Below are 72089 nucleotides of genomic sequence, written 5' to 3'. Positions count from 1 at the left end.
ACCGAACAATCAGATGAAGGCTGCATATATATATATAACCCAGGTTAACTGCATACATAAATACATATACAATATACAGGCAGTACAATAGGATATGCTTCACAGTCTTAAAGGGACAGTAGTCCCAAAATGTCCATTGCTGATTTTAAAGGGCCAGTAGCAGCAATATAAATTAGTACATGCCCAAATATAGTCTTTAAAGTGCAATATGTCCAGGGGCCATAGTCAGCGGGCAGGAGGCTAGCAGCCAGGCCTCTCCAGTTCACAGTGGCGAAGCTGGTTTCGCCACAATTATTTAATTTATTTATTATTTTAATTATACGTATTTATATATAATATATATATGTACATCTATTATATATATAATATATATACATATTATATATATGTAATGTCATTCTAAGTGTATTTTAATATTAATATATATACTTATATTAATATTAAAATACACTTTGTATGACGTTACATATATATAATATGTATATATATTATATATATATATAATATATATATACATATTATATATATATAAAAATGCATTTATTTTATTTTTACACATGTCTAATTATTTTTTTTAATTCTTCCCACCAGCAGGGGGACTGTCTGATATTTCAAACAGTCCCCCTGCTGGCATATCCAGAGCCAGCTATAGGGGGCCATGTGATCGCTCTTTGAGAGCGATCACATGGCCCCCGGGGGCCTCATTTGCCGTGGGAGGGCTGCCTGGGCTGTGAGGCAGTCCTCCCGAAGCGGATCGCGGCGGAGGTAAGTATAACTTACCTCCTGGGGCTGCAAGCCGTTACGGCGTGCTATGCCGTCATAACGGCGTTAAAGCCCACTTAACCCGTGACGGCATAGCACGCCGTAACGGCGTTAAGGGGTTAAAGAGTATACACAAAAAGTATGTACAAATAATTCCATATAAGGATACTATACTCTAGTTATTTAAAGGAGCAGTGTCTTTTATACAAAATGCGATTATTATTCCTAATAGGTGTGCACATAGTTATTCCAACATCTAATCTATACAGTAGAAAAAACATATATCTATATTTGAAGGCCATAATTACTAAGGTGCAACTCATAATGCCTATCCATAATATGATAACTCAATTGGAACTAAACGTGCACCAGTAGGACCGCATAGTAGAAAGTATACCGGAAAACTAACAAAGAACTAGCTGAGAAGATAGTGGAAAAAATAAAACAACACAGCTGACTATCAGTGTAAGCGGTCATATCGCCTAGCTATATTGATTAATTTTCGAATGAATTATACTTTTTCACTTTTATATGCAGGCGGGAGAAGATTTAAACTACAGATTCTCCCAATGGATCTATGGTATTACAAAAACATCGAGAGAACCAGATGTTCATTTAGTCCTTTTGGAGTAACCGTATTTAAATGGTGAATCCAATAAGCTTCCCGTTGGAGTAATAACTTGGATCTGTCTCCTCCTCTTGGTGGAGCTGGGACATGGTCAATTGCTATAAAGCGAAGAGTTGGCAAATGGTGTTGAGCAGTTAAATAATGCTTAGCCACAGGCTTGTCGGTTCTTTGATCCCTGAAGGCTGTTGTGATCCCAGATCGGTGTCCCCTGATTCGGTCTCTTAAGGTCATGTCGGTTTTCCCGACGTATGATAGACCGCACGGGCATGTAATCATATATACTACATGTGTAGTCTTGCATGTGATATAGTGCTTGATAGGGATTCTTTTCCCATTGTGGGGATGGGCAAAGGTGGTTCCAGTGAGCACATGGCTGCATGTGACGCAGCCACTGCATTTATAACAGCCCTTCTTTTGGATTTTGGGCACCCTGGCATAGCATTGTCGAGGGTCATTTTTTACAAGTAAATCTCTCAAGTTACGGTTACGTCTATAACTGATTATAGGATTATTTTTGAATCTATCAGGTAGGCTCTGATCAACTTGAAACATATTCCAATGTTTGTATATACATTTTTTAATCGCCGGAGTGGCAGTATTAAATGTAAGTGGGAGGAAGATGTTGTTCTTTTTTATATTGCTTGTGATCTTGGTTTGGTTGAATTTATTCCAAGCTTTCTTTTTAGCTGTTTCAAGTGTCCTAGGGTGGAATCCTCTTGCTAAAAACCGATCAAAGACTTCTTGTAACTGATGTTCACGATTAGTCGAATTGCTATTGTACCTCATGACCCGGAGAAATTGGGAGATAGGTAAAGAGTCCTTGACGTGTTGCGGATGGAAACTAGTTGCAGATAGTAGGGTATTCCCATCTGTAGTCTTTCTGAACAGAGTGAAACCTAATTGGTTGTCATGTTTGTAAATCTTAACGTCCAGGAATTCAATGCTTTGTTCATTCCAATTACAGGTTAGCCTCACCGGGGTTGGTAGAGTATTGATCTGTTCGATCATATTCTCAAAAGATGTTGCAGATCCTTCCCAGATTATGAGGATATCATCCACATATCTGACGTATTTAATTATGTATGATTGATATACTTGTAGAATGTATTTCTCCTCAAACCAATACATAAAGCCATTGGCATAGGCTGGTGCCATGGCTGCCCCCATGGCAGTCCCGGAGGTTTGTAGATAGAATCTATCCTCAAATTTGAAATAATTACATGTTAGAGCAGTGTCCAACCATTCCATCAGATATGGAATATAGGGGCCATTGTATGTATCATCCTTAGACAAAATTTCAGCTATTGCTTCAATGCCTTCTTTTTTAGGTATTATTGTGTAAAGATTTTGTACATCCATCGTGGCCAGGATAATTTCTTTACCAGTTAAATCAATATTCTGTAATTGAGTGATCAGATGTTGAGTATCATTTAAACATGTCGGAAGCTTTCTTACACTTTTATTAATGTGGTGGTCAATGAATTGAGCAATAGGCTCAATCAATCCTTCCTTTGCGGACACAATCGGGCGACCTGGTGGTCTTTTCAAATCCTTATGAATTTTTGGTAATGTGTATATCACCGGATGTTTTGGGTGTTTTATAGCCAAAAATTTTGCAGTGTTTTCGTCCAAGTATCGATGTGATAACCCTTCTTCTATGAGTTTTTCAATTTTCTTTTGAAATTTTTCAACTGGATCGAAGGTGAGTACTGAATATGTTGAGATGTCGTGAAGTTGTCTCATAATTTCTGTCCTGTAATCTTCATATGTTTGTATCACAATGGCCCATCCTTTATCGGCTGGCCGAATTATGATATTGGGATCCTGGATCAAATCTTTTAACGCTATATGTTCTTCTTTGGTCAAATTATCTCTGTGGTATGGTGGTGCTGTTACAATAGGGCTAGTCTCGTTGCGTAGGACCTGCATGAAGGTCTTAATTGAAGGATTTGGGGTGTAGATGTCTTTTTTATTCCGATTCGGGAACGTATGGATCTTGGTAGAATTCTCGTCCTTTTTCACCTCATTACTATACAAAATTCTTTGTAATTTGTATAGATCAATAGCCATTTCAAATTTTTTAGGTTTAGCAACGGGTATAAACGTAAGCCCCTTCTGTAGAAGTGAGACATGATTATGATCCAAGATTTTATTAGAAAGGTTGAATATAGGTGTCATCTCCATGGTCTGGGAGGTTTTCCTGTAGCTCTTATATTTCTTGTGACCCTTTTGTCCGCGTCTGAGGTGTCTCTTGTGTCTCTTCGAAATTGTTCGCTGGAGATGGTTGAACGAGGTGGATCGTTTGAATGTCCTCCATCTTCTAAAAAAGGACTCTGTTTTTCTGTAGAGGAGTCAGCCCTCCTTTCCCCATCTGAGGCTGACTCTCCTGAGCTGATATCCACTGTGTGTAAAGCCGGTTTTCTTATCCGTGTCCTAAATTTAGGAGCAGGGTTTCGTGTGTTGGAGTCCGACCCACTTAACCAGCGGTAAACTTGATGAAATTTATAGTCATGGTTCACCTTTTCCACCTTGACTTTTTTAAAACGGATTAATTCATTTTGATATTTCTGTATATCATCTTGTAATTTCAGCATAAATTCCGTGGATGGTGTTGCTTGTAAGGCAGTAACGTGGGTCAGTTCAAACTCCTGTATAGATTTCTTAACTTGGAGTAATTCCATTCCGACTTCCTCGATTACTATTACCAGCCAATCCAGGGAGCACTTATTCGAAATATTCATCCATTTTTTTACAAAACTGGGGATTTTGTCTTCCTATGGTTGGAGCATTTTTTATCCGAAAGCCCCTTGGGCTTATATTTTATATATATATACAGTGTACATTATTTTTTATATATACAGTGTACATTATTTTTTATATATACGGTGTACATTACTTTTATATATATATACGGTGTACATAATTTTTTATATATACAGTGTACATTATTTTTTATATATACGGTGTACATTATTTTTTATATATACGGTGTACATTATTTTTATATATATATACGGTGTACATTATTTTTTATATATACGGTGTACATTATTTTATATATATATACGGTGTACATTATTTTTATATATACGGTGTACATTATTTTTTATATATATATATATATACGGTGTACATTATTTTATATATATATACAGTGTACATTATTTTTTATATATACAGTGTACATTATTTTTTATATATACGGTGTACATTATTTTTTATATATACGGTGTACATTATTTTTTATATATATATGGTGTACATTATTTTTTATATATACGGTGTACATTATTTTTTATATATATACGGTGTACATTATTTTTTATATATACGGTGTACATTATTTTTATATATACGGTGTACATTATTTTTTATATACAGTGTACATTATTTTATATATATACGGTGTACATTATTTTATACATATACGGTGTACATTATTTTATATATATATATATATATACGGTGTACATTATTTTTATATATACGGTGTACATTATTTTTTATATATACGGTGTACATTATTTTTATATATACGGTGTACATTATTTTATATTTGTGCTCGGAATTTAAATACGTAATGGATAGTAACTGTGAGCAAAGTTGGTTGTGGTGTGCCGAAACCAACGTACGAGTGGGCCTGTAAATAAAAGAGGGCCCACCAAGGAGAATGTAATTATAACAGGGTGTAGGTGGGTGGGAACAATCAGCTGAAAGGCAGAGGTGAGTAGGGGCTGGGAGTTTAAGTAGGGGACTTACTCCTCCCACAAATTCAGGCCTCCACAAGTTCAGGCCTTTTAACTTGTGCTCGGAATTTAAATACGTAATGGATAGTAACTGTGAGCAAAGTTGGTTGTGGTGTGCCGAAACCAACGTACGAGTGGGCCTGTAAATAAAAGAGGGCAAAAAGATAAATTAGAGAAATACACACTTTATTGCACTTTTTACAAAACCAAGTTGCTGAAAGCTTGGCGAAGCTCTTTCTCCGGCTGTGGAATATATGCAGTATATATGGAGGATTTCCACCGCCCCAGTCTCTTGATGATATGGACCGGTGTGTTAGTGCTAGAGGCTGCTCCTATACGGAAGGAGTGCCTAGAGAATGCAATCGGGTTGTGTCCGAGCTTAGATAACAGAATTCTGATATGAACCATCAATTTTGCTGTGGTTAACGGGTGCCCTTGTAGTGTTAAGAGCGGAGAGTCCAGTAGGTGACCGTGCAGAGTTGACCGTAGGTGGTCTAGTACTTTTACCGGACACCAGGCATTATCAGTAGGGAAGAGAGGAATTATAGTAGGGTGTAGTGACCAGTTGGTTTTAGTTGTAGGGATCGAAAGTTGGTAGTGATCCTCTATTTTAGTGAGGTGTGATATTTGAAGTCTTAGCTTCGTATCTCCTTGACAAATTACGGTGAACTCTCTAGGTCTGAGAAAACCGTAGAAAGCGAGATATAAAGCAGATTTGATCACCGTATTTGTGCCGATGTCGAATGGGGCTGTGTCAAGGAGATTGCTAAGTGACCTGAAGATAGGCCCATCTATAGGTAATCTAATGGTAGAGAGTGGAGGTGAAACCTTTGATATTCCTTTCAAAACCTTTTTGACGGGGTATGAAGACAGGAAAGGTGTGTTGTTAGGAAAAAAAGGTGAGGCTGTGGTGCTGGACCCCCGTGAGATATAGTTTAATGGTGTTGTGAGATAGTTTAAGGTGTAGGTGGAAAAAAGAGGCAAAAGCCACCATGGTTTGAATAGAGAAGTCACCTTGTAAACCGAACTCTGCTGTGAATTTATTAAATATATTAAGAGCCCTATTGTAAGTGATAGCCGTGTTTGGTGATAATGCTTGGTGAGTTAGTGCTCTAGCGTGGTTCAAGAGTGTGCTTAATCCAGGATTAGATCGTGGAACCGTGGTGTCCTGGATGGTTGTAGGTGAGCCGTTGGGAGTGCCTGAGAAAATGCCTGAAATTGAGAACGAGAGAGCGTCAGCGGCCGTGTTGTGAATACCCGGGATGTGAAAACAAACTAAGTGAAACTGGCCGGATGCTGCCAACCAGGTCAGCTTGCGAATCAGCCGCATGATGGTCAGGGAAGATGATCGCCCTTTGTTCACGATTTCGCAAGCTGCCGAGTTATCAAAGTAGCATTTGACTGCCTTGCCAGACCAGAGATGACCCCAGGTGTGTGCGGCCGCCACAATGGGATAAATTTCAAATAGTGCTGAGGTCTCTCTGAATCCTGGCAAGGTATCCGTATCAGTGGGCCAATAGCCCCTGAACCAGTGGTTCCCAGAAATGGCTGCAAAACCGGTATTGGCTGCTGCGTCTGTGTGGATGATGGGTGAAGAGGTGGAGAGAGGGGGAATAAACATGGAGATTCCATTCCAGTCCTTCAAAAACTTCCCCCAAGTCAGCCTTGGCGTGGGGGTCCAAAGAAACTGTGCCAGAGTCCGGAACTCCGTGCAGCAGGCAAAGGAGTCTGGATATGAAAGACCTTCCCTGCGGAATGATGCGCATCGCAAAGTTCAGGGATCCGAGAAGGGACTGAAGTTATTTTCTAGTGCAAACATCATTCCGCAGGAACAAGTCATCTCCCCTCTCAAACGTGACAGTTTGTCGTGGGGGAGGCTAGCTCTGAGGTTAACCGAGTCCAGTTCTATCCCCAGAAAGGTCAATTTAGTTGTGGGGCCTATAGTTTTGGCTGTGGACAAAGGGACTCCAAGTGTGGAAAATAGTGCAGTAGTGCTTCTGATTGTTGTGGGTGAAGGTGACCCTGGCTCTATTAGTAAAAAGTCGTCGAGGTAGTGGATAACGGAGTGACACCTGGTGACGTTCAGAAGCAGCCAGCATAGTGACTCTGCGAAAATGTCGAACAGTTTGGGGCTGCTTCGAGAACCGAAAGTGAGTCGTGTAGAGAAGTAATATTTCCCTCGCCATTTAACACCGTGTAAGTGCCAGAGTGAGGGGTGCATGGGTAGTAATTTAAACGCGTTTGTGATGTCCGTTTTGCTAAGCCAGGGTCGATTACCAGATGATATGATGGACTGTATGGCGTCGTCGATGGTTACGTACTGAAGTGAGAATTTGTCTGCTGGAATGAGTGCGTTTATGCTTGGAACAAAAGAGGAGTGCGGTGCCGATAAATCAATAATTAGACGTTTTTTTTTGTTTGTTTGTTTGTTTGTTTTTTTAGAATATTTGTGAATAGCAATACCAATGGGGTTAGTGCGCCAGGAGGAGAATGGTGAAGAGGTGAAGGGGCCGATCATGAAACCGTTGGTGATTTCAGAGGCAATGAGAGTGTCTATGGAGACTGGGTCTAAACGTGCTGACTGGAGATTAGGGCATTCTAGTGTACCTGGGGGAATGGCTACAATACCCGTGAGAAACCCTTTAGTGAACCCTGTGGTGAGATAATCCACCAGATGATTAAGCCTGGGATCCCTTGTCTTGAGCACCACAGAGATATCACCGTAATTGAATGCCTTGTTCTCAAGTACATCCTGTGAGGCTATGAGCAAGGACACCAGACACACATCCTTCCCGTCTAGGATATCTTTCCTGATAGAGTCAGGGACGGAGTGTGCTGGTGACTCAAATGGTGTAATGGCTGTGCCCGGTGCTGGAGGGGGGAGTATAGGAGGGCATGTTGGTATAGTAGGTACAGCCGTGAAAGCGACTGGGACTACCGTGGTAGTACCTGGGGAGGAGATGGCGCTTTCCACCTTAGATAGCCTGCTATTGAGGGTCTGTAGATTGGCCAAGATCTCTGCCAGGGTATCCTGGGTGGCCGTGCTGTTGCTTGGTGGTTGTCCTTGAGAGCTAGTCCCTGGCCTGGGCTCGGGGGCTTGGTGAGTAAGTAGCCTATAAAGTTCAGCCTTCCTAGCTGTGGCCGGAAAGGGGATTCCCCTGAGCCTAAGCTCGGCCGTAATTTTGGGAATAGTCCATGCTCTCAAGGACGTGGGGTTTGAAAGAGTGAGTGATTCGCCTGGAGACCCGGGTCTGGTAGGCGTGAATGGAGTTTCTTCTGTCAATTCTTTGGTTGGAATAGGTTCTTGGGACATTCTAAAAGGAATGATTATGTGAAAGATATATTAGAAGGGGCATAAGGTAAGTAGGTGGGGTATGTGGGGTGGTGTATATGGAAGAACTGGACTGTAAAGCTAGATGCCAAAGCGAAAAACTTAACTGTTGAATGTTTGGATAGGTGAGGCCCTGCTAATGCCAAGTGGCGGTGAGAGGCTCTACCTATGATTTGGCTTATGACGTAGTTGCCACAGACGTGGTGGCGGGATGTTGGCCTCTCGGTGACAGTAGAGAGAAATCAAAACGTGTGGCCGTGACAGGTGAGGCCCTGTCTAGCGCCCTGTAGTAGGGCATGCGAGGCTTGTAACTATGATTTGGGCGTGGGGCCGTACCTCCGTGTTGAGGTGGGGGGGGATGGAAGGCCTCGCTGGGACGGGTTTTCTGATAGGGTGCGCTAAGGCATTAGCCTAGACCCTGTAGCCAGTTTGATTGTATATTTAAGGATAAGGTGAGAGGACTGGAATGTTGTGTAGATACTAACCTTGAGTTCTTGCGAATGGTATCTGGAACCTTCTGGTGGTAATAAGTGTGGTAAGTCTCGTCTTATGCTGTCCTTGAGGAAGAGTCCTGAGGCTTTAAGACAGATGTTGACGTATTTATGCGTATCGTGGTGGCGTATGATTTGAATTGGGAGTAGGTTGTTAGGGGCGCAACGTGAGATCCTGCATTGAGGGATCTGGAAGGTTTAAGTGTGTGACTGGGCTGAAATAGATATTTGTGAGAAGGCTGGATGAGGCCTTGGGGTGACGATTGGACGTATTTGGGTATAGACGTAAGTACCTGAAGGTATGGCTGAGTACCGGGTCAGGTTTTGGTGTTTTCCGGAGCCTGATGGCTGTATGACCGTATGTCTGAGTAGAAATAATAGTAAAGAATTAACGTACCGTGGGCGTAAGCCTGTGGAAAAGTAGTAATGAACTTGAGACCGTGATAGGTTTTATATGAGGTGTAGTAACAAACGAGTTGTGAACTATACCTTGGTTTGACATAAAGAAATTACGTTATGTGAAACGGTTTAACTGTGTAGAACCGGGGGAAGCCTAGAATAATACTGGAGCTAAGGGTTAACCGAAGAAAAATTCCATAGTTAACGACAGGTGTGGAGGTAAGTAATAAAACCCAATATGTAAACATTTTAGGCCTATGGCTTTATAATGCAAAGTGATAAAATACAATACCTGTTCCTGTAATAAAAGACCTTGAAATAAACAACTTTAGCGCAGAAAAAGCGAGAAACCGATGCAGTCTGTAAAGCCAAAAATATGTGACAGCGTGATTATATGGAAAATGAATAGTACAGACGTTTATGTGCCGGATATAGTGTTTATAAACAGTATTTATTAGTATATGTGACAAAATGAAGGGTTTAATAGGTAAATATGTGTTGTGGCAAGGTCAGAGAGGCTTTCTATGTTAGTAATAGATTGGAGTGCTCTCTATTCCCAGCATGATGGGGTTAATTGGTGGGAGTCACCCCTTGAATGTTATATACCAGGTGAATGTAATTAACCAGCACTAGGGTTTTAAAAGGTTAGCCTCTGAAGACATCAGAGAGTCTAACAGCTGGGAGAGAGGAGGCAGTTAAGCCTGAGACAAAGGTACTGTGTGAAACCTGCTTAAAGTGCTGTATTTCATTTTGTTTAAAACTGGGAACTAGATTAGCTGGCCAGTTGGATAGTTAGTAATACTGTTTAGTAAGTCTCCAAGTTGGAGTAGGATTTATTTTATTTTTGTTTTATTTTGTGGGAGAGCACAACCTTGTATATATTGTGGAAAGTGACAATAAACTGCAGTACTATTTTATCCTGACTGTTGCATTTGAAGTTTGTGACGAGCCTGGCCATCCTGCTACAGTGTATAGAAACCGTACGTTTATGATAGACGTGGATATTTTAAAAAGTAGTAAAACAAATTAACTGGTTAACATAGAAAGAAAAATCACAAGGCAGATTTTTAAACAAGCTAATTATATCCCCAAACTGACAAAAAAAGGTATCAGTAGCAATATGACCGAACAGGGAATATACGTAAAGAAAAGTAGAATTCGTGAAATAGAACTTAGTGCATACTGTAGCCTATTTGAATAAGAACTAGCCGAATATGGATTTAGAGCAAGGTGTTTGTGTTTTAATCGTACGAAATAGATTGGTCCTGGGTGACCAAACGGAAATAAGAGAATGCCCGTAATAATATTACTGTGTATATAAATAATAATAGATTAGGTAGTTTCCGTACGAATATGTAAAAGCAGTGATAAAGTGCCGAGCGTTCGTTTGTTTTGGCGTGAACACTGAAATCGGTTAAAAAAGCGTGTATTTGTACGAATATGATAGAGGGAGCCTACCCCTACGTTTTTAGGCCCGAACGGCGGGAAATAGCGGGGCGCTATTTCCTACGCCTAACTTACGTGAACGTGCCGGTCTCGTGACCGGAAACCGGGTACCTTGACCAGGAACCGAGTGGAAGGCCTCAAACGGGCGGAGGACTGGTCAGGACGTCTGACTGCTGGAAACAGGAAAAAATTCTGGAGGGAAGCTGGACAGGAAGTGCTGGTTGCTATGGGGACAAAACAATCAGCTGAAAGGCAGAGGTGAGTAGGGGCTGGGAGTTTAAGTAGGGGACTTACTCCTCCCACAAATTCAGGCCTCCACAAGTTCAGGCCTTTTAACATATATACAGTGTACATTATTTTTTATATATACAGTGTACATTATTTTTTATATATATACGGTGTACATTATTTTTTATATATACGGTGTACATTATTTTTTATATATATACGGTGTACATTATTTTTATATATACGGTGTACATTATTTTTTATATATATACGGTGTACATTATTTTTATATATACGGTGTACATTATTTTTATATATACGGTGTACATTATTTTTTATATATATACGGTGTACATTATTTTTATATATACGGTGTACATTATTTTTTATATATACAGTGTACATTATTTTTTATATCTACGGTGTACATTATTTTATATATATATACGGTGTACATTATTTTTATATATACGGTGTACATTATTTATATATATATATATATATATATATATATATATATATACGGTGTACATTATTTTATATATATATATACAGTGTACATTATTTTTTATATATACGGTGTACATTATTTTATATATATATATATATATATATATATATATATATATATATATATATATACGGTGTACATTATTTTATATATATATATACAGTGTACATTATTTTTTATATATACGGTGTACATTATTTTTTATATATATACGGTGTACATATTTTTTTATATATACGGTGTACATTATTTTTATATATACGGTGTACATTATTTTTTTTATATATATACACTGTACATATATATATTTTTTTACGTTCTTACTTTCTCCCTCTATTGGTCACTTGTGATGTGATTTGTGAATAAAATCAACATTTATTGGCTGTTCCCTAACCATCAATCATCTTCAATCCCCAAATCACAAAGCTAACAAACTGGTTTAATCCATTGTCTGCTTTGTTTGTTTATGATTTGCCCACACAGCGTTTTTGAGTTCGTATTTTGGATCAATTGCCAATTGCAATTAATTTAAACCTAAATGCTCATGGCTAGCATCTATGTATAAAGTGGGCAATTACAGTTGTCCGAGATTATTTTAATCTTTTAAAACCATTTGTGATCCAAGATGCCCAGATCTCCAATGATCTCTTTTTTAATTCTAGAAGACCATTACTTTATTTTATGTATTCTGTATTTGTTTCATTTTTTTTTTTCTTTTAGTTACATATACAAATATATACCACTTTTCATATATTTTATTCATTTGGTGAACTCATTGTGATGGACCGCCTGGCTCCCCGACTGAGTACCTCTATCATTTGATGCTCCTAGTGCTTACCGAGCACTCTAAGCACTCCACCCAACACCATCAATACCATAGTCACCACGTCCAGCTTTACAGCTTGGCTGGGAACTCACAGTCCTCCACCCACCCTGGACCCAAAACCAGGATCCAGCTTCCAGTGGGTGAACCTCTCCTACTCCAGAGAGTGAAGTAGGAGCTAGTGATTATAATCCCAGGGGAGTATAGAGATATAGCAATCCCCAGGATAGATACAGCCTTTTCCCCCACACATGAGATGAGACTCCATGCTGAGGGTAAAACAGGAACTCAAGTTTAGTGGAGGCCCACTGGCCTTTTATACAAGTTTCCCGACAAGGGTGACACCCAGGTGGACCTTGTTGGGCACAGGGACACAAAGGGAATAAACCAATAACTGCATGTATTATGCCAAAGCATCCACACTGGGAAAACTGGGAAAAATTTTTGGCTAATTTTGCATTTCTGTTTCCAATTCTGCACAAACACAATGTGTAGAGAGATGTGGTGGGGGAAATCCAGCATTTGTTGAGGGGCTCAGAAATGATGTCACTCTTTCACAATCCGGCCCCGATTTCAGTCCCATTCGATTCCTGCTCAGCAAAATCCAGCCTTGTATAAAGGAACACTATAGTCACCTAAATTACTTTAGCTAAATAAAGCAGTTTTAGTGTATAGATCATTCCCCTGCAATTTCACTGCTCAATTCATTGTCATTTAGGAGTTAAATCACTTGGTTTCTGTTTATGCAGCCCTAGCCACACCTCCCCTGGCTATGATTGACACAGCCTGCATGAAAAAAAAAAAACTGGTTTCACTTTCAAACAGATGTAATTTACCTTAAATAATTGTATCTCAATCTCTAAATTGAACTTTAATCACATACAGGAGGCTCTTGCAGGGTCTAGCAAGCTATTAACATAGCAGGGGATAAGAAAATCTTAATTAAACAGAACTTGCAATAAAGAAAGCCTAAATAGGGCTCTCTTTACAGGAAGTGTTTATGGAAGGCTGTGCAAGTCACATGCAGGGAGGTGTGACTAGGGTTCATAAACAAATTGATTTAACTCCTAAATGGCAGAGGATTGAGCAGTGAGGCTGCAGGGGCATGTTCTATACACCAAAACTGCTTCATTAAGCTAAAGTTGTTCAGGTGACTATAGTGTCCCTTTAATAGTGTGCTCAATGTCCAATGCAGCAGTGAATGGTTTTTGAATCACTCTCCGTGTTTCTAAAATAATATTGCTTTTATAAACCCAGAATTTCGGTCACTAATAACGCTTACCTGATTTACCTGATTAGAAAATATTCTGCGTATTAAATAGCTACAGGGTGATTGGATTAATGCTTGTTCAGTATCTAATCCTCTCATGTTCTGGATAAATGCCATCTAGGATGTCCGCATGTTAATAAATATTTATTCTCGAGTTTGCAAGATAAGTTTCCAGAGAAACATTCACATAACACGCAAGAAGATGTAGATAGTCTAAAAGTGGACGTAAAGCTGAGAAAAATGTGGGTGTCACAGGTGTGTGCAGTACGTTTAATTAAGGCGTGCATTAGGTTGTATTTTTAATCAACATTACACTACCGTTTATTTTCATCAAATGGCAAAAAACATTTTTTATGAATATAACTTACAAAGATGAATGATAATCTCTATCACTGACAAGATAATGAGCTATTTCAAATCAGTGAGTGAGCACAATGAGGGATTTAAAGAGTTACTCCAAGCACCATAACCACTTTGGTGATTCGAAGTGGTCATCGTGACTGGATTCAGGATTCTGTATGTCTAGCGTTCATTTGCTGAGAGTGGTCTGCTGACGCTGTCAGGCAATGAATGAGTGGCAGGATCGGCATCTGTCTTCTACAGCTCTGCAGAATGTAGTATACCTGCCTACAGAAGAGACCAGGTGAAGGGTTGTAGTGGTTATGGTGGTTGGAGTAACCCTTCTAAATGGTGCAATGTGGACTACTGCGTCCTGTATTCTAGAAGAGGAAAAACAAGGTCTGTTTAAAAATGTAAACTTAATTAAAAAATGAAAAAGTTAACTGAAAGTCGAGTCCGTGATACGAACCTACTAGCAGGGTGTCCATGTTGTAGGAGGGAACGATTCAGTGATTTTAAATGGCACCCAGCAATGTTACAAAATGGACACCATTAAACGGGACTCGAAGGTAAACTCCGATATATGTATATATACAGCATGCAGCAAGCTGGTTACCACAAACTCTGACATTAGATACAAACATGGGCTGGGTAGTGATGGGAGTTTCAGTCCAAGTGTTAGAAGACAGCCATGGATTACTCACACGGTAATTGTTGGATAGTTTTATTGATTTTAAAATTATTTTTTATTAAAATCATTTACAGTACATGGTGTAAGGCAGCATAGCAATCGTTTTCGAATTTTCTATTGTAGTGATATGGGCACTTGTTAATTATACTCCCGCCAGCCATGAGGGCGCCTTTCAGGCTACACTTTGAGCGAGCACCGTGGTGACAGGCTCACATTCGGCTTCTGAACAATAAGTAGAGCGCCCCCTGGAGGCAGGGAGGACTAGAATTAAAAAGTGCCAGTATTAGATATCAAATTAATCCCACAAAATGCATTTTAAAATTTTTAAAGAAGGTCATTTTGTTACATTCTTTTCATATAGTTATATTATTCATACCGTTATAAAATATACATGTGCTTTCTTTAAACAGACTGATGGGAGACATAATAGATTATTTTCCCCGACTGTGCATTCACATTTATCTTTTATATTACAATTAAGAACATGTCCTCTTATAATACTACTGAGTGTAAAATGGGGATTGGTGAACATTGTCGGTGATTTGTTTCTCTTTTTAGGTGAGAACATGTCACACATTGCTTTTGACCATCACTTTATTACAGTAAGAATGTGCTGAATTAAAGGGATACTCCACTGCCCAAATACAAAAAAAAATCAATAAAATAAATGCAAACCATTGTTTAGTAGATATACCCAAATGAAAACGTATACTTTTAATTATGCATTTTTTTTTCATTGGGATGTATAAGCTGCAGTTCTCTTGTCTGCATTCTTTATAAGCCCTCCTCTTCTAACCCCGCCCAAGCTTTTCATGGCTGTCCAATCACACACTTCCCAATGCAGCTTAATGAAAATCTGTACAAGACAGGTGCTCTGGGCAATTGCTGCCTGTTGAGTTTATCTCCACTGAGCTAACCAAACCAGGAAGTAACCAGACCAGCTGTCTGACTGACAGCCAGAGAGGGTGTGACAAGGTCAATTTATTAAAAGACCACTATAGTGCCAGGAAAACAAACTAAATGAAAAAAATAAAAATAGGACACACTCTTTACACATCAGGTACATCAGCAAGCAAATGTGCTTTAGGGGTCTGGAGTGTCCCTTTAATATGAACATAGTGTTGTGGAATGCCACATATGGGGTGGAACTTCTAATCATAAACTGCTTTTTCTATTGGCTAGCACTTTATTGATTATACTCTGTTAATGATGTATATTTTTTGCCTAGGTAACAGAATGATTTAAAAATATACATTTAGCCGCATATATACAAAACGTGTAAGTGCTAAAGGCAATATAAGCTTATCTAGTGCTTGGGGAATCCTCAGATCTTAGAATACCTAATTTATCTGTCAAACTCTCTGTGACTTATTCACTAAAAGCTTATTGTTATGAAAGACCTCATGGAACGGACTGGGCTAAGCAGAGACGGAATTTGGGAGCCCTGTGTGAGAAATCTTCACAGCGTCCCCCCCCCGCATGGCGCCCCCTGTTGCAGCTCGCACACCCCTAAGGCTGGCCCTGGGGCTAAGGAGCAAAGTGGTGACAGAGGGTATGAGAAACAAAAAGTCAAATGTCATAATCTGTGGGAACGTGTTTGTGTTGGTTTGCAGTAGATAACATGACACTATGGGTAGGCCAAGGAGCCATTTCCTTAACTGCCAGGTGTTATGGCACGTGTTAGCCAAATAACCCACAACCTTTCACAGGTACAGTGATCTCCCCAAACCCTTTAGAGTAAGAGAGGGACATTATCATTTAATTTCAGGTATTTTTTCAGATTCCATTTTCTTTATATAATGAACAGTTACAGTGTTAATAGCTTTACGTTGTTGTAATTACAGTGGCCTCCATATTTGGGAGTGGATGTGTGTTGATAATGGAGCAGGAAGTGAACCAGTTATCATTATTCTAATGCTTTCGCAAAATCAGAATACACTGTATACTGTATGGAGGTTAAATAAACAAAGCCTTCCCCCCACCAAACCATTACTGCAATCAAACCCTAGTTTCATCGTCTTCGTCTTCATGGTTAGTCATAATGGCATCGCAACCAAAAAGGCAAAGTTGCCCTACTAATGTTTGAACTCAGTGTACTTTATGGGCTTCAATGAAGGGAAACAATGTGAATTTCAAATTTAGGGCCACAGTAGCCAAACTGAATGTTTCCAAATCAGCTATTTTTACCTTGAATTTGAAATGTACTTTGAATTCTCACATCAGTGAATAAACCTGTTTGTCTCTAGACTGCACTTCCCAAACTAGCAGTGTGGTGGTGGTGGTTGACTATTGGTAGAATGGAGACATGCCTCGATGACATCGTAGGAAGTAAGATGAAGGTAGAAGACAATAACGATACAAACTGTCCTCGACTGATCCGGTGGATGACGGAATCTTACAGCATCTAGGCATTTGCGTTATAATGACGGTTCGATCTCGCATCTTTTAGCATTTTTCCAATCTAAAAGCAATAAGAAAGTCAGTAGTGGAAATAAATTGTAATAGGGATAAAATGCATAATGAATAACAAATGTGTTTTATTATGAAAGTAAATGTTTTTTACAAGCCAATATTTTCTTACTAATTAATGTAAAACAAAATGGTATTTTATATATATATATATTTATATATTTTTTTAATAAATAACAATATAACATATTGTCCCTTCTTTGTGGGAAATAAAAACAAAGTAACACTAATAACACACCCTCTCCCTCTCTCTCTCCCTCTCTCTCTCCCCTCTCTCTCTCCCTCTCTCTCTCTCTCTCTCTTCCTCTCTCTTCCTCTTTCTCTTCCTCTTTTGTAACGGACCGTTTCACTTACAAGAGGATAAAACCCAGTTTAGGCGATATCCCCCTTTTCCATAGACTAGCAGCTACTGCAAGCACCAAACTCCCGAACTGGAAACACACGAACCCTGGAGTAGCTGAACAGGAAAAGCATATAATCCGCTTACACTCCTGGCAGTCAGCATACAATCCAATTCCCCCAAAAACGAGACGACACATCGGTTTGAGGGTCAAGCAGAATCTGAGGTCTGGAACACCCAGCCTGGTTTTTATTACAGTTGTGCACATACAGGACACACCCAGGGGGAGGCATAAAACAACCAATCAAGCAACAGTACAACCCACACATCCCCTCCCCTCAGATAAGCAATTAGCATAATTACTACATACAGTAAAAATACAGTTTCCACACATACTCTGTAACTTTAAAACCATACATCACATTCACATAAAATTACATATCCACAATCAATCCATTCAGGGGAACAACATATTAAAAATGGCATGAATCAGACCAGGGGTTCAAAAGTTAGTAAAGTATCTTTTAAAACCCCTGTCAGCATGGCAAAATCTGGCTCACACAGGTTTCACAGAGGCCTCTATCCTGGAGACAATGGGGGGAAGTAATCCAATTATCCAGGGATAGAGGCAGACTCCATTGAGCACATGGTTACACAAAGACAGTAAAACACTTTAAAATACATAAAGTTACTTTTTATACATAACACACAGACATGTAACATATCCCCAGATAGCTGGGATCTGAACGCACAAAACTACCGAATAGCGCGCAGATCCTATTCACACAGTTCAATTGCCATGGAGCTAAAGTCTTTCCCATAGTCTTTCATTATATGAATAGGCTCCATGGCATAGCTATCTGGGGGTATCACCGCTCACACAGGGCAAGTACCAAATGGCCCCACTGTGTTTAAAGGGCCAGAATGAGTGACATGCACTCTGTTAGGGCCGAATATGTTTTGTAAAAGGGCCCAATCTCCCAGGGCCATAGTCCAAAGGCAAGAGGTGGGCAAGCAGCCCCCTCCAAGCACACGTGGCGAGGTCGGTTTCGCCACATCTTTCTCTCCCCCTCTATCTCCTTCTCTCTCTCTCCCTCTCTCTCCCCCTCTCTCTCTCCTCTCTCTCTCCACTTGCTGGCTCAGAGTGCTGGGAGCTTCACCCAGTGCTGGATTATATATAAGTAAAAAACAATTGTTTGTAGCTCTAACCTCCCAAAAAATGCATCTTCACCTATGGGTCCCTTAAAGCTGCACTTTCATGCCGAACTTACTTTTCCCTATTGCTTCCTCTTCTTTTCCTCTCACAAAACCTCTTCTTCATTTCTTATCTGATCTATGTTTCTTTAAAACATAATACAAAATAAGGGACTACTTTGTCTTATGTATTTTTCCTACGCTTGACTTGCTTAAGTCCGCTCCATTTTCTGTGGTCAAAGACATTTTCCCACAATACTCACCCCACTCCTTGACACAGAAAATAACGCGGACTTAAGCTCCCCCTTTGGTCGAAGCAGGTCAAGTGTAGCAAAAATACATACGGTAAAGTAGTCCCTATGTTTACAGATTCTGAGAGAGGAAGAGAAAAGCAGGTGACAATGCTGCTTTAATCCCCCTCTTGATTTTCTTACCCCCTTATGATTATATCTTTCTATCCTTCCTCATCCCCTCTATGTCTCTTTATCCCCCACAACCCCTCTGTGTCAACTTCCCCAGCACCTTGTCTCTTTCAACCCACAGACCAACTATGTCTCTTTTTCCCTCTAGCCCCTCTGGGTGTCTAACCCCCAGCCCATACCTGTCTGTTACCCATTCCACACCCCCTGCCTACGTTTGACCCTCCCCAGGCCCTCTGTACCTCTGTGTGCCTCTTTCTCTCCCCAGCCCCTTTTGTGTGTCTTCTCAGCCCCTCTGTGTGTCTCTTTACCCCAGCGGTCCACACTCTGCTACACTACATTCAGAGACCAGCAGTAGGGGAGCGCCCCCTTGCACGCCCAGGGCTATGCACCCTATGCGCCTTATGGTAGCACCAGCCCTGAGTGCAGATTTCAATAGACGATTACACTTTTATAAATCTACCTGGTTACAAACTAACATGTATAAAATGTGCTTTAACTCTTAAAAGGCAGAGAATTGAGCAGTGAAACTGCAGTGGCACGATCTATACACCAAAGTTGTTTCGTTAAGATAAAGTGGGTTTGGTGACTATAGTGTTGTTATTATTATTATAATTATTATTATTATTTTTATTATTATGTTAATTTTTATATAGTGCCAACAAATTCTGCAGACCAGACAAGTTGGACACACAGTAACAGAGGGATTGAGGGACCTGCTTAATGAGCTCTCATGCTAGAGGGAGTGGGGTATAGTGACACAGCAACAGAGGGATTGAGGGTCCTGCTCAGTGAGTTTACATGCCAGAGGGAGTGGGGTATAGTGACACAGTAACAGAGGGATTGAGGGCCCTGCTCAGTGAGTTTACATGTTAGAGGGAGTGGGGTATAGGGACAGTAACAGAGGGATTGAGGGCCCTGCTCAGTGAGTTTACATGCTAGAGGGAGTGGGGTATAGTGACACAGTAACAGAGGGATTGAGGGCCCTGCTCAGTGAGTTTACATGTTAGAGGGAGCGGGGTATAGTGGCACAGTAACAGAGGGATTGAGGGCCCTGCTCAGTGAGTTTACATACTAGAGGGAGTGGGGTATAGTGACAGTAACAGAGGGATTGAGGGCCCTGCTCAGTGAGTTTACATGTTAGAGGGAGTGGGGTATAGTGACACAGTAACAGAGGGATTGAGGGCCCTGCTCAGTGAGTTTACATGCTAGAGGGAGTGGGGTATAGTGACACAGTAACAGAGGGATTGAGGGCCCTGCTCAGTGAGTTTACATACTAGAGGGAGTGGGGTATAGTGACAGTAACAGAGGGATTGAGGGCCCTGCTCAGTGAGTTTACATGTTAGAGGGAGTGGGGTATAGTGACACAAAAAGTAAGGATAGGATTAGACTAATGACAGTTGCAAGAGAGGAATCAGTCGGGAGCTATAAACAGTTTAATTGATACGCTTTTATGAAGAAGTGGGTTTTTAATGATTTTTTGTGGAGACTGGAGTGGAGACTGGGTGAGCATCTAACGGAGGAGGGAAGCAAGTTCCACAGGAACGGTGCAGCCCTCCAGAAGTCTTGAAGGCGAACATTAGAGGTGGGAGTACAGACAGAAGATAGACGTAAGTCCTCAGCATAGAGTAAGGGCCTAGACGGGACATACTTGTGTATTAGGGAAGATAGATCGGTTGGAGCAGCATGTAGAGATTTGAAAGCAAGAACCAGAATTTTAAATTGAGCCCTATATGTTATAAATTCTTCTTCAATTTGTCCAATTTTCTAGTATAACCAGTGATGTATCCATAGCGAGGCAAACAAGGTATTTGCATTTAGTGGCACTTTGCAGGGGGCGGCAAAAACAGCCACCCCAAACGCCCAGGCAGATCCCTTGTTTGCCTCGTGTCCTGGGGGGCTTAAGAGCTGACCACTTTTGAGCCCCCCCCAGGCGGGCAGCGAGAGAGCATGCTCACCTAAACTCTTCCTGCTCAGCTCCCTCGCCCGCCGCTTAATGAAGCCGCATCTCTAAGCGGCGCGCGAGGGAGCTGAACAGGAATATCAGAGCTCCTTCGCCACCTACTCAGCCAGCAGGGGCATGCGGTCCTGGGTGGACCGGACTGCTCAGGTCGTCCGGGCCCCACATTCAGTGGGTACATACCGGGTCGCAGGGGGCCCGGTATGTACCCACTGGGCCAGCCTCTTCTCCTGGGGGGCCCAGCAGCCGGTCACCTCAGGGCCCCCCAGAGGCTGGCCCTGCTGACACCCGGCGGGCGCGCGAGGGAGCACTCTCCTCGCTCTGAGTGCTTCCTCTTCAGCTCCCTCGCACACCGTACTGATGCCGGAGCCGGAAGATGACGTCATCTTCCGGCTCCGGCATCAGTACGTGGCGCGCGAGGGAGCTGAAGAGGAAGCACTCAGCCAGGGAGAGTGCTCCCTCGCGCGCCCGCCGGGTGTCAGGGACAGTCGACAGGGAGGACATTTCAGTGAGTGGGGGAGAGGGAGGAAGGAAATTGGAGGGGGGGAGGGGGAGGGAGAAAATTTGAGTGGGTGGGGGGGCGAGGGAGAAAATTTGAGTGGGTGGGGGGGGAGGGAGGAAATTTGAGTGGGTGGGAGGAGGGAGGACATTTGAGTGGGTGGGGAGGCGAGGGAGGAAATTTGAGTGGGTGGGGGGGCGAGGGAGGAAAATTGAGTGGGTGGGGGGGCGAGGGAGGAAATTTGAGTGGGTGGGGGGGAGAGGGAGGAAATTTGAGTGTGTGGGGGGGAGAGGGAGGAAATTTGAGTGGGTGGGGGGGAGAGGGAGGAAATTTGAGTGGGTGAGGGGGGAGAAGGGAGGACATTTGAGTGGGTGGGGGAGAGGGAGAAATTTGAGTAGGTGGGTGGGCGAAGGGAGGACATTTGAGTGGGTGGGGGGGGCGAGGGAGGACATTTGAGTGGGTGGGGGGGAGAGGGAGGAAATTTGAGTGGGTGGGGGGGGGAGAGGGAGGAAATTTGAGTGGGTGGAGGGGGAGAGGGAGGGAGGAAGGAAATTTGAGGGAGTGGGGGGGAGAGGGAGGGAGGGGAGAGGGAGGGAGGAAATTTGAGGGAGTGTGGGTGAGAGGGAGGGAGGAAATTTTTTGGGGGGAGAGGAAGGGAGGAAATTCGAGGGGGGGAGAGGAAGGGAGGAAATTCGAAGGGGGGGAGAGGAAGGAAATTTGAGGGAGGGGAGGGAGAGGTAGGAATTTGAGGGGGGAGAGGAAGGGAGGACATTTGAGGGAGGGGGGAGAGGAAGGGAGGACATTTGGGGGAGAGGGAGAGGGAGGGGGAGTGGAAGGGAGGAAATTTGAGGGAGGGGGAGAGGGAGGAAATTTGAGGGAGGGGGAGAGGAAGGAAATTTGAGGGAGGGGGAGAGGAAGGAAATTTGAGGGGGGAGGGAGGAAGGAAATTGGAGGGGGGAGAGGAAGGAAATTGGAGGGGAGAGGAAGGAAATTGGAGGGGGGAGGAAGGAAATTGGAGGGGGGAGAAGGCAATGAGAGGGAGGGGGAGAAGAAGGAAATTGGAGAGGGGGGGGAGAAGAAGGAAATTGACGGGGGTAGGGGGAGAGATTGACATCCATCACACACACACAATGCACCCCTTGCACACAGAAAAACACACAATGCATTACACACAGACACACATACACAAGCAATGCATCCCTTACACACAGCAACACACAATGCACCCCTTCCACACACTCAGTGCATCCCTTACAGCAGTGTTTCCCAACCCAGTCCTCAAGGCACACCTACCAGTCCAGGATTTAGGGGTGACCCAGTTGTGTCTAAGGTGTTTTTTCTTTTTTTTCTAAAAACACCTTAGACAAAACTGGGTAATCCTTAAATCCTGGACTGGTAGGTGTGCCTTGAGGACTGGGTTGGGAAACACTGCCTTACAGACACACACACTGCATCCCATACATACACAAACTCACCTTGCAGCCCTTACACATACAAACACAGATTCACACAATGCATTCCTTACACACATCAGGACATCCCCCCCCCACACACACACACCCCCCTGTGAACAAACTCAGTGGTGGAACATGAAGGTGGACCCTGGGACCCAGACCTTGAGCTGTGTAAATGGCCCTCAAAAAATGGAGCTGCTTCCCGTATCCCAGAACATTGATTTTTGTGACCACAGTTACAAACCGCCTCCAGAGAGCCTGTTCTACACCAGACCAGTGGAGCCAGACGGCAGCTGAAGCCCATCATCATCCTCATCTGGTTGTAAGTAGGCAATCTAGTATATTATTCGTGGCACTAATCTCTAATTTACCTCACATTAAAGGGACACTATAGTCCCCAGAACCACTGCAGCTTAATGTAGTGGTTCTGGTGTCTATAGCCTGTCCCTGCAGGCCTTTTATTGTAAACACGGCGGCACTGCAGCACTGTGTTAGTTAACATGGCAGATCATATGGGTGGGGCACTGTGATGTCACATGGGGGGGCGGCAAACTTTACTTTTGCCTAGGGCGGCAAAAATCCTTGCACCGGCCCTGCAGACACTGCATCCCTGTGGGCGGACTCGGGGGGGGGAGGACCCGGGTGCAGGCGCCGGGGGGCCCAGACCTTGAGCGTGCATGTGGGGGCCTCCATGTCCGTTTTGCTTGGGGCGCCCAAATTCCTTCAAACGGCCCTGGAGAAGGGTACATGGCAGGGTGGGACACTGTGGTGGATACTATGACATCATGTGCCATTGCACACGTTGGTTTGAAGGAGGTGTCTGCAGGCGAGGTGGTGAGTATGTGGTCTTATGTCAGGGGTGGGATCAATGGGATTGGGTGTTATATGGAAGAGAGGGTATTATGTTAAGGCGGGGGTGTATGGCAGGTTGTGTATTATATGGCAAGGAGGGTGTTATAGCAGAGTGTGTATTATATGACATGTTGAGGAATATATGCCAGGGTGGGAACTATGACTAGGTGGCGAATTTATGGCAGGGAAGGTATTATGACAAACTGGGGGTATATGGCAGGGAGGGTATTATGACAAGGATAGGATAAGGGGTATAATGGCAGGAAGTGTGGGGGTATAATGACAGGGAAGGTGGGGTTATAATTGGGGTATAATGGCAGGAAGTGTGGGGGTATAATGGCAGTGAGGCTGGGAGAGGGAAGTCAGAGGGTACTTTACAGATACTATATTAACTCACCATTTAGGAGGGTGCAGGAGCTGCAGGGGCCGTCTCTCACCATGTGGTGGCTGCTCTTTCAGCCTCCATGCAGCTCCTTCCCAGGATCAGGCAGTGCAGCAGGTTCAGGATGGTCGTGGGGGAGCAACCTGGCTCTGCGCCCCTTGCTGTTACACTCCATAATAACCTCCCTGCTGCTCAGTGTGAGTCAGAACACAGGCTGGGAATCTCCTCTAACACTTACCTACAAAGCTCTAAATAACTCTCTCCCCTGCTACATTTCATATGCCCCCTCTTGGTTTCTCAACTTTACTGGTGCTTGACAGACTTCTCACCGGTAGCTCTAAACATTTGGAACAGCTTACCTACTGTAAGGGATCACCTGTACTCCAACTGAGTACCTTCCATTGATGGACACTTCCTAGCTTGCGCCGAGGACCACAAGCACTGCACCGGACACCACAACCACCGCAGACTCCACCCCCCGTAGCTTAACTGGAGTCTCGCCGTCTTCCTTCCACCCTGGATCAGCCTCTGTCCTCCAGGACCGTGTGGGGGAGACCTCTCCTCCAGGAGAGCGTATCAGGAACAGCTCTTAGAAGAGCTAAGTGATTAAAGCTCAGGGGAATATACAAGTATAGCAATCCCCAGTGTGAATATAGCTGTCCCCTCCAATCACGAGACAAGACTACGTGTTGAGGGTCAAACAGGAACAGAATGCACTTTATTGCACTTTATTGCTCTTTTATACACCTTTTCCCACAAGGTTACCATTTGGCTTAAGTGGGTGTGATAACTTAATTATCTCCAGGTACAGGGAATATCTCTAAGTCAAAACTGTTAACCACATAAAAATACATAACTCTTATAATACAATGTTTAACCTATATGTCCAACATATCCCCAGATAGCTTGGATCTGAGCGCTAAATATGTCCGAAAAGCACTCAGATCTCACAAAAACTGTTGAAACGCCATGCAATTAAACAATAGCAAGGGCTGATGAGAGATTGAGGAGGGACAAAGCAGCCAGTTTCAACTGGTCTGGCAGTGTCCCTGGGACAACGCCCTGCTGGAGAACAATAGGACAGGAAAAAGGGGGAGGGGAAGAGGCACATTTCCCATGGATTTAAAGGGGAAGAAAAAGTGTGATAAAATCCAATATGCCCAAATAAAGTTTTTAAAGGGCAAACTCTCAAAACTGTCACAATGAACTTTGGAACAGTACCTAAATTATACTAATAACTAAATTCCCATCTATGCATCAAAACAAAATCAAATAGCACACTCCCCTCTTTCAAATACTTGGGTATGTTGTTAGACCCCAATCTATCTTTTGGCCTCCACATAGAAAAACTTGCATCTAAACTTTATCCAAAACTAGGTGCCCTGTACAGAAACAAATCCGGCCCAAGCCCTACAGTAAAGGAAAAGATTGTACAGCAAATGCTGATGCCAATCATTGATTATGGGGATATACTATATGCACCTGCACCACAATCCCACCTTAATAAACTCAATACATTGTATAACTCGTTCTGCCAATTTGTGCTACAATGTAATTACAGGTCCCACCATTGTGACATGCTAAAAGAGCTAAACTGGCTGTAGCTGGAATCCAGACGCACCCTTCATCTTTCCATCCTTGTGTTTAAAGGGAATCTCCAGTGCCAGGAAAACAATCCGTTTTCCTATCACTGGAGGATTCCTCTCCCTCCCACCCCCCAATCCCCAGTTGCTGAAGGGGTGAAAACCCCTTCAGTGACTTACCAGAGGCAGCGACATGTCCCACGTCGCTGCCTGCTCCTCCCCCGCCGCTCCACCTTCTGCCTACGTCGGACGGTGGGCGAGACTGGTCCCACCCACCGGCCGAGGAGACCTAATGCGCATGTGCGGCAATGCCGCGCATGCGCATTAGCGCACCCCATAGGAAAGCATTGAAAACGATTTTCAATGCTTTCCTATGGGAATTGAGCGACGCTGGAGGTCCTCACACAGCGTGAGGACGTCCAGCGACGCTCTAGCACAGAAAACGTGCTATAGAGCAGGAAGTTCTCTCTAGTAGACAGCCACTAGGGGAGGACTTAACCCTGCAAGGTAATTATTGCAGTTTATAAAAAACTGCAATAATTACACTTGCAGGGTTAAGGGTAGTGGGAGTTGGCACCCAGACCACTCCAATGGGCAGAAGTGGTCTGGGTGCCTACAGTGTCCCTTTAAGAGCTTTTTCTGGGAAGCTCTCCCCGGTCGTTACCACCTACTATAACCTCCGATCCAGTACCAGCACTTTATTTAGTCTACCTCAATACAAAAAGAAAGCACCTTCTCCTGCAGAGCCCAAGCCTAAAATCCTTTAAGAGATCCCTCTCTACATATCTCAAAACAGAATGCACGTGTCAGGGTTGATTATATATTTCCTACCTGTTCTATGTTACATTTTGTATATATTGTGTATTAATATTGTTTTTGTATTTTATTGTACCCTAATGTAACAATGCAATGTGTTGTGGACCCAGGACATACTTGGAAATGAAAGAAATCTCAATGTATCCATCCTGGTAAAATATTTTATAAATAAATACATTTCACCAGCATATCTCTTGCTTTCTGTTAAAGGATCACAGTTCACTCTCACCTCCACATCCAGCTACGTTCCCACTTTGTCGCTTAGTTGCTATCCCACACGCTTGTCTTCATATTGCGTTTTTATACCCCACCATTAACCTATTGTTCCTGTAACATTTTGTAATGGTCTCGTTATTAAATGTCCTCCTTCATAATATTGTAAAGCAACGTGGAATTAGTCGGCGCTATATAAATACTAATATTAATAATACATTTTAGACTCTGCCAATTATGGCCTATGCCTTTGGTTACTTGAGGAGTAAGTCTTGCTCATGGTCCACTTACCAAAACACAAAGCAGGATCAGAAGGGTAGTAATTACAGCAGTGATTGAAGCGATGACTACCACCAGCCAGAGTGGGTAACATTGGGGTGTTGGTGGTTCTGTATGAAAAAATAGAAAGCTATTAAACAAAATATCTTAATATATGCTCTTTAACAGAAATATATGTTCTATAAATCTACTGCAGAAAATGTTATCATAGGTGTTCATATTGCTTTTGAGCGGCGGCAAAGTGAAGTTTTTAGCTCTATAATCATGAGAATGAGGGGACTGGCTAGAAACCCCAAGATATTATCATTATTTGCGTCCTGGTAGATGAGACATTTTCGGCTGTGTGAAGAGTGTAGGGTTCACAAAGGATTCCCTCTACAACGGCTAGGAGGTAGAGCTGCATCTTGGCCACCTCTGGTCTGCTAGATTACTGCACCTCCTTCTCTACATCTCTGGATACAGACGAACTAAAGAATTTAAATGTTTGAGGGTCTAACAAAGTGGAGCCCCAGGCACCCATTCGAAACCTTATTCAAACACAATCAGGCTGGGACATCTGCAAAAATGAAATACAATAAGTGATTTTAATCTGTAATTCTACTTAATATAATTGTAATAATTGTTATACATGTTGCACAGAATGGTAGCTGTTCTTTTGTTGTTCAGCTATTCAGTAAGAATAAATGGGCTGATCCTTGGCTTTTCATATTTATATATTAAACCAGTAAATGTTTGTCAATCTTCTCCTTTTTAATTAACTGTCTATCCAACTCTCTACGTGCTTGCTGTTGTAATGGTTACATTTTGGTTCGTTCTCTGTAAAGGATAAAAATAATTCATGATAGAAACTAGAGGGTTCTATATATTCTTGTGCTAGTTTAAGTTGACTTACCAGTGGTTGCTGTAGGAGTAGAAGTAACACATTCTGATGTTGGTCGACAACATGGACTAGTGGTAGTGATCTCTGTAGTTGATGTTAACTGAGTAGTGCTTGGACTACTAGTGGACTTTGTGGTGCTAGTTGATGTTGACTGAGTAGTAGTTGGAGTGTTCTCTGTAGTACTGGTTGATGACAGCTGACTTGTGCTTGGATTGACAGTAGTCTCTGTGCTGTGGGTGGATGTTGACAGAGAATTTGTAGTAATAAAAGTAGTTGGCTTTGTCGTACTGCTTATTGTTGATTGACTAGTGGTCTCAGTACTGCTAGAGGTCTCTGTGGTGCTGGTGGATGTTGGCTCACTAGGTGCCACAGTGCTGTGGTAGGTCTCAGTGGTCATGGCTGATGATGGTTGGCTAGTGGTCTCAGAACTTGTAGAGGTCTCTGTAGTGCTGGTGGATGTTGGTTCACTAGTGGTGACAGCAGTACTGGTATATGTTGCTGCAGTAATGGTCGATGTGGGCTCAGGAGTGGTCTCAACACTTGTTGAAACCTCTGTGGTTCTGGTGGATGTTAGTTCAGTAGTGGGCATTGTACTGGTAGAAATCTCCGAGGTAGTTGGCGATGTTGGTGGACTAGTAGTCTTAACACTAGTAGAGGTCTCCGTGGTTCTGGTGGATGTTGGTTCAGTAGTGGTAACGGTAGTGGTAGAAATCTCTGAGGTAGTTGGCGATGTTGGTGGACTAGTGGTCTTAACACTAGTAGAGGTCTCTGTGGTGATAGTGGATGTTGCTTCAGTGGTGCTGGATGTTGTTAATTGGGTACTAGTAGGTAAAGGAGTGGTTGTGGTTTGTGTCATAGTTCGAGTTAAAACTATGTCAAAATATGCAGTTGTGCTTTCATTAAAATTGACACTTGTTATCGATGACGTACTGTCTTTGGTATTATACACCAAAACTTTTACAGCAGCTTTTAAGATATTATTTGTTATATCACTTGATACAAATGATATAGTCAGTCCAGGGGATTCAGTTATGTAAAATGGAGTGCCTTTATTAATCATAGAGCTGTGGTACAATATTACACGATTGCTTTTTCCAGCTTTCACTGACACATTGAGAAACAATGCTGTCTCCCTATTCGGTTTAAAATTCTTCACTAAAACTTCATAAACTAAAGCAGTCATCGGCGTGAATTGCACTGTTGTGTTTGAAATTGATGAGTTACTTCCATTAGTGGGGTATAAATAGATATCAAAAAACAACTTAAATGTTCCGCTTTGGTCAAGTATGCTGTTTGTGGTGGTGCTGACTGTTTCTGTGTTGGTTCCACTCTGAGCTGATAAAGAAAAATTAAAAACAATTAGTCCTTACAGGATATTAAGTTGGACATATTGCAGTTATCCATAGCAAAGTTAAATCTTATTAGATTATGGGATTGAGGATACTATTCGACCCTCATCCAAAGACACATCTGAGAGATTAGACTTCGCAGGGCTAGTTCCTGCAATATGCAGTTAGACACAGATATTGTTATTAACTATAGTGCAAATTTCAAGTAAATTCAAAAGGAATTTCAAATTTAAAGGGAATTTCCAGTGCCAGGAAAACAATCCGTTTTCCTGGCACTGGAGGTACCCTCTCCCTCCCACCCCCCAAACCCGTTCAGTCACTTACCTGAGGCAGCGTCGATGTCCCTCGTCGCTGTCTCCTCCTCTGCGCCACTCCTCCTACTGTCTCCGTCGGCGAGACTGATCCCGCTCACCGGCCGGAGAGACCTAATGCGCATGCGCGGCATTAGAGCACACCTCTAATGGCACTATCTGTCCCTAGAGCTGGTGGAGACAGAAGGCAGGTAAACTGCTGAAATTGTGGCAGGAAAGGACACATTAAACACAACTGCAGGTGCCCTCCTAAAAATAGAAACCCCCAGAATTCAAATGATAGCTCCCATGACAACCAACCACCTACACTACATCCCCCTCCACAATAAGATCTGGCAACCCAGTGTCCCTACATGCTTTCAGTATCCCTGACTCAGCTAGACCTTCACCCATTTTCAATGTTACACTGCCCCCTGGGGCATCCAAATCAATGTTGCAGAAAAAATATGTGTTCCTGTATGAAAAGTCTGAACATGTATTATCATGTGTAGGGGTGAAATTGCAGCTACATGACTCTATTGCCCTTGTAACAAGACTACTTGTCAGCCCTCATGCCCCTGCTAATCTACTAGGCCCCACTGGAAGAGTAACATTGTCTGTGCTTTTAGAGGACAAACAGATGATATCCCTCTCAAATGTTCTGGCAACTCTCACTATGCCCAGCCATGTGCCAGAACCTGACACTGATTTGTCAAAGTGAATCTCCTGCCCGGAGCCACCCCTCCCTATCAAAAACAATACCCCCTAAGCCCAGCACAGGAAGATGCTATTTTCCCATCTGTGCAAGAGTTACTGCAGGCAGGGGTAATTGTCCACCTCCCCTTGTAACACACCATTGTACCCAATTAAGAAAAAGCAAGAGAAAGGGAAACCTGTGGTATACCGTATGGTACATGATTTGAGGGCAATTAATGCTGTAACTGAACTCATTGCCCTTAATGTCCCCAACCCACACACCTTGTTGTCATAGATACCACCTTTCTCTAAGGTATTTACTGTTATTGACTTGGCAAATGCATTTTTCAGTGTCCCCCTGCATCCCGACAGACAGTATTTATTTGCATTTACATATAAACACAAGCAGTACACATCTATCCAAGATGCACATGGACAGCATAGTAAACACCCATTGGGTAGCACCCGGATTAACAGCTGTAGCAGCTAAACACACCAAAGCTTGCATGATTTGAGCTATAAACAATCCAGGACAGGCTGTCAAAACACCGAGTAAGCATACACCAAGGCCACTTTACCCGTTTCAAAGACTGCAGATAGACTATATTCAACTACCTAAGGTAGGAGTGTATGAATATGTGTTGGTGTGCATTGATGGTGTGCATCTCTTTTCAGGTTGGCATTAGGCCTACCCAGTGTCGAAAGCCACAATGAAGGTCACAGCAGGTAAGCTTCTGAAGGAACTGGTATGTAGATATGGAGTACCTGAAGTGATTGAAAGTGACAGAGGTAGCCATTTTACTGGGGAAATAATGCAAGAAATTATGAAAGCCTTAGGGATCAGTCAGGCCTTCCACACCCCTTATCACCCCCAGAGTAGTGGGAAAGAAGAAAGGGCAAATGGCACCTTAAAGAACAAGATTGCAAAAGCCATGCAAGACACAGGGAAGCCATGGACTGAATGCCTTCCCCTAGCACTCTTTTCTATGAGATTCACCCCCAATTCCAGAGATGGCCTATCCCCTTTTGAGATCCTGTTGTGATGTGCCCCAAAGACAGGCCTCTATTTCCCCCAGACCCTCCAGATGCAGCATGGTAGTATGATTGCCTATGTCAAAGATTAGGCAGGGTGCATAACAAGTCTTTGATTCCATTCCAGATCCAGACTCTGATTCTGCAACTCACAAACTGCAGCCTGGGGATTGGGTGGTGATAAAGAGGCATGTGAGGAAAGGACTTGAACCACGCTTTGATGGTCCATTCCAAGTGCTCCTGACTACGGCTACCTCAGTGAAACTAGAAGGAAAAGCCACGTGGATACACGCCAGTCACTGTACACAAGTCACTCCGACTGATCCACCGACATGGAGCTGGTTTTATCCTTAACATTGAATGCTCTGTTCAGATATGCTACTCTGACTTGAGACCAGAAGATAATAATGCATGGCAGGAAAATATATGGATGCAGATAGCAAAGGCTTTTAATTTAACCTCCTTTTGCCTCAACCCTCTCCTCAGTGCTATTGCTCCTCACTGAATGTCACGGGTGAGGGGTTACAGTTTGTTGGATTGCCTCTCACTTAATGCCGTGGGTGAGGGGTTACAGTTTGTTGGATTGCCTCTCACTTAATGCCGTGGGTGAGGGGTTACAGTTTACAGGATTGCCCGTAACGGAATGCCGTGGGTGAGGGGTTACATTTTGCTGGCTTGCCCATCACAGAATGTTACGGGTGAGGGGTTACATTTTGCTGGATTGCCCCTATCTTAATGCCACTGGTGAGGGGTTGCATTTTGCTGGTTTGCCCATCACGGAATGCAACGGGTGAGGGGTTTCTTATTTTGTTTTGCCTTTTTAATACACAATATTTGTGAAATTAAGAGCTGTGTTTATTTATCACATAATCCAAATAATCAGATTGTATTATATAATGGTGGTGGTGGGGGGGGGGTATTATATATTTTGTATACTCTCTGTAGCAAGTCCCAGTTGGTTGACACGTGGCTTCGGCCAAGGTCATGGAGAAATGTCCAGTTGGATGTTTTATATCCTTTATCCTTATATCTATGTGTGCTTTTATATATAGGTAGTGCTCTGTTTGCATTTTATGTATGAGCTTCATCTGCCTGCCTCTGTTTAATAAATTACTGTTTGGTACACTAGTGAGGTCTGTCACCTGCCCACTGTGGCTGTCATCCGGACATGTTATAGTTAAAGTCTGGGTATGTTGGACAGAATACAATGAAATGTCAGCACTGGCATAATGAACAGAATGGAGGAATAAATATTCTCATAGTACAAGGAATGGTAGCTATTTCTGAATGAGAAATTGGAGACTAATAAAACGGTTAAGGCATAGTCTAAAAAGGGCCGGACTGGGAGAAAAATTCGGCCCGGGCATTTTTTATCACAGCGGCCCACTACGCAGGGGGCGGGGCAGAGGAGGTGTGTTTTGTCATCACCAATGACAAACACGCCCCCTCTCAAAGTGAGCATGTTGGTTCAATGCTCTTCCAGGGCAGACCATGCACAGAGCTCTGCTGAAGAGCTCTAGCATGAGAAAAAAGTCCTGTATTTGTTCTTACACAGCGCAAGAAAATGTATTAACATGCTTGCACTGTGTTTCCTTGCAATTTGTCTCTATAAATGGATACCAGGAGACAAAAATGCCATTAAAGAGTATTGTGCATGTGTTTGGAGCCTGCTTGTGGTATTGCGTGTGTGTAGAGTGAGCTGATTGTGGTGTGGTATTGTGTAATAAGGTTGGTTTTAGTCATGTTGTGTTTGTGGTGTAATGTGATGCATATGTGGCTAGGGGCTGTAGAGAATGTGTGTATAGGGGATGTAGCAAGTGTGTGCATACAGGCTATAGTGTGTGTGTGTGTATAGGTGATTTAGTGTTTGTAGAAAGTATGTGTTTAGGGGTGTAGTATGTGTTTGCTTACAAGGAATCTAGTGTGTGTATAGGTGATCCAGAGTGTGTGTGTGTGTGTATATATATATATATATATATATATATTCTAGTGTGTGTTTGAAGGACCCAGAATGTGTATAGGAGATCTAGTGAGTGTGTATTTATAACGGATTCAGAGTGTATATAGGGATCTAGTGTGTGTATATGATCCAGAGTTGGGTAAGGGATCTAGTGTGTGTCTGGAATGTAATGTGTTTGGGGTGCAGTATGTGTGTGAGGGGTGCTGTGTGCGTATGTATGTATGTATATATATATATATATATATATATATATATATAGATATATTTGGAAGTAGTGTGTATGTAAGGGGTGCAGTATGTGTGTGTGAGGGGTGCTGTGTGTGCGGTGTGTGACGGTGCGGTGTGTGTGAGAGTGATGTGTGTGAGGTGTGCTGTGTGTGATGTGTGTGAGAGTTCTGTGTGTGATGTGTGTGAGAGTTCTGTGTGTGATGTGTGTGAGAGTTCTGTGTGTGATGTGTGTGAGAGTGCTGTGTATGATGTGTGTGAGAGTGCTGTGTTTGATGTGTGTGAGAGTGCTGTGTGTGATGTGTGTGAGAGTGATGTGTGTGATGTGTGTGACAGTGCTGAGTGTGATGGGTGTGAGAGGGGTGCTGTGTGGGATGTGTGTGAGGGTGCGGTGTGTGATGTGTGTGAGAGTGCTGTGTGTGATGTGTGTGAGAGTGCTGTGTGTGAGAGTGCTGTGTGTGAGGGTGCGGTGTGTGATGTGTGTGATGGATGCTGTGTATGATGTTTGTGACAGTGCTGTGTATGATGTGTGTGACAGTGCTGTGTGTGAGTACTGTGTATGATGTGTGTGACAGTGCTGAGTGTGGGAGTGCTGTGTATGATGTGTGTGAGAGTGCTGTGTGTGATGTGTGTGACAGTGCTGAGTGTGATGGGTGTGAGAGTGTGTGTGTGTGATGGGTGTGAGAGTGTGTGTGTGATGGATGCTGTGTGTGAGGGGTGCTGTGTGTGATGTGTGTGAGAGTGCTGTGTGTGACGGTGCTGAGTGTGAGAGTTCTGTGTGTGATGTGTGTGAGAGTGCTGTGTGTGATGTGTGTGAGAGTGCTGTGTGTGATGGGTGTGAGAGTGCTGCGTGTGCTGTGTGTGACAGTGCTGAGTGTGATGGGTGTGAGAGTGCTGTGTGTGATGTGTGTGAGAGTGCTGTGTGTGATGTGTGTGAGAGTGCTGTGTGTGATGTGTGGGAGAGTGCTGTGTGTGATGTGTGTGAGAGTGCTGTGTGTGATGTGTTTGAGAGTGCTGTGTATGATGTGTGTGACAGTGCTGAGTGTGATGGGTGTGAGAATGCTGCTGTTTATAAATGTTAGAATGGATTGTGTGTGTGTGTGTGGGGGGGCTAAATAAACAAATAAAATAAAAGGCATTATGTCCCCCCCTCCCTTCTTACCTTTTAGCCTGGGAGGGGGGGACCGGCATTGTGGTATCTGGGAGGGGGGGACCGGCACTCTTTCATCCCTGGTGGTCCAGTGGTGAGTGAACTCTAGCCTGCGGGCTAGAGTTCACTCTCGCGAAATCCGGTCGTTGCCATGGCAACGCTCCGGATCTCGCGAGAGGAACCCGGCGGAGCTGCAAGATAGAGCTCCGCCGGGTTCCTCTGCTGGTAGGCTGGCTCCTTCCCTCTCTCCCCAGCCGGCGGCCGCCTTTGACAGCATGTGGGCCGGTGAGGGAGATCTTTGGCCCGCCATGGACTACTGCAGGGCCGGCGATAGGATAGTGCCGGCCCTGCATAGACCGGCAGGGGAGATCCTGTGACCTCCCTGCCGGCCTCGGCCCCTGGCCACCGCGGCCCACCGGGCATTTGCCCGGTGTGCCCGATGGCCAGTCCGGGCCTGAGTCTAACTATACAACAATGAGGCGTTATTTTAATTAGGAGTTAAATATGTAGAATATGATCAGAAATGGGTTTCTCCTTTAAATAGAGGCAGCATCTGATCCAAATGATAACGAAGTCCTTTATATAAAACACATTGACTAACAATTTGTAATCAGCTGCAAGAATATGCAAGATAAATTTAACTCTACATAGAAACCAGTCAATTTAAAGACTGAATATTATACTTTGATATTGCACCTTTTCCCCTGACTATTAGTTTAACGTTTCTATATATTACAACAGTATTTTGAACCTTTATATGGGTTTTCCAGCTTTAATAAAATGTTACATTGGGTAATTGACACAGCTAAGTGGCTAATAACTAATGTGAGGGTTAACAGCTTATAGGAAAAAGGAGAAATCTGCTACCTTGAAGTCAAGAAGGTTTTTACCCATTTTTTTTAAAGGGACACTATAGTCACCAGAACAACTACAGCTTAATGAATTTGTTCTGGTGAGTAGAATCATTCCCTTCAGGCTTTTTGCTGTAAACACTGTCTTTTCAGAGAAAATGCAGTGTTTACATTACAGCCTAGTGATAACTTCACTGGCCACTTCTCAGATGGCTGTTAGAGATCCTTCCTGGGTCATGGCTGCCTAAAATGCATCCAAACATTCAGTATCTCCTCCCTCTGCATGCAGACACTGAACTTTCCTCATAGAGAATCATTGATTCAATTCATCTCTATGAGGAGATGCTGATTGGCCAGGGCTGTGTTTGAATTGTGCTGGCTCTGCGTCAGTCTCAGCCAATCCTATGGGGAAGCACTGTGATTGGATCAGGCCACCACTTCTGATGATGTCCGCAGACTGCTTGTTTTTTTTTAGGCAAACATCATGCAGAGTTACAGCTTCAGGCTTGAATACAGCAAGATTTTTCTATATTTATGGAGGCATGAGGTGCCCAGGGGGGGACTAGATGGTGGTTTTAACACTATAGGGTCAGGATTACATGTTTGTGTTCCTGACCCTATAGTGATCCTTTAAGACTGATTCTTTTTTCAGTCTATTATACTACATTGCTGACAATGTCATGTAACTTTTAAAACAATATTACATTTGATCATGTTAAGCATTAATTCTCGTTACTTTAATCCACAATAAAATTTACAAAAAACCCGTCTACACTCAGCTTTTTGTGCTTTGCATAATTTGATTACAAAGTCACAGACAAGGGACAAAGAAACAACTTTTGACTGTATTCATTAAACGAAGAATTGTGGTGAATTGATAACGGGAATTGTAAATGTTAGCCCAAAGTATTCTACGTGGAATCATGAATTATTGGTGGAGATATGTTGACTTAGCATTTAGAATTTCCTTGTCAGAGTTCCAGAATTCCTGGTTTAGAATGCTAAAGGAAAGTGGAAACTTTACTTCTAAATATCAGAGTTGGAACATTGTAATTTTAGTTTTGGTAATTTAGCTAAATACGTGATTTGTCAAGGTATGATGGTGGCTATTAAATAACAGATTGATCACTGTGCAGTTTAATGAATTTTGTCAGATTGAAATTACAATACTTTAAATCTCTTCTATTCATCGTATTAAAATGTTAATGGTTTGTCACTGTTTTAGTTAATATTTTAATAAATAATGTGCTCCATCACTATTCATTTATTTTAATATTTAACAATTTTATGTAAAAATAACTCCGTTGTTGTGAGTAAAACTGTTTTATTTTTGGCAAATAAAGAATTAAAAGATTTTTTTTGGAAACTGACACAATAATAAATATCTGTCACCGTTCAGTTAAACAAAAAGGCAGGGATACTTAATAATTACTGCTTTTATCAATAATTACCAAATAAATATATGATTATAACTAGCTGACATAGTCAAGATAAGTGGGTCGCATGCAATATTCCACCCATGATTGTTTATCAGATAATACACAACGTTGTGATTTTTCCAAATAATGGGAGATTGACTCATACGAAATTATGAACTTCGAAACAGAATATGGATTGATGACGAAACAAATGGAATGGACAATGGATACACATTTCATTTGATTGGTTGTATACATGTAACATACATGTCTGTGTTATCCCATATATCAATTATTCTTCATGGTAACCTGTCCCTGGCTGTCACATGAGTCATTCCAGGGTTGGTCACTCTGTGAGATGTGGCATTGTGGTTCCCTGGCATTGAGATACAGAGATGGGAATTCGGTATATATTGCATGTGTCAGAGTGTCTTCTAGTGAGTGATTAGATGTTTCACTATTGTATTGACCTGTCTTGGATTCCAGGATATCTAAATTCTCAACGGAGATTAATCACCCCTGTGTCTACCATGGTCATCTAAAGATTTAGAGAATTATCTCACTTCAAGCAGGGATATATAAGTGCTGAATTCCATTTGTTTATGAATACAACATGTAGGAATGTAGTATGTGATATGAACTACAGCTGGGATTGATGGAATATGTTTTTAGCAAAATCCCTTGGACCAAAGATATCCAGCCATGTTCAAAACGCCTCCTTATGTCTTACAAAGGAATACAATAAATAACTATATACACATTTGAATCACATTAAAGACAATCACAGGTAAACAAATCTTCCATTTTGTCTGTGGTCAATGAAGTAAAAATGCACTAAAACAGGAAAATAATTAAGTATGGATCGCAAGGAGAACACAATCCCAATATCATACATTCTGTATTTGCAAACCTTAGGTTAATATAAAGACATTAGACAAATAACTAAAATTGAGAAATTCCATCCCAGCTATGCCAGGCTTAAACCTGTTCCATATTCTCAATTTCCTACAGTTTATTTAAATGAATTATAGTCAGAGATACTTTGTACACTTCAAGGTCATTCTACTTTCATTAGCTGGAGCTACAGGATCCATTGCAATGGATGAAGAGAAGAAATGAGCCAATGCATTCTGCAATTCAGTGAAATCTACCATTATCTGATACACCTGGATCATTCAGCCAGTTTTCATGTTAGGTATGATACCTAGTTTAATCCATGGATCAATTTAAAGCCAGTAGAATGACCCACAGATTATAAATGGGTCATGAAACAGGACTTCTCATTCGAAACCCACCACCTTTGATCTATTCCACCTTCACGTCCTTACCAGCCAAGCACAAAGGCAACAGGAAAACCAGCTTGAGGGCAGAGTCCATCTCTAAACTGCGGGATGAATGCCAGGAGACTGTCGGCATAGCTCAGGAGAATTCTCTATATACTGAGAAGGACAAAAGGGCGGTGACTTTATCAAACCCTCTATGTGAGCTGCCTACAGAATAGTTATATCTATCTGCCTAGAAATGTTTCAGTGCATGACTGATAAACTCTGACACATGCCTGTTTGCTAAGCAATTAATAACATCATTGGCTACTTCATTCACACTATGCCAGCACGTCTGACCCTTCCAATACCGAGCTATAGCTACAGGAAACTTACTGGGGAGACATTGTATGGAGCAATTGGAGCAATAGGAGGAGTTATAATGAGGCAATGGGAGGAGTTATAACAAGGAAATGGGAGGAGTTATATGGACTATTAGGAGGTGTTATAGGGAAGGTTACATGGAATAATAGGAAGAGTTATAGGGAGAAATAGGAGGAGATATAGGGAGGGTTATATGGAGTAATAGGAGGAGTTATAGGGAGGGTTATATGGAGTAATAAGAGGGGTTATAGGGAGGTTATATAGAGTAATAGGAGGAGTTATAGGGAGGGTTATATGGAGTAATAGGAGGAGTTATAGGGAGGGTTATATGAAGTAATAGGAGGGTTATATGGAGTAATAGGAGGAGTTATAGGGAGGGTTATATGGAGTAATAAGAGGGGTTATAGGGAGGGTTATATGGAGTAATAGGAGGAGTTATAGGGAGAGTTATATGGAGTAATAGGAGGAGATTTAGGGAGGGTTATATGGAGTAATAGGAGGAGTTATAGGGAGGGTTATATGGAGTAAAAGGAGGAGTTATATTGAGGGTTATATGGAGTAATAGGAGTTATAGGGAGGGTTATATGGAGTAATAGGAGGGGTTATAGAGAGGTTACATGGAGTAATAGGAGGAGCTATAGGGAGGGTTATATGGAGTAATAGGAGGGTTATATGGAGTAATAGGAGGAGTTATAGGGAGGGTTATATGGAGTAATAAGAGGGGTTATAGGGAGGGTTATATGGAGTAATAGGAGGAGTTATAGGGAGAGTTATATGGAGTAATAGGAGGAGTTTTAGGGAGGGTTATATGGAGTAATAGGAGGAGTTATATGGAGTAAAAGGAGGAGTTATATTGAGGGTTATATGGAGTAATAGGAGTTATAGGGAGGGTTATATGGAGTAATAGGAGGGGTTATAGAGAGGTTACATGGAGTAATAGGAGGAGTTATAGGGAGGGTTATATGGAGTAATAGGAGGAGTTATAGTGAGGGTTATATGGAGTAATAGGAGGAGGTATAGGGAGGGTTATATGGAGTAATAGGAGGAGCTATAGGGAGGGTTATATGGAGTAATAGGATGGGTTATAGGGAGGGTTATATGGAGTAATAGGAGGAGTTATATGGAGTAATAGGAGGAGTTTTAGGGAGGGTTATATAGAGTAATAGGAGGGGTTATAGGGAGGGTTATATGGAGTAAAAGGAGGAGTTATATTGAGGGTTATATGGAGTAATAGGAGGGGTTATAGGTAGGGTTATATTTTGTAATAGGAGGGGTTATAGGGAGGGTTATATGGAGTAATAGGAGGAGTTATAGGGAGGGTTATATGGAGTAATAGGAGGAGTTATAGGGAGGGTTATATGGAGTAATAGGAGGCATTATAGGGAGGGTTATATGGAGTAATAGGTGGAGTTATAGGAAGGGTATATGAGTAATCGGAGGAGTTATAGGGAGGGTTATATGGAGTAAAAGGAGGGGTTATAGGGAGGGTTATGTGGAATAATAGGAGGAGTTATAGAGATGGTTATATGGAGTAATAGGATGAGTTATATGGAGTAATAGGAGGAGTTATAGGGAGGGTTATATGGAGTAATAGGAGGGGTTATAGGGAGGTTATATGGAGTAATAGGAGGAGTTATAGGGAGGGTTATATGGAGTAATAGGAGGAGTTATAGGGAGGGTTATATGAGGTCATAGTAGGGGTTATAGGGAGGGTTATATTGAGTAATAGGAGGAGTTATAGGGAGGGTTATATGGAGTAATAGAAGGGGTTATAGGGAGGGTTATGTGGAGTAATAGGAGGAGTTATAGGGAGGCTTATGTGTTGTAATAGGAGGAGTTATAGGGGGGGTTATATGGAGTAATAGGAGGAGTTATAGGGAGGGATATATGGAGTAATAGGAGGAGTTATAGGGAGGGTTATATGGAGTAATAGGAGGAGTTATAGGGAGGGTTATATGGAGTAATAGGAGGGGTTATAGGGAGGCTTATGTGTTGTAATAGGAGGAGTTATAGGGGGGGTTATATGGAGTAATAGGAGGAGTTATAGGGAGGGATATATGGAGTAATAGGAGGAGTTATATAGAGGTTATATGGAGTAATAGGAGGAGTTATATGGAGAGTTATATGAGGTCATAGTAGGGGTTATAGGGAGGGTTATATTGAGTAATAGGAGGAGTTATAGGGAGGGTTATATGGAGTAATAGGAGGAGTTATATAGAGGTTATATGGAGTAATAGGAGGAGTTATATGGAGAGTTATATGAGGTCATAGTAGGGGTTATAGGGAGGGTTATATTGAGTAATAGAAGGGGTTATAGGGAGGGTTATGTGGAGTAATAGGAGGAGTTATAGGGATGGCTATATGGAGTAATAGGAGGAGTTATAGGGAGGGTTATGTGTTGTAATAGGAGGAGTTATAGGGAGGGTTATATGGAGTAATAGGAGGAGTTATAGGGAGGGATATATGGAGTAATAGGAGGAGTTATAGGGAGGGTTATATGGAGTAATAGGATGAGTTATAGGGAGGGTTATGTGGAGTAATAGGGGGAGTAATAGGGAGGTTATATGGAGTAATAGGAGGAGTTATATGGAGAGTTATATGAGGTCATAGTAGGGGTTATAGGGAGGGTTATATTGAGTAATAGGAGGAGTTATAGGGAGGGTTATATGGAGTAATAGAAGGGGTTATAGGGAGGGTTATGTGGAGTAATAGGAGGAGTTATAGGGATGGCTATATGGAGTAATAGGAGGAGTTATAGGGAGGCTTATGTGTTGTAATAGGAGGAGTTATAGGGAGGGTTATATGGAGTAATAGGAGGAGTTATAGGGAGGGATATATGGAGTAATAGGAGGAGTTATAGGGAGGGTTATATGGAGTAATAGGAGGAGTTATAGGGAGGGTTATATGGAGTAATAGGAGGGGTTATAGGGAGGGTTATATGGAGTAATAGGAGGAGTTATAGGGAGGGTTATATGGAGTAATAGGAGGGGTTATCGGGAGGGTTATATGGAGTAATAGGAGGAGTTATAGCGAGGTTTATGTGGAGTAATAGGAGGAGTTATAGGGAGGGTTATATGGAGTAATAAGAGGAGTTATAGGGAGGGTTATATGGAGTAATAGAAGGGGTTATAAGGAGGGTTATATGGAGTAATAGGAGGAGTTATAGGAAGGGTTATATGAGTAATAGGGGGAGTTATAGGGAGGGTTATATGGAGTAATAGGAGGAGTTATAGGGAGGGTTATATGGAGTAATAGAAGGGGTTATAGGGAGGGTTATATGGAGTAATAGGAGGAGTTATATAGAGGTTATATGGAGTAATAGGAGGAGTTATATGGAGAGTTATATGAGGTCATAGTAGGGGTTATAGGGAGGGTTATATTGAGTAATAGGAGGAGTTATAGGGAGGGTTATATGGAGTAATAGGAGGAGTTATGTAGAGGTTATATGGAGTAATAGGAGGAGTTATATGGAGAGTTATATGAGGTCATAGTAGGGGTTATAGGGAGGGTTATATTGAGTAATAGAAGGGGTTATAGGGAGGGTTATGTGGAGTAATAGGAGGAGTTATAGGGATGGCTATATGGAGTAATAGGAGGAGTTATAGGGAGGGTTATGTGTTGTAATAGGAGGAGTTATAGGGAGGGTTATATGGAGTAATAGGAGGAGTTATAGGGAGGGATATATGGAGTTATAGGAGGAGTTATAGGGAGGGTTATATGGAGTAATAGGAGGGGTTATAGGGAGGGTTATATGGAGTAATAGGAGGGGTTATAGGGAGGGTTATATGGAGTAATAGGAGGAGTTATAGGGAGGGTTATATGGAGTAATAGGAGGAGTTATAGGGAGGGTTATATGGAGTAATAGGAGGAGTTATAGGGAGGGTTATATGGAGTAATAGGAGGAGTTATAGGAAGGGTTATATGGAGTAATAGGAGGAGTTATAGGGAGGGTTATATGGAGTAATAGGAGGGATTATAGGGAGGGTTATATGAGTAATAGGAGGAGTTATAACGAGACAATGGGAGGAGTTATATGCACTATTAGGAGGAGTTATAGGGAAGGTTACATGGAATGATAGGAAGAGTTATATGGAGGGTGATATAGATCCAATGTGATCTTTGGTATATTCAGAGGAAGCCCAAATTATTTCAAGTGCACTTGGAGGAGCGTGAATTCAGACACCAGACACCTGTTGGTATTTAAAATAAGCCTCTAACCTTTCTTTTGTCAGTTGTGTTTTTCTACATTAAAAAGTAAGTCCTAACGTCCAAATACTAATATGACAGTAGTAGGAAGGGAGTGAAAGGGTGAAAGGACTACAGATAAGACATAGGGATGAACGTCATCTACATATAACAAAAAAGTTCAGAGAAAGAGTAAGGACAGACTGATTTAAGAGAGACAGCTCAGGTGGGGGCTATCTGCTCCCGGAACTAGACATATATGGTCTTAAGTGTCGTTTTTAAGCATAAAGCATTTCCTGAGTCTAAGTTAGCCAATTTTAATATACGATATGTAATATGTCACCTATAAGCTTGAACCTTGGAATCAAGATAAATTCTATCACAATCCCCTCTTTTGATGCAAGGGTCACCCAAATGTCCAAGGTATTTCCAGGTTTGCTAGCCAAAGCCTGTGGGACTTTCATTTATTTCTTCACCACGGTTCCCTTGGACTGAGAGACCACCAGAATCAGGTGAGGAGAGTTCCTTCATTTGTTAGGCGAGGTAACATGATAAAAACCTTCCGAAGTTGGAGTTGGAATGTAAGTTAAGGTACGACCAACTGCAGATTTGTTTTTACATAGAGAGGTTAGTAGACATGAGAAGAATCTAAAGGTTAGAAAAATGGCCATAATAAAAAATATAGATAATAGCAAAAAGTACAACATTTTCTTAATTAGCAAAGTCAACCATGTTCCTAGCCCAAATATCCAATCCCCAAAGTATCCTGTTTGATATCCTGTACTAAGTCATGTAAATCTTTTATATGTTTATGGATCATTGTGCCATAGTCAGATAGGTTAAAACAGCACATGCCTTCAATAGCTTCACAGTCTAAGTCATGTTTCATTAGTAAGTAGTAGCCTTCTTATTTGCCTGGGTGTCCATACGTAGCTCTTCTAGGGCCTGGGAAGTGGCATTTAAACCCTTTACAAGGGAACAGGCTACAGTGTTAATTAATCGGGTATTATACAGTGCTAAGCCTGGGACTCCTACCATTGAGTACGCAAGGGCAGAGTATTCGGATTTAGATAAGAGAATGATTTCAGGGTTACAATCTGAAGTAAGGGTGTTTTTAACATCTCTCCTGTCTCTCTGCGGTTTGTGTAGCTGGGATCAGGTCAGATTTGGAAAACATGGTCATGGTTAGGCGTGAGATTGCAAAGGGACCTCCTGTAATGTTACCTGGGACATAAGCATAAGTAATATTTCCACAGGAGAAAGTCCATCCTTTAGGGAGATAGACATAGTGGTGGGAACTCATAACTTTGTGAGTTTTGTTAAATTTCATGGTTGTGTTCACCATTCGTGGTATTTATCCACCATGTGGGGCAAAACAGGGATTTAGTATTAGGGTCTCTTGAACAATAACATGAAAAAGACCAACATAGTTCAGCGGCTGTCACATTAATTCACTCAGGGGTCAAGGCACTCAGTAAAAAAAACTATTCCCCACCTTCCCTTTCCCTCCCTCTCCCATGTACTTACCCGATCACCACCGTTCCCCCAGCCCAGACAGTACCACCTCTGCAAATTAGCCCCCCACAGGCCATGTGATGTCACATGGCTGCAATAGGTACTTGTGTATCTCAGGCAGTGGTGAAAACAGTTTTGAAAAAAGTTTTAAAAGAAAAAAATTAAGTTGAATAAAAGAAAAAAAATATATATATATATATGTCTCAAAGTTCCTTGCACTACTTGCTTTAATGATGTATGTTTATGCTGTGCTGATGAAAGTCCCGAGCTTTATTTTTTTTAACAGAGCCTGGAGTGCGGACCATACATTGAACTATCTATCTATCTATCTATCTATCTATCTATCTATCTATCTATCTATATATATATATATATATATATATATATATATATATATATATACTAATTTGTATATTAATGTTTATGAAGAAAAGTACATATTGTCACAATTCAGACACAACATTGCGAGGTATTTCCGCTATATCAACTATTTGCTTATTATATGGACTGACTCCTTGGCAGAGGTGTCAGCCATCGTAGAAGACCTGAACAAACTCCCCACTCCAATTAGATTAGCAGCCAATATCAGTCAACGGAGTGTCCATTACTTGGATTTAGAACTAAGAGTGGGAGAACATCAGATTGAATATTCATTATATTCTAAACCCACTGATCGTAACACTCTACTACACGCCCAGAGTGCACACCGCCATGCTCTCAAGAATTCCTTCCAGAAGGCTCAGTTATTTCGAGTTATTAGGAATAACTCGAATATAGAAGTGATGGAAAGACAGCTAGAGGAAATTAAACAAATATTTCTCAACCGTGGATATAAATGTAACATCCTTGAGCAAGCATTGAAAGAAACTAGAGAAGCTCATGCACCTCGGATAGTCAACAACCCACAGAAAATGGTGTTTCCCATGACTTTCCACCGACACTCACCTTCGGTGTGCAGAGTCATCAGGGACAATTGGAAAATTATCTCTAGAGTTGACACACTCCTTAATAGAGAAGCGTTTTGGATCCATGAACTCAGTACGACGTCCCCTAGAGAATTAAATGAGAATTTGTTCTTCACTCTTTCCTTTAATTATGTATGATTTATTTGATTGTATTAGGAGATTAAGTGTTAATTAGGTTTTATCTCATATGGAATTCCATGCTATATATCCATGATTAGTTTGTCTCTATATGATTCTAGATATCACTATTAGCACTGTGTAGCATCACACTGGATTTACTAGCGTATTATATATTAGCAATATTTTGCTAGTTCTTTATATAGCATCTTCTTGCTCTTTCTAGTCACTATGTCTCTTTAAATTTCTTATAGCAGAGTTGCCAGCTATATATTATGATGCACACTGCCCTAATCAGCACTTTGCCTTATCTAATTGTTTTATAATACTGGTTTCACCAGTCTACTTCATCCACTCTCACTCTTTAAAGCTTTTTTCAGCTAATAGCACTTACAGATTGCAGTCTGTTTAACTTTGTCTGGGTGGTGTCCGACCGTTGCCATTGCGAAGTGGTTGCTTCCAGCGTTGCCGTGGCTACGCGTGTGACATCATGACGTTATGCAGCATCAGTTGGACATTCCTGCACATGCGCAGAGCACCCGGTGGGATGCCGGTGGGGCTTTCACTACAGTTGGGGTAAGTTCTCTATTCATTTACTGTTCTACTTATGGGATTGTGGTTATGTATGTATGTTCTTTTTTTTGATCCTGAGGAAAGCCCAATGTGGGGCTGAAACGTCGATCATTTTTAATGTATACCAATAAAAGAGTTTTGAATTTTAAAGAAGACCGTGGAGTGCAGCCTTTATTGTGGTTTTGTTATGTGAACCAGCCAGCAGTCTTTGGCACTGGCATTTATCAAGATAGCGTGAGTGCAAATATATATATATGTGTATATGAGATATATGTATATACATATTATATATATATATATATATATATAACGTTATACTAAGTGTATTTTTTTATTAATATATAAAGTAAAATTAGACATGCATATACACACGTATATATATATATATAATTTGTAGTCGTAACTTAATTTGTTATGAAAATAGAGAAGAGGGGGGAAAGTTGGTAGTGGTGTGCCGAAACCAACGTTCGGGTAGGCCTGTAATAAAGAGGGCCCACAAGAGGTAATGTAATGATGATAGTAAGTTTATTAGAGGGAGTGGTGGAAGGGGTCACTCTAACAGGAACCAGCATAGGTAAGCAGGGGGGTAGCTTTTATAGGGAAAACTCCTTTCACAAATTCAGGCCTATGGCCTTTTACTTGTAGTCGGAACTTAATTCATATATGAAAATAGAGAAGAGGGGTGAAAGTTGGTAGTGGTGTGCCGAAACCAACGTTCGGGTAGGCCTGTAATAAAGAGGGCAAAAGATATTGCAGAAAACACACTTTATTCATAATTTTCAATGCTAGACCTTTGAATGTTTTCCTGATTTCTTTCTCAGGATGCTATTTTTATTTCATTTCACGCTTCATACATAACACGGATTGAATACTGATCATATAACTCTATTTGTTTATCGGTATCTTAGCAACCGATAACACGTCACCACGCTCCCATTACGGCACGTCACATGACTGCGGGTTTCACTTCCGGGTTGACACGGAGGGAGTTAGGAGTTCCTTCACTATTGGTGAGTACACTTTGATATTTCTTATATATATAACTTTTCTGCATGGGTACATTGATCTTGAGGAAGACCCGAACGGGTTGAAACATCGGTCATTTTTTTGATGTATCACTTATTGGAATAAATCCTTCTTTATTCACCTAAAAAGTCCTATGAGTGCATCTCTTGCTTTATTTTTCTATATATCCACAATGTGGGATTGCACCCAGGCATAAATCCATAAGGCCGTTTTTTTCCCATTGAAATTTGCCAGATTGGTTATGCTGCCTTTGAGAGCGTATGGTAGCCCAGGAATGAGAATTACCCCCATGATGGCATACCATTTGCAAAAGAAGACAATGCAAGGTATTGCAAATGTGGTATGTTCAGGCTTTTTTAGTAGCCACTTAGTCACAAACACTGGCCAAAGTTAGCATTCATAATGTTTTTTTGCATTTTTAACACGCAAACAAATATAAATGCTAACGTTGGCCAATGTTTGTGACTAAGTGGCTACTAAAAAAGACTGGACATACCCATATTGAATACCCTGGGTTATCACCTTTTTAAAAATATATAATTTGATGGGGATAAATTACATTGGCCGGCTTCAAAAATGTCCCAAATAGGACATGGTGCATGATAACCAGCTGTGAAAATTCCAAGGTGGAATATTGGAATGGGCACCCACAAAGTTAGGTCTTTTGGCCCCCAGAGAACCCGACACACCTATACATGGGTAGTATCACTATACTCAGGAGATGTTGCTGAACACATATTGGGGTGTTCTTTGGCAGTAACCCTTAACCCCTTAAGGGCACATGACATGTGTGACATGTCATGATTCCCTTTTATTCCAGAAGTTTGGTCCTTAAGGGGTTAAAGTTCTCCGTACATGTATTCTTAAATTGCTATGTGTCAAAAAAATCACCAATTATTATTTTTCTTTTAAATTTGGCATAGATTGGTGGTAACATGGTTGCATGAAAAGAGTCAAAATACCCCACGTTTAATACCTTAGGTTGGTTTATTTAAAAAAATATATACATGTGAAGGGTTATTCAGGGATTCCTGACAGATATCAGTGTTGCAATGTGTAACAAATTGAAGATCCTTACCTGTTTTCGTGGGGATGTTGCTATACAGCAGTTCGGGACTTTTAACGTATTCACTATACGAATGTAAACTACCGATCACCGGACCATCCTGCTACCTAATTATGGGTAATTTACCTCCCTGATCCGCAAATACAGTCTTCATAGGAAATCCACGAACGCTTTGTGAAGTGCCTGGGTGGCCGCCACTTCGGGACTTTTACACGTGGTCGCGGCTGTAATGGATCGCCTGGCACCCCGACCGGGTACCTCCGTTAAAGGATGCTCCTAGCGCTTCCTGAGGACTCCAAGCACTCTGGCAGACACCACAATCACCGTATCGGAGAAGCATATAAATCCTCTCAAGCCTCTGAATGCTGTAGACAGTTGAATAGGAACCATACGAATAGGTTTACAATCCTAGCAGTCAAACTGGAACAGCATACAATAAATCCTCCCCCAATAATGAGACAACACTTCACTTTGAGGGTAAAACAGGAACTCAGGACTGGCTCATCCAGCCTGGCTTTTATTTCCAATTCACACATACAGGCCACACCCAGGGGGAGGCATAAAAGAACCAATGACATAGATGGTTCCACCCACACATCCCCTCCCCTCAGATAACAGTAAATCCAATTATATGGTACACAATTTTAGCCAAATTCTGGATGTACCCCAAAAAGAGGGGGTACACCTTATTCAGGGGGACAACATATCCAAAAATCAGTTCATTCGGATGAACGGTTCGGGAGATATGGGGTTCCAAAGATTTGACCGACCGCATGGGTAAAGTATCCGAAAACAGTTCCATGCATTTTGGCCCTGCGGTCGGTCACAAACAAGGGAATGAAAACAGACGAATTGCCTGTGTTATAGAGCCTGGAGAGGGTTTGAATGAATTCCCTTGTTTGTGGGGTTCTTTCTACCGAACGGCGGGTCATTCGGTAGTTTCTATACGAATTTCTGGAAGTATGGAGGTCTCAGCGGTGCTTGCCTAGTCAAGTGTCCGATTTTAGTTCCAGACACTCGACGGCAAAACACCGCTGTTCGGTAGTTTAAGATGGCCGCCGCCACGTGTTTGTTTCCCGAATGGCGGCCACCCAGAGGACAAAGCATACATTACACTGATTGGCAATTACCCGTTTGCAACATTGTTGCAAACGGTAATTGGAGGCACACTTATTCCTGGGTGGTCTGGTTGTTCGGTAGTTTCACTCAATATACTGAATGGAGTGATTCTACCGAACAATCAAATGAATGCTGCCTACATATAACCCAGGTTAACTGAACACATAAATGCATACATGATATTAAAGGACCAAAGGCAGTATTACTGTAATATGCTCCACAGTCTTAAAGGTACAGTATCCCAAAAGTCCCAATATGTCCATCGATGATTTTAAAGGGCCAGTAGCAGCAATATAAAGTACAATATGCCCCAAATAACCCAGGGGCCATAGTCAGCAGGTAGGAGGCTAGCAAACAGGCTTCTCCAGGGCCCAGTGGCGAGGTTGGTTTCGCCACAGTGGCCATCTTAACTCCTGAACAGCTGTGTTTTGCCGTCGAGTGTCTTGAACTAAAATCGGACACTCGAGTAGGCAAACACCGCTGAGACCTCCATAGCACCGGAGATTCTTGCCAAAACTACCGAACACCCTGCTGTTTGGTAGATTTGAACTAATAGCATATGGGGATTCTAGCGAATGTCGAGTTACACACGGATGGCAAGCCTGTTGGGACTTTTAACGCATGAGCAAAGACCAACCGCAAGGCCAAAATTCATGGAACTATTTTCGGCTACTTTGCCTGTGCGGGCGGTCAAAACTTTAAAGTTCCATATCTCCCGAACCACTGAACCGAATGAGCTGATTTCTTAATATGTTGGTCCCCCAGAATAGGGCTATATTTATGCATGTACCCCAGGTATTTGGGGTACATCCAAAACTTGGGGAAAAATGTGTCTTTGTTAATTGGGTTACAAGCTTATCTGAGGGGAGGAGATGTGTGGGATGTACCTTATGTTTTATTGGTTGTTGTGTTAATTATGTGGGTGTCTCCCTTGCATGTGCAGAATCACATAAAAGGAGAGTATCTGCCATTAAAATTCAGTTCTTCTTGACCCTTCAAAACGTAGCCTCGTCTCGTTCTTGGAAGGGGATTTACAGCATAACCCCCGCTCAGGGGCGGGAGCCTGGGGGAAAGAATTTAGGTCCCCCCCCTTATTATAATATAGGGCCCCCACCCACCGCTCAGGGGTGGGGGCCAGGGGAGAGGACATTAGGTCTCCCCCCCTTATTCTGATTTAGGGCCCCTACCCGCCGCTCAGGGGTGGAGGCCCGGAGGAAGGACAATAGGTCCCCCCCATTATTTTACATTAGGGCCCCCACCCACCTCTCAGGGGTGGGGGCCCCCTTTAGTTTAAAAGCCCCCACTCGCGCATCGCGGGTTGGGACTCGGGAGGGGGGACCTTTTTTTTTTTAACAGTGAGCAGCCACAGGCTGCTCACTGTTTACTAGACATGCTCCTACTCGCAGTATAGCGAGTAGGGGTATAATTTACTAATACTAAGTAATCTTAGTATTAGTAAATATGGCTGAAAGACCAATTTAGGTCTTTCAGCCTTTTAGTAGATAGCTCCCTAATACCGTGGGAATTAGGGAGTTATCTACTTATTCAGTCCTGTCATTACATTGACAGGCTAAGTAACTTACATTTTATATGAATGTATGTTACTTGATTGTTGTAAGTGTTGCAAATGCTTACAGCTGAATCCTGGCTATGTTTGTATACTTTTTATTTAAAATTGTATACAATGTAACATTCTTCTTCTTTGACTGGGTAAGTATATTAGTACTTAGGCAATACTGTGCTTCGGAACTTCGGCACTTTGACACTTCTGAACTTCGTCAACTTCGGAACTTCGGCACTTCATCACTTTGGAACTTCGTCACTTCGACAATTTGGAAATTCGGTAATTTCGGGACCTCGGCAATTCGGCACTTTGGCAATTCGGACATTCGGAAGTACCGAAACAAATTGCACATGTCTAAAAGGAAGTAAAGGATAGGGCAGGGGCAGGGAGGATAGGTTGAAAGGTACATTGAGGGGAGAGAAGGATGCCTATGCCATCTCCTTTACAGTTGTTTGGTCTAGGAGTGTGGGAGAATTGTAACCCACCATAACATAAGAAAGCAGGAGTAGCAGTATCAGAGGGGGACAGCCAGTTGAGTGCAAGAAGTGTGAAGGAATTTGAGATGAAGAGGTTGTGTATGGTTGTTGATTTTATATTGCTGAAGATGGAGTGGGCTTTCCAGAGTGCACACTGAATATTGGTAGATGGGGATAGACGGCATAATATAAGGATGAGGACTGTGTGGTTTCTAGTTAACTTAGTGTGAGTAGAGGAGATGACGGGTCCTGAGTTGGGAGAGACATCACCAGCTACTAGAACCAGGGTCCATAGTCCTGAGGTTGGAGGCTGGCCAGCAGGCTCCTCCAAGAGGAAGACTAACCAGGTACCTGACCTGCTGCCGGTCAGTGCCTGAGTTAGTCAGGCAGCCCACCCAAAAGCAATTATTTGGGCTGGTAGCCTCCTGCTCCATGCTTAGCCCGGATATTTCCATGTTGATGTGTGGGTAACATCCCTCGCCCCTGGTCTCTCTCTGGCCCCCAGTCATAGGGCTCTCTGTGCTTAGGGGGCAGAGGCCTGCAGTGCTCTGCTCTGTAGCCAGCACTTCTGCTGGGGTGGCCTGCGGGTATCCAGGCCCTGGAGAAACGGAAGGGGGAGGGCAGAGGGCAGCTGCACTCTTCCCTGATGCCAGCTCATCTGCTGGGATTGGGTTTGTGGAGACTGCCGTCCCATCCACTATCTCCAGAGCTGGGTTGGGCATCTGTCGTGGGAAGTGGAACCGGTCATCTCCACCATCAGGGGCTCCCTTTGTAGAGGAGAAGAGGGGGCATCTGTCTCTTCTTCCGGTACCTCTGGCTGCCATTGGGGAGTGGAACCAATTATCCCCTCTCCCTTTATGGTATGCTGCACATGAGGAGTAGGACTGACTGTCCTCCCTCCTGGTACTTCCAGCTGCAGTTGGGGATCTGTAGGGCTGGTGGAGAGACTTCAGCCACCTGTAGGGCTGGTGGAGAGACTTCAGTCCCATCTCCACCTGCCAGTTGGGATTCCTCCCAGTAATTGGGAAGAGGGACCAGATGTCTCCTCTTCCGGTATCTCCTGCTGCCGCTGGGGAGTAGGACCGACTGTCCTTACTCCCGGTAGCTCTGGTTGTGATTGGGGATTTTGGCCGGCTGTCCAACATCCCTGTAGGGCCTGTGGAGAAACCTCCGTCCCATCTCCACCTGCCATCTGGGGGTCCTCCCAGGACCAGTCTATGAGATCCCCTACTTCTAGAGCTCGTGGTGAAGCAGGGGGTACCTCCACCAGGTCTTCCCAGCTGTAGGGCTGTAGGTCTGGCCTACTACCCAGCTCTTCTGCGGGGCCAAATTTAGCTGAGCAGGTGTTTGTAATCCTGCTCCAGCTCCCATTCCATTGTCACCAGAGATGTCAGGTTTTGTCTCACTTTGTTAGCTGATGCCCAATCATGCACCTCGTTAGCTGATGCCCAATCAGTCATAAACATCCCCGAATCGGGTCTCTCCAGTGCTCCCGAACTCTGGTTCTGCAAAGGCCTCCCACAACAGGCCAGGGACCTGTCGTGTTCAGCTATCCACCATAGCGCCTGGTACACATCATCTAGCCAAAGCTCCTTCCACACCAGGCTCTCGAGCTCCGTCACCCACTCCTCCCTCTGTCATTGCTCCCTGGTTCTATCCTGGAACTGAGGGGCTCATTCATGGCTCCCTGGTTCTATCTTGGAACTGAGGGCCTCCATCATGGGAGCCATGACAGAGACCCTCAGTTCCATGATAGAACCAGGGAGCCATGACGGAGGACCTCAGTTCCAGTATAGAACCAGGGAGCAATGACTTAGTTGCAGGATAGAACCAGGGAGCCATGGCCGAGGCCCTCAGTTCCAGGATAGAACCAAGGAGCCATGATGGCAGCCCTCAGTTCCAGGATAGAACCAGGGAGCCATGACGGAAGCCCTCAGTTCCAGGATAGAACTAGGGAGCCATGACGGAAGCCCTCAGTTCCAGGATAGAACCAGGGAGCCATGACGGAGGCCCTTAGTTCCAGGATAGAACCAGGGAGCCATGACGGAGGCCCTCAATTCCAGGATAGAACCAAGGAGCCATGATGGCGGCCCTCAGTTCCAGGATAGAATCAGGGAGCCATGACGGAAGCCCTTAGTTCCAGAATAGAATGAGGGAGCCATGAAGGAAGCCCTCAGTTCCCGGATAGAACCAGGGAGCCATGACGGAGGTCCTCAGTTCCAGGATAGTACCAGGGAGCCATGACGGAGGCCCTTAGTTCCAGGATAGAACCAGGGAGCCATGACGGAGGCCCTCAGTTGCAGGATAGAACCAGGGAGCCATGACGGAGGCCCTCAGTTCCTGGATAGAACCAGGGAGCCATGATGGCGGCCCTCAGTTCCAGGATAGAATCAGGGAGCCATGACGGAAGCCCTTAGTTCCAGAATAGAACCAGGGAGCCATGATGGAAGCCCTCAGTTCCAGGATAGAACCAGGGAGCCATGACGGAAGCCCTTAGTTCCAGAATAGAACCAGGGAGCCATGATGAAAGCCCTCAGTTCCAGGATAGAACCAGGGAGCCATGACGGAAGCCCTTAGTTCCAGAATAGAACCAGGGAGCCATAATGGAAGCCCTCAGTTCCAGGATAGAACCAGGGAGCCATGACGGAGGCGCTCAGTTCCAGAATTGAACCATGGAGCCATGGTGGAGGCCCTCAGTTCCAGGATAGAGCTAATTGTTGGGGAAAATATTATTATTATATATAGCTGTTTAATATGTGCTTGATTAAGTCTGTGTGAATGGGAGATCAGGAATTATCTTCAAATGGAGTTTCTTTTTAGATAGTTGGAAAGATACAGCACCTGAAAGGCACCGCTATATCCTTGGGAATGTTTATCACATTTACATATCAACTAGTTTTCAAAGGAGTCTCTATCTAGGAAAACACACCTTAGGTTAGAGGCAAGGGGATGGCTGGGAGAGTTCAGGATATAGGATAGACAACACTTTGGGCCTTGGGAAAGTAAATCACATTTACATATCAACTGTGCTGAGGAATTGTCTATTTACAACATGGGAACCAATTCCTTTAAAAATAGAAGATACTGACATCACATTAGACTAGGTTGGTAAGACACACACACTGCACACAACATCTCACAGCACATACACAATGTAGCCGATATTATTATACACAATGTAGCCAATATTATTATACACAATGTAGCCGATATTATTATACACAATGTAGCCAATATTATTATACACAATGTAGCCAATATTATTATACACAATGTAGCCGATATTATTATACACAATGTAGCCGATATTATTATACACAATGTAGCCAATATTATTATACACAATGTAGCCGATATTATTATACACAATGTAGCCGATATTATTATACACAATGTAGCCGATATTATTATACACAATGTAGCCGATATTATTATACACAATGTAGCCGATATTATTATACACAATGTAGCCGATATTATAAGATAGATGGAATGTGTAAGTGTTATGAATGTATTGTAACTCTGTAATACTATAACTCTGTAACATTCTTCTTCTGTAATATTTAATTGGGCAGATTCTAAGTAAAGATTTCTCTCCGGTAAGAACTATGGTGTTGGCTGTTTATTTGTAATATTGGGTAGAATACCTTAGTAGTGCTAGTCATATATTTATCTGGACAAGGGGATAAAGATATATGTTAGTTCTTGGAAGAGGTGACACAGGGATATTACATTCACTATTAATACACAACGCAGAGTGGATTTCTCTCAAAAGGATACCAATTGGAAGTATTGGTGGTGAGAGAAGGATTATACAACAATAATTACCACGCCTATTAATAAAAAGCTACAATTTATATTTTGCAATTATACTTTTTATTTTCTTTTTCACATGTCACAGAAGGAGATGACTGAAAAAAATGAGTAAGAAAACATTAAAAATCTGTGACAATCGATGGGCAGGGCCATCCTTCATCTCCAGGTTCTCTTTATTGTACTTCCAGGGGGCCGACCTTTCTTTTATGGGATTGTCTTACCTACATTTCTGATCTACCATTAACCAATAAGAAGTGACCACGGGAACGCGTACATGTGAGGAGAAGCTTTGGATGGACTTTGTACACGTTGTTATCATGTGTATCACCCATGGTAACATTATTCTAGGACCTACCAAATGAGTCTAGGACTTTTACCCAGTGCCGTGTCTGACATAGTATGGCCATAAGGTGTAGTTATAGTTAGATGTGTGTAAGAATTAGTTTGATCCAGTTCATCCAAATCAGATTCCTTTTAATCTATGCCCGAACTGATTGACCCATTTGGGATTTACCTATGAGTTGTATGGAACAAATCCATTGTTTGGGTGTGAATTTAAAGGAATTTGATTCAGACGAACCGCCTGTTTAGTAAAAACGCCACATTTGACCTTGTGGCAAGTTATTTTAGATGGTTTGAATGTACGTCTTTGTGTGTTATTGTATGCGCTGTTCCTTTAATGCACGTGTTATACCTTGTCGTGCACATTGTAGAACATTACACATCTCATAATTGTAGAACATTACACATTGTAGAACATTACACATCTTCCTAATTTAAACATAGCATGCTCTATCGTAAACAAAATGCACACTGCTATATACAGTACCAACGCGCCATGCATTCAATATTGTGACCCCTTACACAGCTCGATGTAACTAGGACAGTGAGCAGCTAGTTAACTAGTTATATGGGTTAGCTGTAGTAACCTTACCCTTGCTGTAACCTGTATTAAAATACATTAGGGAGGAAGATCTTTTATCTATTTTTTTTATATAAAAGGCATTTGTGTTTTTATGAAGTTCAAATTCATCCACACATTTTAACCTTTTAACCTTTTGAACAGAAAACTTTTTATATTATATAAAAAAAAGCAAAACTTTCAATATTTGTTTTTATTTGTGTATTCCTCATTCTCGGGTCCTATGCCCGAGGCTTGGGAGTCTGACGGGAGCCAATCATTCTTGGACACGATATATATACATATATTTTAATATGAATCGATGTTGCTTTTATATATTTATATATATATATATAGTTCTTTTTTTCTAAGAATAAATATTATACTGAATTACGTCAATTTAGCGCTAACTAGGCTCAGTTTTTGTCAAGTTTTATTTGAAATGTGTTGCATGCCAATCTATATAAATACAAGATAAAGTGATGGAAAGTAGTGATTAGTGGGCTGTGGCAATAGCCGTACATTGTCCAGTGCAGAATAAAACTTTTGCATACGTGCAAGATTATCAGAACAATGTTTAGCTATGTATGGTATCCTGAATGTGCCAATGTCATCTGAAAGGCAATAAAATTCCTCAGCACTTCCTTATAGCGATCTAGCCATACTCTGTATATAACTCATGTTATGTTAGGGGTTTATTCACTAAATGTTGAGTTGTGTTGGGTCTACGTAAGTCGTGTCATTTGTCAGCTGACTGCAATGCACGCCTTAGTGAATAAACCTCCCGTATTTACTATTGCTATCTGTCACAACAATGAAACACGAGGCTCTGAGATCTCCTGAAAATGGTTCTGCTTTCTATGTTTGATGTAAATTGGTGCCAGTATAATTTGATTTATTGGAATAGTTTAGAAAAAAAATAATGATTGAGCGGGTACATATAAGAAAGAGTCCATCTCTTTACCAATATAATGATTATACACTGCCCAGCCACACAATTAAAACCACTGACAGGTGAACAGGAAAAGAGGTAAGCCTAGTTAAAAGTGTGCAAAAAGTAATTTATTATAACAATAATAAAAGCCTTACATTAAGGTACCTGGAATGCCATAGTCCATAAAGTAACAGCACAACACGTTTCAACGCTCCTTTGTGTCTTCCTCAGGTGCCTAGAATGTCCTGCAGGGAGTGAAGGTGTTTTAAATTAGAATTTTTCACCGAAAAACTGCGTTTTTGATGACACCCATCTGTATAAGATTACTTTCTTAAGAGGGGATGTCCTATTTGCGTCATTGCCGGAGCCAAAATGGTGGCCACAAGGGCGCGCTACGTCACTTCCGGATCCGTTCCAGAGGCCATGATGGAGTCACAGTATGATCTTGTATTTGTATGTAATTAATAAAGGCATTTAACATAACTGTACATAGATACAGACAGCGCGATTTTCACTGAGATACCGAAATCCCTCGAGTGGAACGCACATATCACACGGCATGCGTTCCAGTGACGCCTACTATGAGCCTTGATGAGTCATGTTACGCGACCCTGAAGTGGAATGCATGCGGTCTGTATTGGAACGCATAATGCGTTCCAAGTGCGTACAGCCGAACCATGAAGATAAGAGTTAAAAGGAAGCTAAAGAGGCCCCCCACAATATACCGACTGAGGAAGCCCCCACCATAGGGCGAAACGCGTTTTGGATCTACTAGCCACCAGGCAGCATCTATATTGGACTATAAAGTTGTATTTGAACTATTTTATACCAAGTTATTTTATCTTATGCACATAGTGTACTTTGTTTATTTTATGTAATAAAGACTTTTTATGAGAGAGAAGACTCACATCTCATCTTTAACTCAGAAGTTTCAAAGGCTACCCAAGGACCAGCTGCAAGAAGGATGGGGATAGCCTATTAAGAGTCCCTCTGCATTATTCATGAGAGCCATATGTTAATTTGGCTCTAGATATATTTCTGATTGCCTGGCCCTCAGCCAGCTTTGAATTGGAGACTCAACAACACCCTGCTCAAGTTCTAAGCCAAAATCAAAATTGCCACCCTGGTCAAAACAAAAAAAGTGGAATATCTATTTGAACTTCAAAAGGCTCTTCCTAGGGTTGAACTCCACAGCTCATAAACTAGAAACGCTTAGGACCATAATATATCTTCTGAGGGACTTGGCCTTGGAAGAAGTGAGCAAGGATATTATTCGATCCAAAATAATTTTCTTTAAAAAGCCAAACAAAATGGATATATTACTATTGAGAGAGCTAAAACCCAAACAGAAGACAAAGTGTACAAAAGACAATAATTATAAGGGTGAGAGCACACTTAAAGAATTGGTACGTGTATTTACCCCTTAAGGACGGAGGCATTGTAAACACAAAACCTGGAATTTGACTGAGAGGACTAATGGCTAGCCTTTTGCCTTGTGACTATGGCCCCTGGGACTATTTCCATTTAAAAGCCTCTATATATGACTATTGTACTTTGGAGACTGTTTCTGGCCCTTTAAATATTATTGCTACAATTCTGCATTTTTGAAGTGGCACTTCGGATGCAGCCAAAGTGCCGAAGTAGTCGAAGGGACCGCCGTTCGTGCATATGAACACGTGGCGGCGGCAATTTTAATTTAGCCGAATGCGGTTAGCAGTGTTTTGCCGTCACATTCATGGAACTAAAATCGGATATGCGACGGCACGAACACCGCTGAACTTTTACCTTCTCTGTGACTTTGACACTTCGACAGTAGTCGAACAGCATTCAACTATACGAACGCCACATTAACACTGCCTATTTGCATGAACGGCCTCCGTTCGTGCATTTGAACAGTATTTGACTATGGTGAATAGACTGGCCGCACAGCCCGAATCTGTGGAACTGTTTTGGGCAGGAAAGCCCTGCTTGCGGTCGGTAAAATGTGACTTCCAGCTATCTCCCAAACCACTGAACGATTCGCATAATTTTTGAGTATGTTGGTTCCCTAATTATGCTGGTTCAGAAAATTATGCGAATGTGATGTATAATTTTGGAGTTTTAGAAATTGTATAAAAAGTGGATTTTTCACTTGGAGATAATTGAGCTGATACAGTAATTAGCCCAATTATCTCCCAAGAAGAGGGGAGGAATTTTACTGTAATGAATTGGAGTGTTTAACTGTGTGTCTGTAAATAGTGATGTCGCGAACCGGGCGAACCGCCATAGACTTCAATGGGCAGGCGAATTTTAAAACCCACAGGGACTCTTTCTGGCCACAATAGTGATGGAAAAGTTGTTTCAAGGGGACTAACACCTGGACTGTGGCATGCCGGAGGGGGATCCATGGCAAAACTCCCGTGGAAAATTACATAGTTGATGCAGAGTCTGGTTTTAATCCATAAAGGGCATAAATCACCTAACATTCCTAAATTGTTTGGAATAACATGCTTTAAAACATCAGGGATGATGTTGTATCGATCAGGTAGTGTAAGGGTTACACCCGCTTCACAGTGACAGACCAAACTCCCCGTTTAATGCACTGCAATAAAACGCAAACAGTCCATTTGCACAACCGCAAACTCCCCATTTGCATAAGGTTGGATACCAAGCTAGCCATGTCCCGTTCCTTGTCCTCACTGATGTCATTGAAGGTCTCTTCCTCCACCCAGCCACATACAACACCAAGGGTCCCCGAAAGGTGACAAAAAGCCCCCTGGGACGCCTGCTGTGTTTGGTCTTCCACCTCCTCAAAGCCACCTTCCTCCTCTGACTCCTCTTCTTCAGACTCCTCTCTCTGCGTTGCCTCTCTCTGCGTTATTATAAGGTGTGTTAAGTAGTACAATTCCTATCAGTTTAATCCCTGTTACGTCCCCTATCAGGGGACGTGTATATAAGGCATCGTATTTAGGAAGCGGGAGAAGGAAAAACATGCTTGGTCGGTTCTCCTACTTCAAATTTGGGGCACTGCGCGTGCAATCTAATGTGCCACCAGATAGGAGTGGTGTGTTAAGTAGTTCTATTCCTATCAGTTTAATCCCTGTTACGTCCCCTATCAGGGTACGTGTATATAAGGCATCGGTTTTAGGAAGCGGGAGATGGAAAAACATGCTTGGTCGGTCCTCCTATTTCAAATTTGGGGCACTGCGCGTGCAATCTAATGTGCCACCAGATATGAGTGGTGTGCTAAGTAGTACTATTCTTATCAGTTTAATCCCTGTTACGTCCCCTATCAGGGGACGTGTATATAAGGCATCGGTTTTAGGAAGCGGGAGATGGAAAAAGATGCTTGGTCGGTCCTCCTACTTCAAATTTGGGGCACTGCGCGTGCAATCTAATGTGCCACCAGATAGGAGTGGTGTGTTAAGTAGTCCCCCTCATCAGGCCTTTTTTAGTCAAATGTATCGCCCACTGTCAGTCCCTTCGGGATCCATCCCTCATTCATCTTAATAAAGGTGAGGTAATCTAGACTTTTTTGACCTAGGCGACTTCTCTTCTCAGTGACAATACCTCCTGCTGCACTGAAGGTCCTTTCTGACAGGACACTTGAAGCGGGGCAGACCAGAAGTTCTATCGCAAATTGGGATAGCTCAGGCCACAGGCCAAGCCTGCACACCCAGTAGTCAAGGGGTTAATCGCTCCTCAGAGTGTCGATATCTGCAGTTAAGGCGAGGTAGTTTGCTACCTGTCTGTCGAGTCGTTCTCTGAGGGTGGACCCCGAAGTGCTGTGGCAATGCGTAGGACTTAAAAAGCTCCGCATGTCCTCCATCAACAACACGTCTGTAAAGCGTCCTGTCCTTGCCGGCGTGGTCGTGGGAGGAGGAGGATTACTTTCACCTCTTCCCCTGTTAGATTCCCGTTGTGCTGTGACATCACCCTTATACGCTGTGTAAAGCATACTTTTTAATTGATTTTGAAACTGCTGCATCCTTTCCGACTTGCCGTAATTCGGTAACATTTCAGGCACTTTCTGCTTATACCGGGGGTCTAGTAGCGTGGACACCCAGTACAGATCGTTCTCCTTCAGCCTTTTTATACGAGGGTCTCTCAACATGCACGACAGCATGAAAGACCCCATTTGCACAAGGTTGGATGCCGAGCTACTTATGTCCTGTTCCTCGTCCTCAGTGATCTCTCTGAAGGTATGTTCTTCCCCCCAGCCACATACAACACCACGGGTACCAGATAGGTGACAACGAGCACCCTGGGATGCCTGTTTTGGTTGGTCTTCCTCCTCCTCCTCAAAGCCACATGCCTCCTCTGACTCCTCTTCCTCACAATCCTCTTCCAGCGTTGCCGCAGGTCCAGCAAGCGATGCTGATAAGGCTGTTTCTGGTGGTGATGGTGACCACAACTCTTCCTCTTCACGCTCATCTACGGCCTGATCCAGCACTCTTCGCAGGGCACGCTCCAGGAAGAAAACAAATGGTATGATGTCACTGATGGTGCCTTCAGTGTGACTGACTAGGTTTGTCACCTCCTCAAAAGGACGCATGAGCCTACAGGCATTGCGCATGAGCATCCAGTAACGTGGCAAAAAAATTCCCAGCTCCGCAGAGGCTGTTCTACCACCCCGGTCATACAAATACTCGTTAACGGCTTTTTCTTGTTGGAGCAGGTGGTCGAACATTAGGAGTGTTGAATTCCAACGTGTCGGGCTGTTGCAAATCAAGCGCCTCACTGGCATGTTGTTTCGCCGCTGGATATCGGAAAAGTGCGCCATGGCCGTGTAGGAACACCTGAAATGGCCACACACCTTCCTGGCCTGCTTAAGGCCTTCCTGTAAGCCTGGGTACTTATGCACAAAGCGTTGTACGATCAGATTACACACATGTGGCATGCAATCTGAACTTTCCCCCTGTTCTTCTTCTCTTCTAGCCGGCACCCACGTGACATCCACGAATGCATCGTCATCATCAACCGCTTCACTTGTATCTGACAACTCAGCAAAGGAAGCAGCAGTGGGTCCAACATCATCATCATCACACCGTACGTGTGTAATGCTGCCTGACTGAGACATATTCCTGTTATCTACATCCTCTGGCAATAATGGTTGCGCATCACTCATTTCTTCCAATTGATGTGTAAATAACTCCTCTGACATACCAAGTGAAGCGGCTGTGGTGCTAGTGTTGGTGGTGGCGAGTGGTAACTTGAGAGGTGCCCGAAGCTAAGCTGGAGGAGGATGGTGCGTCAAGGTTCCGAGCGGAAGCTGTAGAAGATTGGGTGTCCTGTGTTAGCCAGTCAACTATGTCTTCAGAACTTTTCAAGTTCAGGGTACGTGGCCTCTGAACACTGGGCATTATTCTAGGGCCAAAGGGAATCACAGAACCACGACCATGACGGCCCCTGCGGGGTGGCCTGCCTCTGCCTGTCATTTTTTTTTCGATTAGTGGTACTATGCGTGCAAGCTTCTGTGACAACAGATATGAGTGGCACTGGTGTGACACTGTGCCCTGGCAGGCCCTGAAACGCACACTAGTGAAGGAAACTGACTGCTATTATATTACAGTCAAAAAAGTTTATTTTTTTTTTAAATGCAAGCTATTGTGACACCAGATATGAGTGGTGGCACTGGGCAAGTGGGCACAGTATACGCTGTGAGCCTGACACACACGCTGGCAAAAAACTAACTGCTATTCAATCTATTACAGTCAAAATTGTATTTTATTTTAAAATGTACACTACTGTTACACCAGGTATGAGTTGCACTGGTGTGACACTGTGCCCTGGCAGGCCCTGAAACGCACACTCGTGAAGGAAACTGACTGCTATTATATTACAGTCCAAAAAGTTTAGTTTTTTTAAATGCAAGCTATTGGGACACCAGTGAGTGAGTGGTGGCACTGGGCAGGCCCTGAAACGCACACTAGTGAAGGAAACTGACTGCTATTATATTACAGTCCAAAAAGTTTAGTTTTTTTTAAATGCAAGCTATTGTGACACCAGTGAGTGAGTGGTGGCACTGGGCAAGTGGGCACAGTATATGCTGTGAGCCTGACACACAGGCTGGCTGGCTGGCAGGCAACTGCAATTACATTACACAAAAAAAAAAAAAAAAAAGCAGACTGCTGTTCTAGCCCTAAAAAGGGCTTTTTGGGGTGCTGTCCTTACAGCAGAGATCAGATGAGTCCTTCAGGACTGTAGTGGACACTGAATACCCTAGCCTAGCTATCAATTTCCCTATCAAATCAGCAGCAGCTACACTGTCCATACTCTCACTAAGAATGCAGCTTCACAATGAATGTAAAATGTATGCTGTCCAGGAGGTGGGAGCGTCTGCTGCTGAATGGCTGGAATGTGTCTGCTGACTGTGAGGTACAGGGTCAAAGTTTACTCAATGATGACGAATAGGGGGCGGACCGAACAGCGCATGTGTTCGCCATCCGTGGCGAACGCGAACAAGCGGTGTTCGCCAGGAACTATTCGCCAGCGAAAAGTTCGGGACATCACTATCTGTAAATGATTGGTTGTTACGTTTGTGTTTTCAGTGCCCAACAAGGTCCACGTGGGTGGTAACCTTGTGGGGAAATGTGTGTATATAAGAAGCAATAATGCCTCAGTGCATTCTGTACCTGCATAACCCTCAATACGTAGCCCTGTCTCGTTATTGTAGGGAACTGCTATATTCCCACTGAAGATTCCTATAATTTGTATACTCCCCTGATCTCTAATCACTTAGCTCTTTTAAGAGCTGTTCCTGATACGCTCTCCTGGAGGAGAGGTCTCTCCCACACGGTCCTGGAGGACAGAGGTTGATCCAGGGTGGAAGGAAGACAGCGAGACTCCAGTTAAGCTACGGCGGTTGTGGAGTCTGCGGTGGTTGTGGTGTCCTGTGTGGTGCTTATGGTCCTCGGCGCCAGCTAGGAAGCGTCCGTCAACTGAGGTGCCCAGTCGGGATGCCAGGTGATCCGTTACAGAAACCTAATTAAATATGAATAAATTATAAAAAAAATGAGAAATTAAGATTTTTTTATTTTTTTTAGTTCTGCATGTCATTATAACTGTGAATATCATAATACTGTTAACTTTTACCCCAATTAAATACACATATGTGTATTGAGCAAAGTCTCATGAGTAAAACAGTACCCCCTTATGGACAGGTTTTATGTAAAAAACAAAGCTCTGACCGGCCGGCCACGTGGTGTTAGCCCAAAACAGTTCCAGGGAAAAATGGACTGCTACCGTTCAACTTTGGAGGTTCCTGTGTGACTCTTAGGTAGCGAATGCTCCCCCTGGTTGGTAGTATATTTCGACCAAACAGAGCTCTCCTAACTTGTGTGTAAACATTTTTTTACTGGGAGTTCATGGGATTGCATATCTGAAAGGAGCTCCTCTTGCTTGAAGACCATGTACCGCTTTGGATGACAAAATGGACGCCATTCCCTAGAACACATGCGTTTGGTCATCTGAATAGCGGCCACCCAAGGAAAGTACTTGATATAATGAGTTCCTTTGAAGTAAATGAGCCAAGGGGTGGTCGAAGTTCAATGAATATAGAAGGGGGGATGAGTCTTGATTTGGGAACCAAATGAGGGGTATGGCAACTGAACGGACAGTGGACCCAGTCTGCTACAATTAGTTAAGGGACAAACTAATGGCCTAGGTGCACAATTCCATGAGCACATTTACTAAAGTATGGCAGTTGTGGCAGGAGTTTGAGAAAAGTGCATGTTTGTACGTAGTGGGCATTGGATAGCATTCCCTTCATCCCCCATAAAACCATAACTTACCCCTTCAAATAACGACAGACAACTTCTTGGAGAAAACAGGCCACAGCATTTATTAACACAACCAAATACTGTATAACTCCTTTTAACATATAACAAAATAATAATTATCATAAATTAACATAAACAATTTGCATATAGTCATACAGTAACCAAAGAAACCGTCCTTGCCAATCTAACTTCCCCAAGGCTCTCACCTCCCCCCCTCGGCATAATAAAAACATCTTCCTTTTCAGGGCTCCCCACCCACTCGGTGGGGCCCAACCATAATGCTCCCCACTGGTCGACTTACAACCCAGTGGGGACACGTCCAACCTGGTACCTCCTCCAGGTTCACCATAAGAGACAGGGGGAGGATGAGACCCGGCCATTATCCCCCTTTTCATCGAATCTACCAAACCATCCCTTATTTGGCAAGGACACACCCCCGTCACAACCCTGCTGTTTTAAGCCTAAAATCAGGGGGGACCCCAAACAAACCAACCATGGCCTGTTCCACTGTCTCTCGAATGGTCAGATTAAAACGGTCGAGCCCGACCCCAGACAAATGAACCCCATCCGGCCGCAACCAATCTGCCGCCTCCTTCTCAAAACCTGATTAAATGGGCATCCCCCAAAACCCCTATAATGAACCGTGAAACCCAACGGTTGAACCCTTCGAGGCAGCACTCCAACGCACTCCAGATATATGCTTACCGCCAAGACACACCATGCAAAAAAAATAAAAAATAACGGAAATTACATAAGTCCTGCTTCCCTATGCCCACCAAGTCTCCGAGCGGCACTGTCCCCAGATCATTACCCCCCCCCAGGGGAAATGACCAGAACCAATGACACCCCCCCCCCCCCCCGCTAGCGAGAGAACCTGACCACCTCCGGGAGGAGCCAGACCCACTTCATGTTCCACCGGCGCTGAACCACCGAACCTTCACCGTCGAGTGCTCAATCATCCGCCCCGAGAAGGAAAAAACAATCAACGGAGCAAAACAGCGTCCCGCACACCGGAACAAATGTCCTAGAGTCCCACCTTCCCATCCTCCGCACATCCTGATTCAGCATACCCAGCCGAGAGGCCTCCGTCGCAGCGCCAATGCAGAAAGAATGACCGCCAAACAAATTGAAATGGGAGAGGAAGTTCCCCTCCTCGTATACCACGATTGGGCCAGCCAGGTATGGCCGTACCGCGGACTCCCTGATCGCCCAGACCAGACAGGCGTTCAATCCCGGGACCGCTGCCAGCGGGACCCACCTGCCCGTGCAAAGGATGTCAGTCCTGTATGGACGAGTCTTGAAGGACACCAGGTCCTGACCATCCCGGACATCCGCAAACAGAATCCTCCCCTACCGGCTGACCAGTTCGGACCCACCAATACCCCAATCCTCATGGCCCCAAAGAAATGAAGAATGACGAGGCATACCTCCGGGAGCACCTGGCAAAAATGTGCCCATAGGGCCCCCAAAACCAGCCTCTTTCGATCCACAGAATGCTTCCGCCCCCCATTACCTCCAGGGGGGGGCGCGGTCCCCATCAGATGCCGCCGCCCGGACAGCAGGGGCAGCGGAAGGACCGGGCGCGGAGCAGGCCGCGCACCACGTGGTCCAGGCGCGCGGCCCAATTGAAGACTCGGGCTACAGATCCTGCCCGAGGAGGAGAGGTGGGGAACACAAAGCCCATGGAGGGAGCCACAGGCAGGGAGTCCAGGGAGGGAGACACTGGGAAGGGAGACACAGGGAGGGGAGACACAGGGAGGGAGACACTGGGAAGGGAGACACAGGGAGGGAGACACAGGGAGGGGAGACACAGGGAGGGGAGACACAGGGAGGGGAGACACAGGGAGGGGAGACAAAGGGTGGGAGACACAGGGAGAGAGACACAGGGAGGGGAGACATAGGGAGGGGAGACACAGGGAGGGGAGACACAGGGAGGGGAGACAAAGGGTGGGAGACACAGGGAGAGAGACACAGGGAGAGAGACACAGGGAGGGGAGACACAGGGAGGGGAGACACAGGGAGGGGAGACACAGGGAGGGAGACACTGGGAAGGGAGACACAGGGAGGGAGACACAGGGAGGGGAGACACAGGGAGGGGAGACACAGGGAGGGGAGACAAAGGGTGGGAGACACAGGGAGAGAGACACAGGGAGGGAGACACAGGGAGGGGAGACACAGGGAGAGAGACACAGGGAGGGGAGACACAGGGAGGGGAGACACAGGGAGGGGAGACACAGGGAGGGGAGACACAGGGAGGGGAGACAAAGGGAGAGAGACACAGGGTGGGAGACACAGGGAGTGAGACACAGGGTGGGAGACACAGGGAGAGAGACACAGGGAGGGAGCCACTGGGAAGGGAGACAAAGGGAGGGGAGACACAGGGAGGGGAGACACAGGGAGAGAGACACAGGGAGGGGAGACACAGGGAGAGAGACACAGGGAGGGGAGACACAGGGTGGGAGCCACTGGGAAGGGAGACCCATGGAGGGAGTCCAGGGAGAGAGACACAGGGTGGGAGACACAGGGAGGGAGCCACTGGGAGGGAGCCACTGGGAGGGAGTCCAGGGAGTGAGACACAGGGAGAGAGACACAGGGAGAGAGACACAGGGTGGGAGACACAGGGAGGGAGACACAGGGAGAGAGACACAGGGAAGGAGACACTGGGAGGGAGTCCAGGGAGAGAGACACAGGGTGGGAGACACAGGGAGAGAGACACAGGGTGGGAGACACAGGGAGGGAGACACAGGGAGAGAGACACAGGGTGGGAGACACAGGGAGGGAGACACAGGGAGAGAGTCCAGGGAGAGAGACACAGGGTGGGAGACACAGGGAGAGAGACACAGGGTGGGAGACACAGGGAGAGAGACACAGGGAGGGAGACACAGGGAGAGAGACACAGGGAGGGAGACACTGGGAGGGAGTCCAGGGAGAGAGACACAGGGTGGGAGACACAGGGAGAGAGACACAGGGTGGGAGACACAGGGAGGGAGACACAGGGAGAGAGACACAGGGAGGGAGACACAGGGAGGGAGACACAGGGAGGGAGACACAGGGTGGGAGACACAGGGAGAGAGACACAGGGAGGGAGACACAGGGAGAGAGACACAGGGAGGGAGACACTGGGAGGGAGTCCAGGGAGAGAGACACAGGGTGGGAGACACAGGGAGAGAGACACAGGGTGGGAGACACAGGGAGGGAGACACAGGGAGAGAGACACAGGGTGGGAGACACAGGGTGGGAGACACAGGGAGAGAGACACAGGGAGGGAGACACAGGGAGAGAGACACAGGGAGGGAGACACAGGGAGAGAGACACAGGGAGGGAGCCACAGGGAGGGAGACACAGGGAGGGAGACACAGGGAGGGAGTCCAGGGAGAGAGACACAGGGTGGGAGACACAGGGAGAGAGACACAGGGTGGGAGACACAGGGAGGGAGACACAGGGAGAGAGACACAGGGAGGGAGACACAGGGAGGGAGACACAGGGAGGGAGACACAGGGTGGGAGACACAGGGAGAGAGACACAGGGAGGGAGACACAGGGAGAGAGACACAGGGAGGGAGACACTGGGAGGGAGTCCAGGGAGAGAGACACAGGGTGGGAGACACAGGGAGAGAGACACAGGGTGGGAGACACAGGGAGGGAGACACAGGGAGAGAGACACAGGGTGGGAGACACAGGGAGAGAGACACAGGGAGAGAGACACAGGGAGGGAGACACAGGGAGGGAGACACAGGGAGGGAGACACAGGGTGGGAGACACAGGGAGAGAGACACAGGGAGGGAGACACAGGGAGAGAGACACAGGGAGGGAGACACTGGGAGGGAGTCCAGGGAGAGAGACACAGGGTGGGAGACACAGGGAGAGAGACACAGGGTGGGAGACACAGGGAGGGAGACACAGGGAGAGAGACACAGGGTGGGAGACACAGGGAGAGAGACACAGGGAGGGAGACACAGGGAGGGAGACACAGGGAGGGAGTCCAGGGAGAGAGACACAGGGTGGGAGACACAGGGAGAGAGACACAGGGTGGGAGACACAGGGAGGGAGACACAGGGAGAGAGACACAGGGAGGGAGACACATGGAGAGAGACACAGGGTGGGAGACACATGGAGAGAGACACAGGGTGGGAGACACAGGGAGGGAGACACAGGGAGAGAGACACAGGCTGGGAGACACTGGGAGGGAGACACAGGGTGGGAGACACAGGGAGAGAGACACAGGGAGGGTGCCCAGTGTGGATGCCCTTGGGGAGCCAGGCTGCTGGGGAAGGAGGAGGCCACTGTCTGCAGCAGCAGCAGCACCAGTACCAGCCCTGAGGGCAGACAGGATGGCTGTAACAACCAGGATCCAGCATCCAGGGCCCCAGGCAGAAAATCCAGCAGGCCCAGCAACAGGAGAGGCAGAGAAACTTGTTTCTGGCCCGGCTCCTAAGTGGCACTGAGGTCAGTCTGATCTGTCACCACCCACTTCCTCACATCTCACACTCCCACATGTGCCCCTGTCCGCTAAGCTGCGCACTCTCCCTGTCAGGATGCTGCAGGCATTGGGGCAGTAAGTGGGCAGTGGACTTTTCCTTTTCCTTTCCCTTTTTTTCTTTTTCTTTTCTCCCTATCTCTTTCCACAACCCATTTCCCCTCTCTATTTTTCCCAAGTTCTCCATTCTCTCATATTGAGAGAAAAGTTACTGAATAAAATTTAGAGCCAGGAAAAGTCGGGTGGCTGACTAACATTGTCTCACCTGCTGGATTGGACACAATATTTTTTCTGGAACGTTTTTCAGAATGTCTTGTTTACCGTGCTCTCAAAATAAAGAATTAAAAAAAGAGCTACAGTAGCTCAAATTGGTGATAAACTTTGAAACCTTGGTTCCTGGCATTCATGCGGATGTTACTTTGACAAATACCACCAACATAGAGATTTTTGCAGACCACGCACATTAGCAATAGTGATCCCGGATGGCAGAGGCCTTTTTACAGTAGGACACACTGCAAACATTGTGCAGGAATGGTTTGAGGAACATGACAAAGAATCCATGCCTTGACTCATCACAGCTGTTTTGGCAGCATGAGGGGCTACCGCTGGTGCGGCTGTACCTGGGGTCTGCATGCTTAAGGGATCGTTAATGCTGTACAGGTGCCCGGTTGGATGTAGTGCCCTTTAACAGTACAACCATGCCCCTGTAGTATCAGTGATGCTGGGAGGAAGCAGGTCTCTTCCCCCCTTATTCAGAGGGAGCCACGTGGGAGGCAGAGAAGGGGGCACAGGAGTGGGGAAGAGCTAGGAGAGAGCCTCAGCCAGCATTAGTAAGACCCTCCTACAAACAAAAGGTATGTTAACAGGAGGGTGGCTACAAATATAAAAAAGTATGACAAGTATGTGTGTATCTATCTACATGTGTGTCAGTGTGGGTGTATGTGTCTGTGTGTATCTAAGCATGCATGTATGTCAGTGTCTGCATCTCTGTGTCAAGGTGTGTGTATGTGTCAGTGTGTGTATATGTGTATCAAGTTGTATGTATGCAGGGCCGGTGCAAGGATTTTTGCCGCCCTAGGCAAAAGTAAAGTTTGCCACCCCCCCCATGTGACATCACAATGCCCCACCCATATGATCTGCCATGTTAACTAACGCCAGTGCTGCAGTGCCGCCATGGTTACATTAAAAGGCCTGCAGGGACAGGCTATAGACACCAGAACCACTACATTAAGCTGCAGTGGTTCTGGGGGCTATAGTGTCCCTTTAATGTGAGGTTAATTAGAGATTAGTGCCACGAATAATATACTAGATTGCCTACTTACAACCAGATGAGGATGATGATGGGCTCTAGCTGCAGTCTGGCTCCACTGGTCTGGTGTAGAACAGGATCTCTGGAGGCTGTTTATAACTGTGGTCACAAAAATCAATGCTCTGGGAGAACGGGAAGCAGCTCCCTTTTTTGGGGCCCTTTACACAGCTCAGGGTCCACCTTCATGTTCCACCAATGAGTTTGTTCACAGGGGGGTGGAGTGTGAAGGGGATGTCCTGATATGTGTGTGTTATGGTACTTTTTAGCAGTAAACAAAGATGTTTAAATGTCTATCTGTTCCTGTCCAAATTAAAGAGAATTGAATTGCGTATATACGCTGAAGTAATTCAGACTGACACACGGAGTTCAGGTTAAAATAACTTCGAGGAAATTTATTGGCAAGTGAAGCAAGAATGGGCTCGCAGGCCCTTTTAAGAGGCATTTTGCGTCATCATTGATTATCAAGATATCAGTAAATAAACATCATTAATTGGATTAATTGTTAAGTGTCTGGGTTAGTGTCCACCTATCAATATAATTAATTGGCTCAAAAACTAAGTGGTTAGCTAAGTGTCCACCCACCGAGAGGTGGTATTGTTTTGGACACGGGTGGGGACAGGGGGCTCAAGCGCCATCTTCCCTAGCATGAGGTTTACTCGGTGGAAAGGGGGGCTTGAATGTCATTTTACACAGTCAGTGATGTCAGGTCTTGTGGTCAGGTGCAAGGTCTCTTATGAATAGAACATTTCATTAATACAGTGTTCTCATGGCCTTCAAATTATACTATGTTGCGAGTTAGGGGAAATTCAGCAGTTTCTGAGTTAGTCATGTCTTTATAGAAAATACAGTCTTTGTCCATTGTGTTAGATGTGCTGGGAAATTCTGTCATGTAATGTAGTTTTAAAATGGAGAAGTCAGGTCATGAGGACAAAATGGAGGATTTGTCACAGTATGGGGTTAAAATGGAGTTAGTGCAATAATTCAATACAAGTTCAATAAAGATTTTTAATAATTCTACATCATGTGTAAGGAATGCATTGTGTGAATCTGTATTTGTATGTGTAAGGGCTGCAAGGTGTGTTTCTGTGTATGTACGGGATGCAGTGTGTGCGTCTCTAAGGGGTGCATTGAGTGTGTGTAAGGAATGCATTGTGTGTTTCTGTGTGTGTAAGGGATGCACTTCTCCACACGGGGCCTTTACCATTCACTGACAGATGCTGTCCCTAAGCTGGTCCCTCCCTAGAACTCTCGCACTTTATCAACAAAAGGGATAGTTTGCAGCGGCAAACAGGGTGAGTTGAGATCCTGGAAATCTTGGTCATCAACTTCAAGATGTGTGAAAGTGGGTGCCGCTTGGTCAACAGTCTTCATGAGGGATTTTCTCAGACAAGGGAAGACACAACAAAAGAGAAGAGCAAAGATAAAAAGAAAAATTAGTATTGCCATACCAATATGCATTAAAGCCTTTTGCCAACCTGTCATCCAACCAAACCATCTGTCCCAGGGATCTTTTATCCCAGAATTCCTTTTCAACTCTTCAGAGAGCTCATTTAATTTTTCTATGGCTAATGTAACTTTACCATTAGGGCCTGTGTTTTCTGGGATGTAAGTACAACATGTCATGGTGTCAGGTAGAATTTTACAAACTCCTCCTTTTTCGGCCAG

General features: G+C 43.8%; 1 protein-coding gene across 1 annotated transcript; it reads right to left on the bottom strand.

Annotated features, from left to right (window-relative positions):
* Nucleotides 1-17027: 17027 nt before the first annotated feature.
* LOC134572243 (mucin-2-like) lies at nt 17028-38392 on the bottom strand. The gene is made up of 4 exons (XM_063431072.1): nt 38305-38392; nt 28018-29340; nt 27138-27235; nt 17028-17126 (listed from the first exon to the last, which is right to left on the bottom strand). The coding sequence occupies exons 1-4, from the start codon at nt 38390-38392 to the stop codon at nt 17070-17072; spliced, it is 1566 nt and encodes a 521-aa protein (XP_063287142.1). The 3' UTR covers nt 17028-17069.
* Nucleotides 38393-72089: the final 33697 nt, after the last annotated feature.

The sequence above is a fragment of the Pelobates fuscus genome, chromosome 9 (assembly GCF_036172605.1).
Source record: "Pelobates fuscus isolate aPelFus1 chromosome 9, aPelFus1.pri, whole genome shotgun sequence".
In the NCBI taxonomy this organism is placed as follows: domain Eukaryota; kingdom Metazoa; phylum Chordata; class Amphibia; order Anura; family Pelobatidae; genus Pelobates; species Pelobates fuscus.
The sequence above is the reverse complement of the archived record's forward strand: the minus strand, read 5'-3'. Positions and strand labels throughout refer to the sequence as shown.

Coding starts and splice junctions, on each gene's coding strand:
- LOC134572243 (XM_063431072.1), bottom strand. CDS start 38,392: ATGCCGACAGTCTCCTGGCATTCATCCCGCAGTTTAGAGATGGACTCT. Junction 29,341..38,304: donor GTTGCCTTTGTGCTTGGCTG/GTAAGGACGTGA, acceptor TTTCTTTATCAG/CTCAGAGTGGAACCAACACA. Junction 17,127..27,137: donor TGATCCTGCTTTGTGTTTTG/GTAAGTGGACCA, acceptor TATTGCTTTTAG/ATTGGAAAAATGCTAAAAGA.